Here is a 72,089-nt window from a genome sequence, read left to right as displayed (position 1 = left end):
CTTCCCTTATAGGTTCTCAAACTTCAGGGTCACTATCCATCTATCCTAATTTTTTTTTTAGATTTTATTTATTTTTTGACAGAGAAAACGAGAGAGGGATCACAAGCAGGGGGGAGTGGGAGAGGGAGAAGCAGGCTTCTTGTGGAGCAGGGAGCCTGATGTGGGGCTCGATCCCAGGACGCTGAGATCATGACCTGAGCTGAAGGCAGATGCTTAATGACTGAGCCACCCAGGCGCCCTTTCATCTACCCTAATTATTCCGTGGACAAGTAGGAGATGACTAGGGACAGGTCAATATGCCTCTGAGCCTGTGTAATTATTCAAATTAGCCAAACCACTTGGATCTAGCAAAACCTAGTTATCCCCACCCCATTTGCTGTACATAAGCTGTCCCCTATATTTCCAGGTTGCTGTTACTCCCTCCAAGGGTGCAACCCCTCACGTGGCCCTGCCTGGTGTTCTTCTCTCCTTTACAGCTGTAAGTAACAAAACTCTACTTTTCATTTATCCAGAGTACTGTGTGAGTTCCATGATTAAAATAATCTTTCAATTTTTTTTTTAAAGATTTTATTTATTTATTTGACAGAGAGAGACATAGTGAGAGCAGGAACACAAGCAGGGGGAGTGGGAGAAGGAGAAGCAGGCTTCCCGCGGAGCAGGGAGCCCGATGTGGGACTCGATCCCAGGACCCTGGGATCATGACCTGAGCCGAAGGCAGACGCTTAACGACTGAGCCACCCAGGCGCCCCAAAATAATCTTTCAATCTTATAAAACAATTGTCTCAGTGAACAGGATGCCGTAGCCATGATTGTTGTCTCTTGAGTAGCTTCTTGGAGTTCTGCTCTTGGCTTCCTAATTGGTTCCAGACCACTGTGGCTTATTGGGGACTTATGGTTTAGGATTTTTCTCTGCCTGTCTGATTGCCACATGTCTCCTTACCCATATTTCCTCAATTGTGAAATCTTCAAGACGAACAGTGCTAATTAGATAAATACTAGCCCAGGTGGGAGCCCATTTACAGCACTCAGAGTGATAGGCTATTTAAGCCACACTTTCCAAGGCAGGTGTTTCCAGTCTAGCATGTGTTGGATAGAGGCGTATTCTGGAAGCTGTACTGTTTTTTATTATCGTTTGGAGCCAGAACCATGGTTTTTCCATTTGTTTCTGACAACGAAGGAGGAAGATGTTTGAATTCTGCACAGCAGAGAAATGGCACCCTGGTCTCATTGTCCAAGTTGCTCAGGTTGGGGGAGCTGCCTAACCATACTGTCTTACAGCAGTGAGTTATAAGAAGGCTAGAGGAAGATGTATGTGGCAGATATGGGGGATGGGCTTGTTAACTCCTAATGAGCCATATCTGGAATGTGGGAGAGAATGGAGAGCCACATTTGCTATGTAAAAGAGTAGGTGGTTCTGATAACCACAACTTCACCTATATTTTATATATTATAAAAATATATGTATTTTAAAAGATTTTATTTATTAGAGGACAAGCATAGGTGGGGGAATGGGGAGGGGCAGCGGAAGAGGGACAAGCAGACTCCCCACTGAGTAGGGAGCCCATCTCTGGGCTTGATCCCAGGACTCTGAGATTATGACCTTAGCAGAAGGCAGAGCTTACCACTTAACCGACTAAGCCACCCAGGTGCCCCTATTTAAAAATATCTTAATGATGAAACCACCACACTGTATCATTCTTTTAGGGCCTACTCATATATTCTTTTATAAAAGAACTTTTGTGCTCTTCTTCAGAGCAATCATGTCATAATTCTATTTAAGAGTAAATAAAACAACAGTGAATTCATATATTGAGAAAAAGACAATATAGATCTGTGGCATCTGTGGAATTGCCTTAAAATATTTCATAGAATGAAAAATACAGGAAAAATAAATGGAATCCCTATCTCATAAGTCACTTAAAGCTAACTCACGGACTCTATTTTCCAATATACTTGGGGAATAGGTCCACGTTGAATTTGTCAATTTCATTTTGTGTGTATGTTGACTAATACATTCACAAAATTTGTTTGGGGTTGCTTTGCACCCAGACAATTTCTCTCGGAGCTCTTCATTCATATCCTGTGGGAGTGAAATTTAACCTGCCAAAATATTATTGCAACCCTGTGAATTACATTTGTACTTCTCAATTACTTTGTCTACTGAATTTTTTTTGTGTGTGTGAATTAGGTCACTGTAAAAACAACGAAAAAGTAATTTTAAACTAAACTAAAATATCCCTGTATAATTGTGTAAAAAGAAAAAAAAAAGAAAAAAAAACCTGTAATCACATTCAGACAACTAACTTTTAGCAGTCCCTGAAGTTGGCCAGATGATTGGATCCTTTCTTTGTGATCTACCAACTATTCCATTTTCCCACTAGGATTTAGTCCTGCCATTTTCAGAGTAATTTCCACAACTGTTAAAAGCCCCATGCTTATTTTCATATGTGATCTCTTTTAGACATCTTTAATGTTTTGGGTTTTATTGGTTATTTTTTTGTTGCTTTCTTTTGTTTAGTATATTTTCTGCTGACTTACTTTACTAGGAACATTTAAAAGTACTGCATATTCCTTGAAATTCCTTGTATTTTGCTGGGTATCAGAGCAATTATAATCTTAGCTTAATTGGAAATACTATGCAAAATTTCAGGACCTAATCACCATCATAATGGAAACTGAGGAAATCATACTTATTCAAAATTTGGTGGGTTCTATTCATTCTTAGCAAAATATCACAAGATGCAAATTACATATAATGACCTACCCTAAAATTAAATTATTTTATGATATCATTTACTTTAAATAATATAAACTAATAGTGGGAAGAATAAAGTTGGACATTTAGATGGGATCTATATATCCTAATGCTGTGAATATTTGAATGTCTTCACTTCATCTCCTACTAACTGGAATTTAATTCCTATTGCTATGTTTCCTTCTATATGATGTTGTGGCTTCTTTACGTAAAATAAAATTTTCAAAGCAGATCGAGATCTTACCTAAAAATTTTTTCGTTAATATTTTGAGTGATTTTCCTTCATTAGGAAATGAATGATCCCTGCTTTATTTGGTACACTATTCTCAACATTTAACAAAATATGTCCATATCAGAACCACTTTAAATGTTCATTTAGTGAAATAATAATGAATGAGAGAGCTTTCCTTATTTTTTTTAAGGAGTCAGCTGGTCAGGTTATGATCATAGTCTTAGCCTAATTTCAATACATTTTGAGATGGTTTCAGAGACACATTCAAGTGGAAGATCTATGTATGTCATTTAAAAAATTACTTGAAAGAACTGTCTCTTCTAAGATGTCATCTTTGAAATGTCAGTAAACTCCTCTAAAAATATATATTTAAATTGTTTTTCTCAAAGCACAAGTCAAAAGTGTTTCAAGTCTTTATTAAAAAGTAATCATAATGCGCAAAGCTGTACATTTCACTTCAGAGGTTCCAAACAACATAAATTATACACAGCAAATGTAGCACTGCAACTAGTTTCAGCTCAAACTCAGAACTTCTGTACAGTAGGATAGTTGAATTGAGTATTTCAAATGACAGTAAATCAAAATCCATTAAACTTTCTTGGGGAAAAAATGCGGCAATCTGCTAATTATAACAAAGAACTGCAATAAACTTTTTACTTATAATTACATACCTGTTGCAGTGATAAATATACTGACATAGAACATTTAATAAGAATTATGAAACGCTATGATAAAAGATGAAAATGTAATTAAATTTATAAGCAGAGGGGAGCAAAAATATTGTAATAACATAGAAACTAGTGTTTTCCCCTCATTTATTAATGCTTAACTGAATATGGGTTTACTAATAACATTCTATTCCTTTACTCACTATTTTTTAATATGGGATTACTTGCACACAAATCAATGCATATTGTATCTAGCTGTTTTTTTTCTTGAATTTTTTTCCTATATAAATCTAATGCATATGCTAAAACATAATTCTGAGTCCATACCTCTCAATCCCTGATCCAGGGTTAATGTTTTGAGATTTAGCCCTCTTGAATTTTCCCTTTCTTCACTCTCTAGACCAGTTAGTATCATATGTACTGGAAAACATGGTGGTGAATAACTTACAAGTTAGTTTGTAAGTATTATTAAATTCAATATAAATTTTGACTGCTTTTTCTAAAACACAAGTACAAAAGTACTAGTTTTATAAAGCCTACTTTGAGCCACAAGTGCTTTAGGATGACTTGGTTGATTAGAAGTGACATTTTCAAAGGGGTAGTATGGTCTTGAGAGAAAAGAAAATTAAAATTTACACATCCTTATTGAGTAGATAATATGTTGTTCTGCCTTTAAATCTGGTAAAATTGGTGGAACCTTGAATGACCCAACCACGAGTTCTCTTCCCCACTCTGCTCCCATGGGTAATGTCCCCTGGTGCTCCTTATCACATGGACAGGGTGCAGTTCCTACTATTCCTGAGAGCAGGCTTCAGTTTTCTGCCAGCCTACAGAATTATTCAAACAAGCCAATCACATTCTCTCTTGGAAACAAAGAGGCACTTCCACCTCTTGATACTACGAAGCCTGACTTGCATAGTCCCTGGTTGTGTTCACTCTGTTGCCGAGGGCAACCCAGTGTGATTGCATGATCTGCAATGTCCTCTGCCCCTGAGCTGTGAGCGCCTCTGACTGATAAACTTCTGTTGCCTTCATCTGTCCAGTGTTGGATACTGTGTGTTCAGAAGTCCACATAACCCTCTGATGGGAATCTCTCCCTCACCAGTGAGGTCAAGAGGAGGTGATTAAAACATATACCAGAGAAAGCACTTAAGTTTTCATTATAGAGCAGCTATAAATAAGGGGAAGAGGACAAAAAGGAATTTTAGACTCATGGTGAGCTCCAGAGGAGTATGGAGATTTTTGTTAGAATACTTAATAAGAAAATGTAGAGAAAAGAAAACATGACACATTCTAGAAACTAAAATAAGTTTATATTGGGGCGCCTGGGTGGCTCAGTTGTTAAGCATCTGCCTTCGGCTCAGGTCATGATCCTAGGGTCCTGGGATCGAGCCCCGCATCGGGCTCCCTGCTCCGCAGGAAGTCTGCTTCTCCCTCTCCAACTCCCCCTTCTTGTGTTCCCTCTCTCGCTGTCTCTCTTTCTGTCAAATAAATAAATAAAATCTTTAAAAAAAATAAGTTTATGTTGATTGTAAGATAAAGAAATATAGAAAATTGATCTGAAGCAGTCCAGAAGTATTCTAGGTTCTGAAATAACTTGTAAGCTATATTAAGGAATTGAACATAATTCTAAATGCACCAAAACCACTAAAGGAATGTGATATTGTCAAATTATAACCATGTTCAAGGACATTTGATGAATTGAAGGAAGGAAGAGAATTGAAGGATATTCATATGACCCTCATTGGTGACAATCATTTTGACCATATGGTCTAGAAGGATATTTACATTGAGGCAATCCATTAATGTTATTTACATCTTTTCACTTATTCTTATGTGCTTTTGCACACGTGTGTGTTTGTGTGTGTGTATTAACTTCCATACACCTCTATTAACCTGGTAGATTTCTGTAACTACCACGACAATCAAGATACGGCACAGTCCAGCACCACAAAGATTCCTCATGTTATGCTTATAAAACCACACCTGTATGTCTGCCACCCCCTTGTCACCTTTTCACTTATACAACTTTTTAAAATGGTATATTGCAGAGTTAAAAAATAACCTAAAATTAGTTTTTTCAAAGATATATACTCTAAATTCATAAATTTTATATATACTATTTCCTTTAAGCTTCGCATATTCCTCCAAGTGTCAGCAGACCTGTAACATTCTTTATATATGTGGGAATGCATACCCCCTTCCATTCATATATCAACATGAAAAGAATCTGATTCAGCAGATAGTTCATCATTCCTTGGTTAAGCAAGGAAAAAAAATAGCCTCATAGATAAAACCAAACAGAACAAGAAAGAGTAGAGAAAAAAGAGTGAAAGACCTAAAAAAAGTCAAGTAACATTGTGTGTTGAAAAGATAAAACAACGGCTTTGAAATCCGGGAATCAATACTCCAACTTCAGAGAATACTAATTTTAGCTAGGGAAGCTATCACAGCAATCTAAAGAATGAGGGGGGGGGTGGGACCCAAAAATCAAAACTTCTCTTTGGACATGAAGTACATGTATATGTACTGAATGATCCAGAATCAAATATTAGCCCCCAAACCTTACATTTAATTCAACATATTTTATTACTCTGTTATAATCAGTTGATGATACTCGAACACTTTAAAACTACAGGAAAATAATTTTCAAGTGTTGAACTGATAATTTTGTAGCCTGAAAAAGTTGCAAGGTTTTCATCTTGATTACATAGGCACACCTAATCTTTTCTGTAGTCTCTAGTTTCTTTTTAACTAATAGAGAACAGTTATGTTTTCAAATGTTTATTTTACACAAGTACAAGTAAAGGCAAAAGATGAATGCCTATTTAAAGAACATGCAGGTTGAGATGCAATGTCATTATAAAAACGGGCTTCAATATACAAGCCTTTTTAGGACTACATGCCAGTTTGTTCACTAGAGTAGTTGGAACATTTCCCAACATCATTTATAATGGAAGTAAAGTAGCACACATTTTACCTTAGGAGGCTTTGTTGAATCTTACAATTTCTGTTCCATTTTAATATCATTTATAATAAATTATATAAAATAGAAATTGTTGATATAAATTTGGGGAAATTATCCTTATTGTTAATATTTTACATTTAATTACTCTAAAAGTTACACCAATATTTGCATAATTTGTTGAATTCTTTAAAGGAAAACTTTCAAAAAAAAAAAAACTTTTTTTTTTTTTTAAATGGGATAAGTACCATAGGCACTAGGTTGTGAACCATGACTAACCAAATTTCACGAGCATCACTTCATTGTTCATTATAGGCAACCAAGAAGCCTTCCACATTAGAGATACTTATAAACGTATTCATTAAAGTGGATACAATATCAGACTTATAAATTCTTGTTGAATAAATTATAAAATAATTAACATCACCTCACATAATTACTTTTTTGTGTGCATATGGTGAGAATATTTAAGTTCCCTGTTAGCGACTTGCAAGTATGTAGTGCAGTGTTTATTTCCAGTCCTTGTCATTTATTTGTTTCTGTTTTATAGTATTAGAAATATAGGTTGTTTACATTCTAAGTTCTAAGACTCAATATCCTGGGCCATAATGTCCCTTGATCTGTAATCTCTTCCTCTCTTATCTTTACTGAGTTGTCCTTTTGCCTGCAGCTCATACATTGCAGTCCCCAATGTCTTTGGTGTCTAATGTCTAAAGTATGTGTTCTGTCATATGTGAATATAGGTATCTGACACTTCCCTTTATCATTCCAAGCATAATGTTAATTAAGAGATTAGGCTCTGGAGTTCTGAACTTTTAACCCGGAGTTCAAAGCCTCATTCTAATGTGTTCTTTCTGTGTGAGTTGGACAAGTTATTTAATCTTTCTGTCTTAGTTTCTATCTATAAAATAATGATAATAATGAGTACCCATCTTCTAAGTTTCTTTTGAAGCAAAATTGAGTATTCGTAAAACATTTAGATTGTTTATCGCTTTCTAAACACACGATAAGGTTTTAACCATTTTACTTAAATACACAGTAATTGTCAATTTCCTTTTCACAAATATTTGACACAAGACTGAACTTTTCAAAGGTGAGATCTTTTATTTAGGTATCCACAATGCCAAAAAGAGCAAGGTACAGAAACAAATTTTTGAATGATTTTATATCAGATTTTCTTAAAGTAATCTAAATTGGACCACTTTACAAAGCATCTCCTAAGGGGTATTTTTTTTTTTTATAAATTGAAAACTTCTATGCATGATATGAAATTATGGGGCTTTGGAGGGAAGGATTTCAGGATTTAGCATTTCTTTAATATTTAAATATTTCAATATATATTGATCATTTTATACAGAGAAATTATATTGTCATCTTTTATATACCTAAAAAATAAGTATTCACAAAGTATTTGATAGATTAAGGAGTGTATTTTTTAATGGTTCTCATTTCATAGTACTTCATCGTACATGTTTTTTGTTCCTTGTTTAACCCAGACTTTTAGCTGCTTTGGGTGATAATCACTTTTGACCGGTAGCAAAAGATCATAGTTTACAATGGCTTAATAAATATGGAATAATTTTGGCACTGGAACCCTTCCTCAAATGAACTATGTAGAATATATAAATATGTTTGTCATTTATGCATATATATTATGTTTTGTTCATACTTTAAGACACTTTAGTTTTAAATTTGAGCTGAATTTTACAAAGTTATAAACATTAATACATTAATTCCCTTCTGAAGTATGTATTAGTGTTCTTTCAAGATAAATAGACTGTGGAGGCAAGAATCTAAGTCCTTTCCAAGGTCCTAGGTAGTGAAGGAAAAAATAACCTATGAAAAGAAGGTTATCGGAGTCCTAAGCCCAAACTCTTACAGACTGAATCATCCTGCATGAGATACTGAAAAACTTATGCGAACAAAATTTGGGCTCATGGTTATAATTAGGATATCTTCTTTAAATGAAGTCTCCACTTCTAAAATTGAATATATATTTTTTCTTTCCCCCTACTTCCATGTAGAAAGAAGAAAAATTGCATGACTATATATACCAGAATTTCAGACAGATTTAATAAAGACTAAAGATAAATTTTGGAAAAACTAGAGATAGAAATGTTTGTTCTATACAAGGATCATATTTCTAATTGTTGGAAATATTTCACTATTAGGAAAATTATTTTGTGATAGTCCCCTTGGCTAGAGCTGATAAGTCACCAAGAGAATATATGCCAGGAATTTTATGAATGGCCATCTATACCAGAATGGGTTATATTGTATGAATTCTAAGTTCCCTCTCATGCTAGGACTGTACAAACTTGGTTGCAAGATACATAGATGCTTTAACAAATTAGTGCCAGATATACCAGGTGGTCTTGGAAACCGGTGGAGCAGGGGTTTATGGTACAATGGCCTAAAATTCTTCCATGTTAGAGTAAGCATACTAACTTCATGTTTGTTTAACACCAGCTCTCATCAGGTCTAATGGCTACATATCCACTGTAGAAGTTAAACTTAAATCTCAAATATTTTCTTTTCAAGGATAACTATTCAGTTTGAGGGGATAGAGGAAACTGGCCAGTAGAAAAGATACTATGCTAAACTCTTTAATTATCTTAACTGCAAATGGTACCAACTAGAAAGAAAGAGAAGAAAGATGTTAAGCACCACGCTAGAGCAGTTGCCTAGATTTAGGATCATAAAATAATATTGTCAAGACCGTGATTACCATCAATGATGGTTTCTCTTCACCTGTCTCCTTTCTGATGTTCCACAACACTAACAGAACAGGAGTCAAATTGAAGTTAACTGCTAGGTAAGTCAGATGGTGAGTTAATGCTAATGGACCTCATCATTAGCATAATAAACCTGGATAATCAAAATACTAATAAAGAAGACCTCTTTTGCCTGGGTTTTGTTCACTTTCTGACTACTCAGTCCCTGAGCATTGGTCATGAAATCCCCAACACCACCAGCAAGGAGGAGTTACTTTCCGTGTGACACTGCCAGTGTGTCTGTCTACATTGGAGAGAAAAATGGGAGTGTTCACTCGTATAGGAATGTTGTCTACCACATTCAGTGCATACCGAATTACAAAATGAATGTTAAGTAAAGTGTTGATCATTTCACAGAAGGGGAAAAGAAAATAGTCTCATAATTCCCCTTCTTGTTATTCCAAATCGTTATTGATGATGTTGATGTTATGATGATGATGATGATGATGTTATAATGATGACATTTTTGAAAAGTAAATATATTGCACCCAACTGATACCTGAATGGGGTTATAACAATGTTGCTTAGCTGCAATTCCTTTAAAAATATTATGAACCATATGCTGCTGTCTCACCACAGAGATTTCCAGATTTTTGCTTTACTTATGCATTCTAGAGTTCCCTCACAGATTTCTCACTTAATGAAAAATTCTCGGACACCTTACCCAATGAAACATATAGATAAGCATGAAAATTAGAGTTCTCTCAAATGAAATGTAAATATAATCTGTATATCTTGTCATAGATTTTAGCCTGTGTGTATTTCCAAAGGAAGAGGAAACTCCTAATCTAGTAACTAGAAAGTTTTTATAAACACGAAGGATTTAGAATCCGAAAATTGTGTATAAGTACCTCCTCAGCACTTGCCAAATATACAGATTTGGGCAAGACTCCGCCTTAATGGAAAAAAATAATTCTTACAACACAGTTGTTAAAATTAAGTGGAAAAAATGTATGTGAAAGGCTGAATGCCTGACACCAGGTAGGTCTCCAAATTGATATATGTTTAAAACAAAAACAAAAAATTGACATTTTGATATTAGCTAGTATTTAGTGGCAAAGGTATGGGAAAATCTCATCTGAAAAATCATATTTTATGACCGGAATAGGAACACTTCAGACTAACTACTCCATTATCTCTCCATTTTCCCATACATCTATTTTTCAATCTGTTTGGTCTATTATCTTGCACTATCTTTAACTTGTGATCTATATCACAGAAAATAAATCTTCACGTATTTTCCTTTCTCTTTGGCTTGCAAATCAATTCACAAATTTTTATTTTGATACTCATTTAATTTAGGTGGCCACTTCCTATCACAGGAATTGATGTAACAGTATGTTAACTGGCATCCGTATCCTTAGTCTGATCTCTCCAAATTCCACTTATCTAAAACCCAACCTTTCAACTGTGACCAGGGTGGTATTTCACAATATAAGTCTAATCCTATCATTCTTTTAAAAAACTTTAATAGTTGTCCATTGCCATATAGATACAATCCATCCTCTTTGCATAATATATAAAGACTTTTATGAATTGTACCTGACCCTTTCTTCCTCTATCACCATCTTCCCTCGTGTTGGTAATATTCAACTAAATATGCACAGTTGCCAGAATATGTTACACTTTTTTGCTTCCTCATCCCAGTGTCTATTCATCCCTTTCACTCCTTTTCATCCACCTATCCTCTACTTCTTCTGGTCTCCATTTCTAAAACTGGATTCCCTCTCCTTCTTTTGTGTTCCCAAAGCCTCCTGCTGCTAGAGGATGTACAATGAATGGCTTAATTCCTTTTCCCTGTCCTCTAATAAACAATAGACTCGGAAGGGAAAACATACTTTTGATACACATTTGGAGCTCAGTAAATATTTGCTGAATTTGTAATGAGTTTGGGTTATAGTTCACACTTTCTGACAGAAATTTGTTTTGTTTCCCTGTGCTTTTAGTCCTTAAGAAAAATCTAGTACAGAATCCTATTCTAAGTTTATAAGGTTTCTGTTCACTTCTACACAAATAGGAAAGCATGTATGACTTAATACTTAAATTTTTCAAGATCCGTTTCTTGTAGAAATATCAAATGCTTTACTGTTCATGTGACAACAACTCAATTTAGCACTCTCTGAATCACTGCTGAACGGAGTCAAATTTTAAAGCCAATTGAAGTATAAAAATGTTGACATATCAACTCCTTATGAATTCATATCTGGGAGGAAAATGGACTGCTTGAAAAAATTACAAATGCGTATGAGAGTCTAGTGGGTTCAGTTTTAATGAGTTAATGTCTATAAGCACACTACAAAAAAAAACAGTTTTTGTAACTGCTTCACAGAATTGGGGGTGTGTTATAAAATCTCTAACTGGCAGTGGCAAAGCCATTGGCACTAGATTCTTGACCTCTTTTAAAATACAAATGATTTTGTTTTGTAATCTGATCAAAGTGTCTAAAATTTGTCTTTGACCTTTGTTTTTAAGTTTGTGAATAAAATTTCTGCATACTTCATTTTATGTATATGCAGGTATATGTATATAAACTGTATATGCACTGTATTGTATGTTATAAATATTTTAAAAATTGATTTTAGTAGATCTGATAATTTAACAGTAAAATAAGTATGCTGCAAAAGAAGCTGACAAAGGAATAAAATGTAAATTGTCAAGAACAAATATTAAGCCATTCATCAAATTGAAAGATAATCAAAAAAGTACACAATTTAACATTGGTATCAATTGGGACACAATTTAGCAGTATGGGATAGAAAATATAACCAATAGTAACTTAGAAATATAGTTGCAATATCCCCCCTCCCACAAGAAATTCAAAAGAGGCTGAATGTTTAAATTAGTTCTATGTCAACTGAGTCAGAATCAGATTTCCTTTGCCTTTCCTTTGTAAATAACATGATCACTTCAAGCTGCAGGCAGCACATTCATCTTAAGGATCAGAATAAAGTGATAAGAATAGAGCCCTGGCATCTGGTTCTTTAACTGAAAAAGCGAAATCTTCCAGAGTGTCCTCAGATGTTCTGAAGAATCTCATTGACCATAGTTGTTTCTCAGGCCACAGTTGGCTGCCAAGGAGATAGGAAAGAAAGTATTTGCATATCCAAGCCTATATAGAACAGGCAGGCAAGAGAGAGAGGGGAAGAAATGGATGATGTTTTATCCATTATTGGATGATTCATTGATTGCAAATCATGTGTCCTGTTTAACACCTCACTTCCAGAAAAGGCAAGTTATCTGGTTTGTATAAGCAGGGATGGGGACAAGAACATCATTTAATTATTTGATATTGTCTATTATGTACTTTTTTTTTTATAGGAACAGGTTTCATGTCCTTTTTCTAAAATCGTATACATAAGTCCTTTGTAAGAATTGTAGGTTTCTACTAAAGTCATGTTTGATCATATCCGTGTGAAGGTGGTTTTCTTCCACTCAGCAAACATTCATTCTTTTTCAATAGTATATGTCTCTCACCCTTTAGCACAATTGCACTATTTCAGCCTCTTTTGTATTATCACCTAGATTTTGCATGTTAGAACATATGAAAATATCTTGGTAAATTAAAAAGGGACTGATGGAGACTATTGATCATATGAGGAACATGGAGAGGCAGCATATATATAAGACTTGCTAGGAGACCACTCACTGGGGAAATAGAATGAGTAGCAGGTATATAATCCCCTCCCCCCACCATGGACTATTGCACTCTGGGATGGTTCACAGAAATTTGGAAGGGCTTGATATCAGACTCTAGGAATTGAGGAGTTTTGTTTTGTTTTGTTTTTTGTGAATGGCAAAGCTATTTTTATTTATTTAATTTTTTTATTATGTTAATCACCATACAGTACATCATTAGTTTTTGATGCAGTGTTCCACGATTCATTGTTTGCGTATAACACCCAGTGCTCCATGCAGTACGTGCCCTCCTTAATACCCATCACCAGGCTAACCCATCCCCCCACCTCCCTCCCCTCTAGAAACCTCAGTTTGTTTCTCAGAGTCCATAGTCTCTCCTGGTTCGTCTCCCCCTCTGATTTCCTCCCCTTCGTTTTTCCTTCCTGTTATCTTCTTCTTCTTCTTCTCCTTCTTTTTTTTTTAAACATATAATGTATTATTTGTTTCAGAGGTACAGGTCTGTGATTCAACAGTCGCTGTGAATTGTGTAAGACTGTTTTGTTTTTTGAAGTATGATTACATACAGTGTTTCAGGTATACAACATAATGACTCAACAATTCCAAATATCCATGTTCACTACAAGTGTAGTCACCAGCTGTCACTGAACAACATTATTACAATATTTACTGTATTTTTAATGCTGTACTTTTCATCCCATCACTGACTAATTTTATAACAAAGTTTGAACCTCTTCATCTCTATTTCACCCATTCCTCCTCCCCTCCTCCCACAACCACCAGTTTGGTCTCTGTATTAAGAGGGGGTATTTTTTGTTTTCATTTGTTTTGTTTTTAAGATTCCATGTGTAAGAGAAATCATATGGTATTTGTCTTTTTGTGACTTCTTTCACTTAGCGTAATATTCTTTAGGTCCATTCACCTTGTCGCAAATGGCAAGATTTCATTTTTTTATGGCTGAATAATATATACCACATATTCTTTACCCATTCATCCATCAGTGGATACTTGGGTTGCTTCCAGATCTTGGCTATTGGAAATAATGCTGCAATAAACACAGGGGTGCATATATCTTTTCAAATTAGTGCTTTCATATTTTTTGGGTAAATAGTAGTGGAATTACTGAATCATATGGTGTTTCTATTTTTAATTTTTTGATGAACCTCCATTCTGTTTTTCACAATGACTGTGCCAGTTTATTTTCCCATTCATAATGCACAAGAGTTCCTTTTTCTTCACATCCTCACCAACGGTTGGTATTTCTTTTCTTTTTGGTCATAACCATTCTATCTGGTGTGGTTTTATGAGGTGGTATCTCATTGTGGTTTTGATTTGTGTTTCCTTGATGATTAGTGATGTTGAGCATCTTTTCATGTATATGTTGGCCATCTGGATGTCTTCTTTTAAAAAATGAGCAGAGAAGGTCCTCTGCTCATTTTTTAAATTTTTGTTGTTGTTGTTTGAGTTTTATAATTTCTTTATATTTTTTGGATATTAACCTCTTATTGGATACATCATTTGCAAATATCTTTTACAATTCACTAGGTTGCCTTTTGGTTTTCTGATGGTTTCCTTTGCTGTGCAAAAGCTTTTTATTTTAGTTGAGTCCCAAAAGTTTATTTTTGCTTTTCCTTTGACTTAGGAGTCATATCTAGAAAAATGTCGCTAAAGCCAATGTCCAAGAAATTATTGCCTGAGTTTTCTTCTAGAAGTTTTATAGTCTCAGGTCTTAAATTTAGATCTTTAATCCATTCTGAGTTCATTTTTGTGTATGGAAGAATGTGGTCTAATTTCATTGTTTTGCATGTAGCTGTCAACTTTTCCCAGCACCATTTACTGAAAAGACTGTTTTTCCCCCATTGTATATTCTTGCCTCCTTTGTCCTAGATTAATTGACCACATAAGCATGGGTTTATTTATGACATCTCTATCCTCTCCCATTGATCTATGTGTCCTTTTTTGTGCTAGTATCATACTGTTTTGATTCCTAGAGCTTTTTAGTATATTTTGAAATCTGGAATTGTGAAACCTCCAGCTTTGTTCTGCTTTCACAAGATCGCTTTGGATATCTGGGGTCTTTTGTGGTTCCACACAAAGTTTAGGATTATTTCTTCCAGTTTTGTGAAAACTACTATTGGTATTTTGATAGGGATTGCATTGATCCTGTAGATTGCTTTGGTTTCAACAATATTCATCCATGAGCATGGAATATTTTTCCATTTGTGTCATCTTCAACTTCTTTCATCAGTGTTCTATGGTATTCAGAGTACAGATCTTTCACCTCCCTGGTTAAGTTTATTCTTTTTTTTTTATTTTTTTTAATTTTTTTTTAAAATATTTTATTTATTTATCTGACAGAGAGAGACACAGCAAGAGAGGGAACACAAGCAGGGGGGTGGGAGAGGGAGAAGCAGGGTTCCTGCCGAGCAGGGAGCCTGATGCGGGGCTCGATCCCAGGACCCTGGGACCATGACCTGAGCTGAAGGCAGCCGCTTAACTGACTGAGCCACCCAGGTGCCCCTGGTTAAGTTTATTCTTAAGTAATTTCTTTTTGGTGCAATTGCAAGTGGGATTGTTTTCTTAACTTCTTTTTTTGCTACTTCATTATTAGTGTAGGTAAATGCAACAGATTTCTGTATATAAATTTAAGTCCTTTGACTTCACTGAATTCATTTATCAGTTCTAGTAGACTTTTGGTGGAATTTCTAGAGTTTTCTATATTATAGTATCATGTGATCTGCAAATAAGGTAGTTTTATTTCTTATCAATTTGGATGATTTTCTGTTTTTTCCTTTTTTTTTTTTTTTTTTGTCTGATGCTGCAGTTAGGGCTTCCACTACTATGTTGATTAATAGTGGTGACAGTGGACATCCTTGCCTTATTCCTGAACATAGAGGAAAAGCTCTGTTTTCACTTTTGAGTGTGATATTAACTGTGGGTTTTTCATATATGGCCTTTATTATGTTGAAGAATGTTCACTTTAAACCTACTTTGTTGAGAGTTTTGATCATGAATGGATGTTGTACTTTGTCAAATGCTTTCTCTGCATCTATTGAGATGCTCATATGTTTATCCTTTCCCCTGTTAATGTGATATATCACATTTATTGATTTGAAAATATTGAACCATACTTGCATACCTGAAATAAATCCTACTTGATTGTGGTGAATGATTTTTTTAATGTATTATTGAATTCAGTTTATAAATACTTTGAAGTTTTTTGCATCTGTGTTCAACAGAATTATTGGCCTGTTTTTTTTTTTGTTTTTTGTTTTTTAAATTTCTTTGCTTTTGTGGTGTCTTTGTTTTAGGTATCAGGGTGATGATGGCCTTGCAGAATTAATTTGGAAGTTTTCCTTCCTCTTCTAATTTTTTGGAATAGTTTAAGAAGAATAAATATATGCTCTTATTTAAATGTTTGGTAGAATTCACCTATGAAGCATTCTGGTCTTGGACTTATGTTTGTTAGGAGTTTATTATTAATTCAATTTCATTACTAGCAATCAGTCTGTTCAAATTTTCTATTTGTTCCTGATTCAGTATTGAAGGTTGTATGTTTCTAGGAATTTATCCATTTCTTCTAGGTTGTCCAGTTCATTGGCATATAATGTTTTATAACATTCTGTTATAACTTTATCTTTCTGTGGTGTCAGTTATTTCTTCATTTCTGATTTTATTCATCTGAGTCCTCCCTCTTACTTTTTTTAAAGGTATATTATTTTAGAGAGAGTGAGCAGAGGGAGGGGACAGAGGGGGAGGGAGAGAGAGAATCTCAAGCTGACTCCCCACTGAGTGTGGAGCCCAATGGGACATGGGGCTTAATCTCACAACACTGAGATCATGACCTAAGCTGAAATCAAGAGTTGGATGCTTAATGGACTGACCCACCCCCAAATGCCCCTCCCCTCTTCTTTGCTTGATGAGTCTGGCTATAGGTTGATCAATTTTGTTGATCTTTTCAGACAACCAGTTATCACTTTCATTGATTTTTTTTTTCTATTGTTTTTTTGGTCTCTATTTCATTAGTTTTCTCTAATCTTTATTACTTCCTTCTACTATCTTTGGGCTTTGTTTTTCTTTCTGTAGCTCCTTTAGGTGTAAGGTTAGATTGTTTATTTGAGATTTTCCTTGTTTCTTGAGGTAGGCCTGTATTGCTATAAACTTCCCTCTTAGAACAGTTTTGCTGCATCCCAAAGATTTTGGACCATGGTATTTTCATTTTCATTTGTTTCTCTGTATTTTTTTATTTCCTCTGATTTCTTGGTTGACCCATTCATTGTTTAGTAGCATGTTGTTTAGCTTCATGTATTTGTGTTCTCTCCATATTATTTCTTATAACTAATTTCTAGTTTCATAATGTTCTGGTCAGAAAAGTTGCTTGATATGATTTCAGTCTTCTTTAATTTATTGAGACTTGTATTGTGGCCTAACATGTGATATGTCCTAGAGAATATTGCATGTGCACTTGAAAAGAATGTATTCTGCTCTTTTTGAATGAAATGTTCTGTATATATCAGGTTCATCTGGTCTAAAGTGTCATTCAAAGCCACTGTTTCCTGGTTGATTTTCTGTCTGGATGATCTATCCATTGACATGTATGGTAAGGTCCCCTACTGTTACTGTATTACTGTCAATTTCCCCCTTTATATATGTTAATATTTGCTTTATTTAGGTGCTCCTGTGTTGGGTACATAGATATTTACAATTGCTATATCTTCTTGATGGATTGTTCCCTTTAGGATTATATAGTGTCCTTCTTCGTTTCTTGTTATAGTCTTTATTTTAAGGTCTATTTTGTCTGATAAAAATATTGGTACCCTGCCTTTTCTTTTCACTTCCATCTGTATGGTATATATTTTTCCATGCCTTCATTTTCAGTGCATATGTTTTTTTACACCTGAAGTGAGTCTTTTGTAGACAGCATATAGATGGGTTTCATTTTTTTTTTAATCCACTCAGTCACACTTTGTCTTTTGTTTAACACTTTCTATATACCATGGTTTTATTCTAAATGTTTTTACACGTATTAACTCCTCTAATTCTTATAAGAACACAATGACTACATACTATTGTGTGTATGTTCCAATAAATCTTTACTCATCCAACAGGCAGAGGGCTAGATTTGTCCCTCGGGCCATAATTTGACAGCTGCTAGTTACTATGAGCCATTTTCAGTAGTTGAAGATGAAGTATTTTTTTCATATTTGCTCAAGCTATAAATGCTAGCTAAGTCCCCTCTAAAAAATGTGTTATTGAAAAATTTCTTGAATAATATTCTGCTGTTTATAGAAAGGATATATTGTTAAATGTGGTACTTTATCTTAGAGATCAGACATTTGGATATGCAGAAACAGATATAGGTCATATTTAAGTCTGATGGTATGGTGGATTAATAATTCAATTCTGATTTTCAGTTTTTCAAAGATTGTTGAGGTCTCATGCAGCTACTGACAAAAATACATTCTGATTGAAGTACTATTTATAAAATAGAAAATCAGTTTTAAAACAACTGTTTTGTTTTTGTTTTTACTATATTTCGTATGCTCTGCATTTTATTCCCATGAGTTATTCATTATGTAACTGGAGGCCTGTATCTCTCCCCATCACCCATTTTGCCCAAAACCCCCTTCCTCTGGCAACCATCAGTTTTCTGTATTTATAGTTCTGAATCTGCTTTTTGTTTATTAATTTATTTTAGATTCCATTTATAAGTGGAATCATATGGTATTTGATTTTCTTAGTCTTATTTCACTAAGCATGATAACCATTAGATTCATCCATGTTGTCTCAAATGGCATTAACTCACCTTTTTATGACAGTGTAATATTCCATTGTATATATAACACATCTTCATTTTTCTATGAATGGACACTTATGTTGCTTCCATGTCTTTGCTATCATAAATAATGCTGTAATAAATATGGGGTGCATATATTTTCTTGAGTTAGTGTTTTCATTTTTCTTGGATAACCCAATATAGAATTATTGGATCATATGGTATTTCTATTTTTAGCTTTTTGAAGAACCACATACTGTTTTCCACAGTGGCTTTACCAATTCACATTTCTACCAAGAGTGCACGAGGGTTCCTTTTTCTCCATATCCTTGTCAACACATTGTTTCTCATCCTTTTGATTACAACCATTCTGACAGGTGTGAGATCTATCTCATTGTGGTTTTGATTAGAATTTCCCTAATTTGTGATGTTGAGCATTTTATTCATGTGTCTGTTGACCATCTGTATGTCTTCTTTGGAAAAAATGTCTATTCAGGTCCTCTGCCCATTTCTGCACATTTTTTAATCAAATTTTTTTGTTGGTGGTGGTGTTAAGTTTTATAAGTTTATTTTTGTGTATAGAGTAAGAATATAGTTCAGTTTCATTGTTTTGCATGCAGCGGTCCAGTTTTCCCAGAACCGTTTATTGAAAAGACTCTTTTCCCCATTATTTTTTGTCTCCTTTGTCACAGATTAATTAACCATATAAATGTGGGTTTATTTCTGGGGTCTCTATCCTGTTCCATTGATCTATGTGTCTGTATTTGTACCAGTACCTTACAGTTTTGCTTCCTATCGCTTTTTAGTGTATCTTGAAATCTGAAATTTTGATACCTCCAGCTTTGTTCTTCTTTCTCAGGATTTCTTTGGCTATTTAGGGTCTTTTGTGGTTCCTTACAAATTTTAGTATTATTCAAGTTTTGTAAATAACACTTGGCATTTTGACAGGGATTGCATTGAATCTGTAGATTGTTTTGTATAGTATGGACATTTTAATGATATTAATTCTTCCAATCCATGAGGATGGAATATCTTTCCATTTGTTTCATTTTCAATTTCTTTTATCAGTGTTTAAGTTTATTCCTAGGTATTATTTTTTTTTAAGATTTTTATTTATTTGAGAGAAAGAGGGCATGAGAATGGGGAGAGGCAGAGGGAGAAGCAGACTCCCCACTGAGCAGGGAGCCTGACATGGACTCAATCCCAGGACCCTGAGGTCATGACCTGAGCCGAAGGCAGACATTTAACTGACTGAGCCACCCAGGTGCTCCTATTCCTAGATACTCTTTTTGGTGCAATTGTAAATGGTATGGAATTTCTAATTTCTCTTTCTGCAACTCAATTTCTGAGTATCCATTTTGTATCCTGCCACTTTACTGAATTTGTTTATTACTTCTAATAGTTTTTTGGTGGAATCTTTAGGAGTTTATATATGCTATCATGTTGTCTGCAAACAGTGACAGTTTGACTTCTTTCCCAATATGGATGCCTCATTTCTTTTTCTTGTCTGATTGCTGTGGCTAGGACTTCAGTACTGTGTTGAATAAAAGTGGTGAGAGTGGACATCCTTGTTCTGTTCCTGACCTCAGAAGGAAAGCTCTCAGTTTTTCACCACTGAGTATGATGTTAGTAGTGGGTTTTTCATATATGGCCTTCATTTTGTTGAGGTATGTTCCCTCTAACACCATTTTGTTGAGAGTTTTTACCATGAATGGATGTTGAATCTTCTCAAATACTTTTGTGAATCTATTGAGATAATATTATTTTTATCCTTTGTTTTGTTGATGTGGTATATGACCTTGATTAAATGCCAGTATTGAACCATCCTTGCCTCCCAGGAATAAATCCAACCTGAATGTGGTGAATGATCTTTTTAATGTATTGTTGTATGTGGTTTGCTAATATTTTATGGAGGATTTTTGTATCTATGTTCATCAGGGATATTGGCCTTTAGTTTGTGTGTGTAAGGGGTGTTCTTTGTCTGGTTTTGGTATCAGGATAATGCTTGTTGTAGACGTATTTAGAAGCTTTCCTTTCTCCTAGTTTTTGGAATAGTTTGAGGAGATTAGGTATTAACTCTTCTTTAAGTATGGTAGAATTCATCTCTGAATCTACCTGGTCCTTTATCTGGACTTTGTTTTTGGTAGGTTTTTTGTTGTTGTTGTTGTTGTTTGTTTGTTAAATTCAATTTCATTACTTGTAATTGATCTATTCAGATTTTCTATTTCTTCCTGATTCAGTTTTGGAAGATTGTATATTTCTAGGAATTTATCCATTTCTTCTGGGTTGTACAATTTGTTGGCATATAATTTTTCATAGTATTCTTTTACAATCCTTTGTATTTATGAGGTTTCTATTGTTACTTCTCCTTATTTCTGGCTCTATTTGGGTCCTTTCTCTTTATTTCTTGATGAGTCTGGCTAAGAGTTTGTCGATTTTTGTTTATCTTCTCAAAGAACCAGCTCTTGGTTTCATTGATTTTTGGTGGTGGTGGTGGTGGTTTTTAGTCTCTGTCATTTATTTCTGCTCTGATCTTTATTTCCTTTCTTCTACTCACCTTGGGCTTTGTTCTTTTGGTAGTTCCTTCAGGTATAAGGTTAGATTGTTTATTTGATTTGTTTGATTTGTTTCTTGAGGTAGGACTGTATTGTTATATATTTCCCTCTTAGAACTGCTTTCACTACAGTCCTACCTTACAACTGCTTTCAATACAGTAGGACTATAGTGAACTCAGTTCTAAGAGGGAAATATATAACAATATAGTCCTACTTCAAGAAACAAACAAATCACAAAGATTTTGGATCATTGTGTTTTCATTTTCATTTGTGTCCATGTATTTTTTAATTTCTTCTTTGATTGCCTTATTAACCCATCTGTTGTTTATTGTGTTTAGTGTTCATGTGTTTGTTTTTTCCAGTTTTCTTGTGACTTAGTTCCAGTTTCATACCACTGTATTTGGAAAAGATGCAGGGTCTGATTTCAGTCTTCTTAGATTATTAAAGCTTGTTTTATGGCCTAATATGTGCTGTATTTTGGGGAACAGTCCATGTGCACTTGAAAAGAATGTGTATTCTATTTTTTTGGGATGGAATGTTCTGTATATATCTATTATGTCCATCTGGTCCAATGTATCAAAGACATTTTTACCCTATTTTATGTCTGGATGATGTATCAATTGATATAAGTGCAGTGTTAAAAATCCCCTACTATTACTGCATTAACATCAATTTCTCTATTTATGACTATTAATATTTGCTTTATGTATTTAGGTGCTCCATTGTTTGGTAGATAATTATAATATTGTTATATCTCTTGTTGGATGGATGCCTTTATCATTATGTAATGCTTTTCCTTTTTTTTTAAAGATTTTTTATTTATTTGTTTGACAAAGAAACACAGTGAGAGAGGGAACACAAGCAGGGGGAGTGGGAGAGGGTGAAGCAGGTTTCCCACAGAGCAGGGAGCCCGATGAGGGCCTCAGTCCCAGGACCCTGGGATAGTGACCTGAGCCAAAGGCAGACACTTAACGACTGAGCCACCCAGGCACCCCATAATGCTTTTCTTTATCTCTTGGTACAGTCTTTGCTTTGAAGTCTATTTTGTCTTATTTAAGTATAGCTACCCCAGCTTTTTACCCCCCCCCCTTTTTTGTTTCTTTTTGCATGGTGAGTGTTTTTCCATTCCTTCACTTCCGTTTTATGTGTCTTTAGATCTGAGGTTAGTTTCTTGTAGGCAGCATATAGACTGGTCTTTTTTTATACATTTCATCATCCTGTGTCTTTTGAATGGAGCTAGTTTACATTTAACCCATTTACATTCAAAGTAATTATTGATAGGTATGTACTTATAGTCACTTCTAAAATTTGTTTTCTGGTTGTTTTTGTAGTTTTGTTCCTTTTTCTCTTGCTCTCTTTATTTATGATCAATGAATATCTATAGTGTTTGGCTTTCTTTTTATTGTTCATCTATCATAGGTTTTGCTTTTGGTTACATGAAGTTCATATATAACATCCTAAGTAAATAACAGTCCATATTAATCGGATGAGCATTTAAGTTAAAATATTCTTTAAAAAAAAATCTTTTTCCTTTTCTCTTCCTTTTTTACTCCATTTTCTACATTTTATGTATTTGTTGTCATATTTTACATCTTTTTATTCATAATTTTCTTATGTCTAATTATGATCATTTCTCTTCCACTTAAAGAAGTCCCTTTAACATTTCTTTTAAGGCTAGTTTAGTGGTGATAAACTCCTCTATGTTCTGTTTGGGAAACTCTTTAGGTCTGATACAAATCTGAGTGAAAACCTTGCGGGTAGAGTTTTCTTGGTTTAGGTCTTTTCCTTTTAGTACGTGGAATATATCATGCCACTTCCAGCCTGCAGAGTTTCTGAATTCTGAAAAATTAGCTGAGAGCCTTATAGGTTTTCCCTTGTATGTAACTTTTTGTTTCTCTTGCTGCCTTTAATATCCTCTCTTTATCTTTAACTTTTGACATTTAATTATTATGTGCTATGATGTGGACCTCCTTGGTTTCAACTTCTTTGGAACTCTCTGTGCTTCTTGGACTTGGATGTCTATTTCCCTCACCAGGTTAAGGAAGTTTTCATTTATTCTTAAATTTTCTACACCTTTTTCTCTCTTCTTCTGGGGCCCCTGTAATGTGAAAGTTTCTTTGCTTGTTATTATCCAAGTGATATCTTTATCTACTTTATAAAAAATTCTTTTTTCTTTTTGTTGTTCAGCTTGTGTGTTTTCCATAACCCTGTCTTCCAGATCTGTAATACAGTCTTCTTTACCTCTAATCTACTGTTGATTCTCTCTAGTGTGATTTTATTTCAATTATTATATTTTCAATTCTGATTGATCTATTTTTTAATAAATAAAAATAAATAAAATAAATATTTTTAAATATTAAAATATTTTTAAATAAATAATTAAAAAAAATAAAAACATGCACAAAACCATGGCTTGTTTTTTGTGCCCCAGTACCACAGGGCAGCTGGTGTGGGCTTGTGGACACTAGGCTCACTGAGGTCCCAAGTTTACTGTAAGCCTATAAGCCAGACCCTGCTCAGTCTGTGCTTTTAAGGTAGAGGAGGAAAGAGTTTTCCAATAGCTCCTGAGCACTTTTAAGCCCTGGCACACACCCCCCCCAAGTAAATCTTTTTTAAAAAATAAAATAATTTCTTCAGTGTTTCGTGTGAGGCTGGTTAGTGGTGATGAACTCCTTTCACTTTGGTTTGGGAAACTCTCTTCTGTTCTCAATGATAACCTTGCCAGGTAGAGTGTTCTTGGTTATAGGTTTTTGTTTGTTTGCTTGTTTCTTTTTAGCATTTTAAATATATCATGCCACACTACTCCCATCTAGCCTGCAAAATTTCTGTTGAAAAATCAGCTGATAGCTTTATGGGGTTTCCCTTGTTATGTAACTGTTCTCTGTTCTCCTACTGCTTTTAAAATTCCCTCTTTATCACTCCTTTCTGCCATTTTAATGATTGTCTTGTTGTGGACCTCTTTTATTTATTTATTTATTTTATTTTTTAATATTTTATTTATTTATTTGACAGAGAGAGACATAGAGAGAGAGGGAACACAAGCAGGGGGAGTGGGAGAGGGAGAAGCAGGCTTCCCGCCGAGCATGGAGCCCGATGTGGGGCTTGATCCCAGGACCCCGGGATCATGACCTGAGCTGAAGGCAGACGCTTAATGACTGAGCCACCCAGGTGCCCCTGGACCTCTTTTAGTTAATCTTGTTAAGAGCCTGTGCATTCTGGATCTGAATGTCTGTTTCCTTCCCCAGACTAGGGAAATTTTCAGATATTATTTCTTCAAATAAGTTTTCTGTCACCTTCTCTCTTTCTTCCCTTTCTGGGATCCCTATAATGTAATGTGAATGTTATTACACTTGATAATGTTGTCAAGTTTCTTTAACTTATTCTCATTTTTTATTCTTTTTTCTTTTTGCTGTTCAGCTTGGTTACTTTTGATCCATTCACCTGAATCCTCTAATCTGCTGTGGATTCCCTCTGTGTATTTTTTATTTGTTATTGAGTTCTTCATCTCTGACTGGTTCCCTTTATATTTTCTACCTCTTTGTTGAAGGTCTCACTGAGAACCTCCACTCTTTTCTCAAGTTCAGTGAGTATCTATATGATCATTACTTTGAATTATTTTTCAGGTATATTGATTATCTCCATTTCATTTGCTCTTTTGGTGTTATTTTGCCCTGTTCTTTCATTTGGGATATATTTGTTTATTCATTTTGTCTACCTCTCTGTGTTTGTTTCTAGTATTAGGAAGGTCAGCTATGTCTCGTGGTCTTGAAAGTAGTAGCCTTGTGTAGAAGAAGTTGAGGAGATTGACTAACTGATTTGTAGAGAGAGCACAGGAACAAGGGTGGGGAGGGTCAGACACCCTGCTGAGCAGGGAACCTGACTTGGGGCTTGATTCCAGGATCCTGAGATCATGACCTGAGCCAAAGGCAGATGTTTAACCAACTGAGTCACCCAGGCGCCCAGAGGAGCTTTCAAGCTACATGTTTAGGGGAGCACTTGTCCCTACCTTGGTATGATCATGAATTGGTATGCTATAACATAATTCTTTGACAGCCTAGTTATTTTGGTAGGTGGTAGCACTCAGCCTTCCTTTAGCATGGTGGAGGGCCTGAAATACAAACACTTCTGGACAGCTATAAGATATAGTAAGCCAGTGGAAGATTCACCACATCAGCAATCATTACTGGGGAAGTATCAGCCCCTCCATGATGTGATTGAAGACCTGGGATTCAAGTTTTGCAGTTGACTAGGATCAATTGTTTAAGTATTGGGCGACAACTTGTTTCAGGGGAATATTAGAGGAGGCCAATCTGTTAGAGGATAGACTTCAGGGGATCAGCTAATTCTAGAGGAAACAGTTAAACTGTAAATGTAATTTAAAACATTACTTTAAAAACCTTTAACTGGGGGTGCCTGGGTGGCTCAGTTGTTAAACGTTTGCCTGCAGCTCAGGCCATGATCCCGGGTTTCTGGTATAGAGCCCCACATCGGGCTCCCTGCTTGGTGGGAAGCCTGCTTCTCCCTCTCGCACTCCCCCTGCTTGTGTTCCCTCTCTCGCTGTGTTTCTCTCTGTCAAATAAATAAATAAAATCTTAAAAAAAAAAAACATTTAACTGATCTTAAATATACATCCTAATCACAAATCCTGGTAAGAATTAAAGTCTTTGTTTTAGGATTGCTTGAAATTTTATGCTCCAACAAGGTTTTTTAAATGTATTGAAAAAAATGCATAAAAGTTGTATTTTTGGCTCCTATAAAAACTGGCAGTTTGTATAAGGATGCTTGTATAAAGGAGAAATGAAATAACTCCTATATTATACTGACAAAGCTTAAAAGAGAAAATAACATTTTCTGATATAACATTTAATTTAAAATTAAAGCCTTTTCACTTTAGAAACAAATAGATTTTGAATTTTATTATGAATTTTATATCACTATTGATCGATATTATAACCATCCACAATTACTAAACTATGATTTTGAAAATGTTGTTAAAACAATTGCTATGCTGTAATTTAAATAGTTCTTAATAATGTTTGTGTCATTCTTAATTCTAATCTCCAATTACACCTTGAACTTTTAACAAAAAATATATAAAACCTATTTTTACATATACATTTCAAGCAGCACTATATTTCAGTGACATTCCCTGAAGGAACATAATTTTTAGTACCTTAGCATAAATCAAACCTGCCATAGAAGCAGCACTGGTCATTACCTCAGATATTTAATAACTCCAGGAAGAAAGAAAAGATGTGACTAAAATGTTTAGTTCAAAGGGGAATGGCCATTTTTACAAATACATACTTTCTGGTTGAAATATAGAGTATCTTACTGTAGCATCTTATTATCTCTTAATGTCCTTAATGAAATGCTAGACATAATTAGGAATTGGAGGGAGTTAATATTTGTGGGAATGAAAACATTTGTCTCTATAGAAAATATCCAAACAAGTCCTAAAACAGCAGTTTCTTTGTTTAGCAACCCTCAGTCCAAGTGAGCAGAGATCTCACAGGCTAGACTCCTGTCACCCCAGGACGAGTGAGCCAGGACCTCAAGCCATTAGGCTTAGGGCCCACTGTCATGAAAGGACTGTAGCCACGAATCCACCAGGCTCCCCTCTGCAGCTATGGAAGAAGAAATCGATCCTATTTCTTTCAAAAGTCGTGCCCTCCATTTGCTCTTTGGATTCTATTGTTTACCTTCTTCCTGGAAAATGTATCTTAACAATCATATTTGTCTGTCTTATGCATTCCATCAGTCTCTCCACACTGTCTGTCCCATTGACCTTCAGATATGCTCACGTCTCTTCAGTTTTATGAGAAAAAGAAAACTACACCCTCAAACACATGATTGCAAGTTCTGCTCTAGAGTCCTCTCATTTCTCATTTTAGCTTAATAACCATACTTTTTGAAAGTTGTGTAGAAGTTCACTCTCCATTTCCTCTGCTGCCAGGATGCAGACTTCTTTAAGCAGCTCAAGTGTACCATGCTTCCTCACATCACAGGATTTTCGTCCTACTTCTTCCCTCTGTGATGCTTCCCATTGCACATTTCCCACTGACACTTCACCTAGTTAAATGCCATTTGTTCTTTAGATATCAGCTCAAGCATCACTTCCTCAGAAGCTTTCTAAAAGTTTTGTAATGCATCCTCATCTATTTTTGCTTTTTCTCACTGTTGTTCTCAGTGTGCAATCACCATTTCATTAGTGTGGTATTTTGATCACTCACTGTCTTTTCTAAGAGCGGCAAGCTCCGTCAGAACAAGAGGTTGTCTGTGTTTCTCCATATCTGGAATCTCTGATGTTAAACATAAACAGCACATAGTAGGCCCGCAAATATTACTGGAGAGTTTCATGTCCGATTCAGTGAGTCAGAAAGGATTAATTTGGTTCATTTATGCAGAACTGGCATTCTTCCAGGGATATATCAACAAAATACGAAGATTGCACACTAAGAAGCAGTCTTGAAAATGCAAGAGATGTTAGTAATCTCAAACCAAACATCTTCACTGCACTTTTGGGAATGATAAAACACACCGAAAGAGAAAAACCTCTTAGAATTTCAGTGGAAGAGCATGTATTTTTAATGCATAGGTTTTGTTCATCCTTGAAAGTAGAAATACACTATGTATTAGATTTCTGGAAACTTAATTTGCACACTACTATAATATGCAGGATTTTATGTAAAGTAACCTGGAAGAGGTAATGGAATATAAATCCTAAATAGTATACTATGAGTCACTGAAATTACATATAACTTTTCAATGAAAAGATTCTTTTTATAAAATCTATGGCAGTGTCATAATTGATATTGAAATTTTTATATTTTTTCCTAATATTGCACAGAAATCTGTAATCTGAAACATTCTAAAAATGACTCAGAGTTGTAGTCCTGCATGCAGAGTTTTACATAAAAAGCATGCTTTACAATGAATACATTTTTGTTATGAAAAAGACCTGATCTCCAAATTTAAAGGGAAAACTTTAGTCACTATTGTTTACTCTACATTAAATGGTAAATAAAAATATGTGTGTATATATATATATATATATATATATACATACATATATATAAATATATATGTATAAAACTAAATGGTACATTTTTATGTGCCTCTGTATTTTAAAAAATAGTGATATATCCAAAAGCTAGTTTTAGATTCACAAAAGCCTTGAGACTAGACACTGGATCCATAAATACAACATACTCAGTGCTTTGATGACCAGTGCTTAACAGACTCGGAAATGTCACTGAATTAATAGGTTTTGTATTTCCATTCTGTATTTGAGCAATTTCTCCCAACCTCATTTGCCATCCTGCTTCCTTTTGTTGATAATCGTGATGTCTTTCAGTTAAACGTACCTTCTTCGGGGACTAATCAAAACCCTGCTGCCGTCAGGGTGCCAGAGACTGATAATGGTGTGATGCTTCGTTCTCATTGCTAACCCTGCACAAATAGACTACAGAAGAGGCAAATGAGAGTGATGGTACCGAACCTTAAATGAGCTATATCAAGTGATTGTTTTCCAACAGACTCTTCAGAGCACATCTTGTTATAATATTCCTGATGAGATATTCCAGCTTATGAGACAGCCAACTGTTGTAGCGGTAATGTGGCCTCATTTAACAATATTAAACCCAAATGGCTATCAACGTTCAGAGCTCCTCTTTGTCACAGTAATAACCTTTATTTCACATTTTAATATTTTCTCAATGGCAATGGCCTAAAGAATTAATTTGGAGTTTCTCTGATAACATACAAAGTTGAGTATCTTACTTGTTCCCACTGAGATATAGAGAAGAAGTACGGTATTGTTAGAATAGAGAATGAGTCAAATCTCACATTTGATTCAAAGCTAAAGTATTCACTATCAAATAATTATTTCTAATTGTGGAATATTGTAAATAGATCCATTATGACCTTAATTATGAATTAAAATACATCATTTTTTTAGAAATATAAAAAATTTTTATTTCAGCTAGAGCTACTTAACAAATACTTGGAGCACATTGAGTTATAATATAAAATAAATAGGTAAATAAAAAAAAACAAAAAATAAAAATAATATAAAAATGTAGTAATCAAGTGTCCAAATATACAGCAATCTGCCTTTTTTTTTTGTGAAGGAAAAACCATAAATTCTAAATATATCTGTATTAAATACATTATAATTCAAGAAACATTTTTTTAAAGCATAGCATCTTTGTGCATGATGAGAAGTGCAATGTCAAATTATTGCCACCAGTATTAGATCGTTAAATATTCATTAACCAAATATTACTGTTTGGCATTATTTGATAAATGCATGGAAACATGATTCTAATTTCTCCTCACTGATGACATAGCAATAGTCACAAAATGTTGAAGCATATCCTACCCTAAAGCTGACACTGATGAGGTACAGCAAACAAGCACATAATACCAGGAACATTCATGCTGAGCTACAATATGCATTTCCTCTTGGAATAGGTCTTGTCTCTGTTAGAACACAACAGATTGCCTATACGACATGATAATGATGGTTAAATGCCAGGGCCTCCCATTCTGGACAATATTTGTATGTTTTCACATGTAGGCCTCACTTAATTTTCTTAAGGAAATTATTAAGATCCACATTACAGTTTTCCTCAGTTAACAAAAGCAGATTGCTTGATTCTAACCTCTACCAATTGATTTCAAGAGGTTTGCCCTATTATAATATGCAGCCAAAATAACTGTGACAGTAACTCTTATTTCCCTCTAATCCCTATATGCACACTTATTTCAAATTGTTTTATTAATCGGTAATTTATGAATTTGCTTTAAGTCACAAAGATGATGACATCTGGACAGTATATTGGCCTATTCAACTGAGTCCAGAAGGTAGCCCATTCCTTAGCAGCTTTTTTCTTTTTCTTTCAGATAGAAAACACAGAGCCCAAGTAGGCCCATGGTGTGTATGTAAAAGTAGGTGTATGAAGAAGAAATACATTTATTTTTATAATTTAGTAAACAAAGATTATTGGCATTGAAATATTTCCACAGGTAGTACAATCTCACAACATTCATTTTTTTTTATTTTTATTCTTTGACTTTACTGTTTACTTCACTGAAACCTGGAAGCCGGGAACGGTATGTGAGTGTCTGGTACAAGACACCGAGGAGTGCATGTTGACAGCAGGACCACAGAGAGCCAGGGTGCTGAGGGCCAGCAGGCCTGTCATCACAGCTCTGGACAGCAGTGCTGTCCTGCTGCCCAGGGAACAGATGTGGATGAAGGTCTCCGTGACACAAGCCTTGTAGATGCTAAGGAACATCAGGAGTACTGCTGGCTGAAAACTGTGGCCTAGGTCGTAACGTGTTATCATCCAGACCTGGGCAGATGCAACGATGTAATGGACCAGACTGATGTTGGAATCGTTGCTCATCTGGATATACGTCAGTCAAACTCAAAACCCAGGGCTCCAACACAGAGGGGATTTCAGCGGGACACAATGAGCTCAGGGGTGGTCCAGCTCAGGGCAACAACCATGATCTTGTGCTACCCAATGCCTGCATTCCAGGACATGACGAGGTTTAGGTCTATCAGGTCTGTCACATCCACTCTGGCTTCATGAACTCCCCAATGAAGTCATAGATGCCACCTTCCCGGGTCGGAAAAAAAAGTGTCCAGGAACAGCGTCTTGCATGGTTGCACGAAGATGTGGGTGATTCCAGAAGGTGTTGTACTCAGACGGGCTGCTGCACTTGTAGGTGATGAAGTAGGGCAAGAAGGCCAGGGTGAAGTCGTTCCCAACGTGGAACAGGGTCCTGGCACCAGGCGTCCCCACCCCTCCCCGCCCCCGGCCCACTGGAGGGCTGGTCTCCGGCTTGGTTGGCCTGGTGCCCGAGCCTGGGCCAAGAGCCCACCTGTCTCCCCTGTGACCCACATGGCTTTCCTCACAGGAGTCCTTTAATGTATACTGTTCCAGAAGGCATTCTTATTCCTACTTACATGAGAGCCCAGACACTTTCTAGGAATATTTAATCAAATCATTGCTAATTTTGAAAAAAATCTGTTATAATCACAAGTTGCTTTAAGATAAGTTGAACAATAACAATGTATACAAAAGCAAACATGGACAAATTTAACAAAACATTTTAAAGTTATATAGCATTTTAATTTGAAAGAAGTTATGAAATAGTACAATAATTTTTAAATCTAATTTGGAATCAAAACACTTAAGAATCATTAAAATTTGTAGAATCCCTGATCTACCTCAGTATACTAAATCACAGGTGCAGTCCAGGAATTACATTTTTTTTTAAAGATTTTATTTATTTGAGAGTATGAGAGGAGGAGAGACAGAGGGAGAAGGAGAAGCAGACTCCCTGCCAAGCAGGGACCCCAATGAGGGGTTTGATTCCAGGAACCCGGGATCATGAGCTGAAGGCAGATGCTTGACTGACTGAGCCACCCAGTCACCCCCAGGAATTACATTTTTTTAAAACTGCCCTGATTATTCTGACATAGCTGGTCCCCTTGATTAGCATTTAGAAAACCACTGAAGTTTCAATTTCTAAGTTTATATGTAGGAAAATAATTTTATATTCTTATGTATAAAGTGTCCAGTATTTTTCACTATATTAAAATTTGTTTTTAAAATTATACAAAATTTGTCTGGATTTTAACATGGATTATATAGAATCCCTTTAATCTGTTCTCTTTTTTCTCTCTTCTAGTTATCATTTTTTTAAAATTTTTTTTAAATTTAATTTCAGATTAGTTAACATATAGTATATTATTAGTTTCAGTGGTAAAATTTAGTGATTCATCAGTTGCATATAACACCCAGTGTTCATTACATCAAGTGGCCCTCCTTAATGCCCATCACCCAATTATTCCTTCCCCCTACCACCTCCCCTCTAGCAACCCATCTGTTATCTTTTATTGAATTTGTCCCCTCTATTGCAATATCTATCGCAGTCTTCCTAAGTAAATCTTGAAAAGTAAAATCCATGAATTAAATTGTTTGAAAAAAATCTAATGCTATAATTACAAGTTTCTAGAAAGATGGAGAAGCAAATAAATTTGTGTGAAAGATATATTTAACTTAGATTTTTCATCTGTGTTTGTTAGATACTAAAATAATTTTTTAAATGAAAAACGCTGATATATTCATGCATCTAAAAGTTTATAGTGCATATGAGTTTCATTAACCCATGAGTAAAACAATGAGTGGGTAAAGTATAAAAAATCATGGATTACCGGTCATCAAGGAAAATGATAGAGGTGATGTATGGTTTGTTTTTTAAAAGCATTCTAGAAATGGCGATTAGAAGATTTAGTAATGAGTTTTTTGCCAAATGCACATATTTTGTGTTACTCTTAGTTTGGAAGTGAACAGAGTTATGAATGATAAGAAATCCAAATGACAGATTATCCCATGTGCAATAAGTAAGCATCTTTTTAGCATTTTAATGTTCTCATGGTGGCCTCTGATAAATAATTTCTTTAAAAGAAACCATTAAAAATTCAGTTTTCTTCCATCTTTCATTATATATTGCCTGTTTTATCAGATATTAATATTGTGACCTATACAATCATTTTAAAAAGCAGATTTTTGAATTTTTATTTAACTTCCTATTGTCTAATATCCTAGTTAATTAAACAAATAGACATTAAGCATATGTTATATGCTTTTTGCTGTGATAGTGGAGAAACTATGGAATATAAGGCAATTCTTTTAGAGACTCACAAGTGTTCATAATACATTAAACAGAACCCAAAGTTAAGAATTATTTTTTTTAGTAAAAGTACTGGTTTTCACCAGCCAGCACTTATTTTAATGCCAAGAATTATAAAGAATATACTAAACTCTCTTCTAAGCTAAAACAGTGCTATTAATCCCTAGAATAGTGACAATGCGTTAATATGATTAACTGTATAATTATTAGTTTAGGAACTAGCCACTTTAACCTTGGCAGTGTTTTTTCTCTAGTACTCTTTCCAGTTTCCCCTGGTATGGGCATCACAGAAAACATTGCTTGTCTTCAATAAAGTTACTGTGAAATAAACATTTGAACCAGAAGGCTTTCTATTGACCCAGACACACAAAATTAATCCTCTACAGAATAATGTACTTAGAACTGAGCAGAATGTAATGGTGTCAAAAAAGAGATACAATACAAACTTTTATTTTCCTTCACCTTATGGATTCATACATACGAAAAACAGACCATTTTTTCATGGAATATGTTCAAGTTTTTGTTATATACCATATAAAATATTAAAAACAGTACTGTTTTACAGTGTCCCTGGATAATTATGTGTCTCCTAAAAGACTATTATTTTATTACAGAATTTAAAATGAACACATTTGTTTGATAATTTACAAATACTTGCACAAGATAAAAAATAAAAAGAAATCTTTGGTCAGTGTCCAGCTTTAAAAATATAAGATATTTCTGTTTCCTCTATGTAATTCTTTCAGCACTGAATAAGGTTATAGAAAATACTCCTTCCTGTATTCATTAAGTAAAAGAGATATGCATTATTGCCCCAATAACTCAGAATTGAGACCTAAGTAGCAATTTTTGACTCTGAAGGAATTTGAAAGCCCATATGATTCCCTTTATTCCCATATAAAGCAGTTTATAACACCTCACTGATAGATTTAATTGTTCATGCTCATTAATTTTTTTGATTCAGTGTCCTTTCATTTTTGTATCTGCAGGACTTCCTGTTCTAAAAGAAAGTTGGAAAGTGAAAACATACAACAAAAGTTGTCATTCTCTACAAGTATTAAAGGAAGCTTTTCCTCTCTGAATGCTACAATGTAGCAATATGTCTTTCTTCATGCAGCTACCCAACTGAAGGGTGGTATGGCCAGTTCATTCTTTTCAGCTGTCTTCATGATGGATCCATAGGCTTTGTTGTTTCTCAGCTGGAATTTTTTACCTACTAAAGTTGGACAATTTGGGTAACTCCTATAAAATATCCCTGTTTACTGACGTGGTTAAATGACATGCTTAGCTTTGTAGAAACAAACGATAATCCCTCTTCCACACACTTCAACACACACCTTAACAAATCTGTCAATCACTAAAGCTGAAGGATTCTATATTCTTTTATACTTAACTAGAAAAAGCAGTAACACAAATAAAGGAACATTTTTTTTTTTTCAGACATCGGACATTTTGTCAATTCAAATACTGTCAAGAATTAAGATAAATCACCTGATTTAAAAGTACAAAAACAAAAGTTAAAAATTTAAGAGCCCAAAGAGATGTAACTGGTAAATTTATGTGGACAGTCTGAGGGGTAGTTTTGTATGCCTTGTAAGCAAATGTTTTGTTCGATATTTGTTAAGGGGAAGTTTACTATCGACACCTAAATTCTACAACTTCATCGTCTTTTTAAAAGCTAACAGCACTGTTCTCATTGTGATGCTGAACACTTAGAAAGGCCAGGCCTCATCAGTTCTAACCAGTGCTCTGTGCACTGAACACAAAACATCACCACACTTACAGTGTTCCCTTACATTTCTTCCAAATGATCTGCTTCTTTCCATTTATTCATGAACGAAAAATTGCATTCTTTGTTTTCCTACAATCATTTTATTATCACAAAATAGTTCAGATTTTTTTCCCATTTTCTCTTTGTCTCCTACACTTTAGATGTCTTCTATGGATTTAAAACATTCAAAACTATCATTATATAGTTCTAGGAACTAATGTTTTTGTTTTGATTAAAAAAAAAACAGTACTATGGACAATGCTGTAGCTAAGGTTTACAGTGACTCTTCACTTCCATGTGAGTAAATATTATAAAATGTATTAAATGTTTATTAAATAAGTGGATGTTCTTTTTTCATCTGACTTTAAATTCCAGCATCACTTTATATTAACTAGTAAGCCAGGATTTCTAATGATGAGTTCCTGCAATCTAAGTCCACATGGACAGTAGCAGTGATGGGTATTTGGGGTCGTTTAACACAACAAAATGTACCTGAACTAGAAATGGCAGAGGAGACTGGCTTGGGGGTATTTCAGTTGCTTCCAAACATTCAGAAGTATACGACCCAGATGATGAATCTTCTGAGGATATTTTACCTGCCTTGTGAATGTTTTATTATATATATATTTTTAAAGATTTTATTTATTTATTTTGACAGAGAGAGAGACACAGCGAGAGAGGGAACACAAGCAGGGGGAGTGGGAGAGGGAGAAGCAGGCTTCCCGCGGAGCAGGGAGCCTGATGCGGGCTCGATCCCAGGAGCCTGGGATCATGACCTGAGCCAAAGGCAGACGCTTAACAACTGAGCCACCTAGGCGCCCCTGTTTTATTATATTTCACTTGTAGTTATTTGCTGTTTCAGTCATCACAGGAGATCACCAGGTCCTTGATGATAGTCTTGTATTCTAATTGTGTATTGTCTCTGCTGTCAGTATTTTAGTAAGTGCATATTGATTCCACATTAAGAAGATTATAGATATGCACCCAATGTGAAAATTCCAGAAACTTTGCCAAGAAGCATGTTAGAATAGTTGAAACTTGTTTGTTGATCATATATATCCATCCCCATTTCCTTTCAACTGTTTCCAAAAGAAAACATACCATACAGACTAGCAATCTTAGAGTTTGGCATATTAAAATTTACATTTAGAATATTAAAATTCAGGGGTGCCTGGGTGGCTCAGTCTGTTCAACATCCAACTCCTGATTTCAGCTCAGGTCATGATCTCAGAGTCCTGGGATTAAGCCCCACGTCAAGCTCTGTGGTCAGGGTGAAGTCAGCTTGAGATTCTCTCTGGCCCTCTGCCTCTGCCCCTCCCCACCGTTCATGTGTGCGTGCATGCACTCTGTCTTCCTCTCTCAAGTAAAATCTTTAAAAAAAAAAATTAAAATTCATAGAAAGCCTAAGTCATTTGTATGTAGATATAGATTTATATGGTTTGATAATTCAAATTGGACCTATTTGTTTTGAACTAAATTTACTCTTCTGCTAATAATGCAAATTTCTACATAGGACATTTCACATATATTCCATAAAGTACAGTAACACTGAATAATTGAATTCTTTTTTAAATGGACCATTCTCTCTCTAAAAAAATGTCTATAGTATTGTCAACTTGGAAAAACAATTTAAAGCTGTGCAAATTAAAAGATACTAAAATATGGTGCATGTTTTATTTATATCATCAATATTCTATATAGTGGGACACCATACAATTGTCTTTGATGAGTTATTTTGTTTTCTCACAAAATATTTTGTCAAAAGTAAATATATGGTAATTTAGATTTTTAAGAGTCAGATGTGTTAGAAATTTTCAATGTAGCTCTTTTCTTTCTGACAAGCCAGCAGTTTTAAGATATTTTCAGTTTGAGACGTCAAAACTTGACATGCACCTATATAGAATTTCATTCAACCAAATGCCTCTTCTCTCACATGATGGACTTTTCAAATCAAAGTAAAATAAAATAAATAGACACTGAATATTTAAGTCTTAAAGTTACTGTTTAATTTTTCTGTGGAAATATTATAGCAGATATGGTAACGTTTAGCCATTCTGATTTCTCTTTTAACCTTATGGGTCTAATTTTAATAGTCATACATATTAAAATTTAGAGTCAATCATTGCTTGTCTAAGTCATTTTCATTCCGTATTCCATTGAAATACAAAAGGTGGCATAATAACTTCAAATTGTAATTTATCTGCCATTATGCATTCATATATAAAGAATGTGACTGCTTAAATAAGTCTAATAACTGTCACCATACATAGTGACAATTTTTTATTGTGATGTGAAATTTTAAGATCTAATCATTTAGAAACTTTAAAATATGCAATAGAGTATTATTAACTATAGTCACCAAGCTATATATTACAGCCCCGTGTCTTATTTATTCTAAAACTGAGTTTGTACCTTTTGATCGCCTTCATCCATTTGGCCCCCCAACCCCAGCTCCTGGCAACCACCAATCTGTTCTTTTATGAGTGAAGTTTTTGTTTTATTTCTGTTCCTTTTAGATTCCACATATAAGTGATACCAAATGGTATTTGTCTTTCTTTTATTTCACTCAGCATAATGCACTCAAGGTTTTGATTTGCATTTTCCTGAGGATTAGTAATATGGAAGATCTTTTCATGTGTCTATTGCCCATCCTCTTTAGATGCCAGGTCCTCTAGCCACTTATTAATCTCATATTTTTGTTGGTGGTGTTGCATTGTATAAGTTCTTTATATATTTTGGATATTAACCCCTTATCAGATATATCATTTTCAAATATCTTCTCCCATTCACTGGGTCGCCTTTCTGCTTTGTTGGTTTTCTTTGTTGTGCAAACCATTTTATTTCAGTATAGTCCCAAAAGTTTATTTGGCTTTTGTTTCCCTTGCCTTTGAGACATATCCATAGTATGCGGCTAAGGCCAATGTCCAAGAGATGACTGCCTATGTTTTCTTCTATGCGTTTTATGGTTCCAGGTCTTATTTGGACCTTTAATCCATTTTGAGTTCCTTTTTGTATATGGTGGAAGGAAGTGATCCATTTTCATTCTTTTGCACATAGCTGTCCAGTTTTCCCAGCACAATTTATTGAGGAGACTATCTTTTCCCCCTCGTATATTCTTGCCTCCTTTGTCATAGATTAATTGACCAAATAAGCATGAGTTTAGTTCTCACTATCTTGTTCTATTGATCTATGTGTCCATTTTTGTGCTAGTACCATACTGTTTTGATTTTTATAGCTTTATAGTACATCTTGAAATCTGAGATTATTATTCTTTCTCAAGATTGCTTTGGCTATTCAGGGTCTTTTGTGGTTCCATACAAATGTTAGGATTATTTGTTATACTTCTGTGAAAACTGCTGTTGGTATTTTGATAGGGATTGCATTGAATCTATAGATTGTTTTGAATAGTATGGACATTTTAACAACATTAATTCTTCCAATCCATGCAATTTCTTTCATCGGTGTTTTATAGGTTTCAGAGTACAGATCTTTAACCTACTTGGTTAAGTTTATTCTTAAACATTTTCTTCTTTTTGGTGCAGTTGTAAATGGGATTGTTTTCTTAATTTTCCTGCTCCTTTGGGAATGCAACAGATTTCTGTATGTTAATTTTGTATCCTACAACATTATGGAATTATCAGTTCTAACAATTTCTTGGTAGAGTCTTTAGGGTTTTCTATACATAGTATCCTGTCATCTGCAAATACTGACAGATTTGGTTCTCCCTTAGTAATTTGGATGCCTTTTCTGTTTCCTTTTCTGTTTTTCCTTTTGTCTGATGCTACAGCTAGAGTTTTCCTTTTTGTCTGATGCTACAGCTAGAATAGAGTGAACATTCTTGTTTTGTTCCTGATCTTAAAAAGGTTTCCATCTTTTACCATTGAGTAAGATGTTAGCTGTGGGTTTCTGATATATATATATATATATAGGTTATATATATATATATATAGGTTATATATATATATAGGTTATATATATATATATAGGTTATATATATATATATATATATAGCCTTTATTATGTTGTAGTATGTTTTCTCTTAACCTATTTTGTTGAGAGTTTTGATCATGAATGGATGTTGTACTTTATCAAATGGTTTCTCTGCATGTATTGAGATGATCATATGTTTTTTATCCTTTCTCTGGTTAATGTATATCACATTATTTTGTGACTATTGAATTATACTTGCATACCTAAAATAAATCCTACTTGATAACGGTGAATTATTTTTTCAAGTATTGTCGAGTTCAGTTTGCTAATATTTTGTTGTGGATTTTTTGCATCTATATTTATCATATATACAAGCCTATAGGGGTTTTGTTTTGTTTTGGGTTGTTGTTGTTTTGTTTTAGTGTCTTTGTTTTTAGTATTAGGATAATGTTGGCCTTTTTCTTTTATATTTTGGAATAGTTTGAGAAGAATAGATATATACACTCTTTTTTTTTTTTTTAAAGATTTTATTTATTTGTTTTGACAGAGAGAGACACAGCGAGAGAGGGAACACAGCAGGGGGAGTGGGAGAGGGAGAAGCAGGCTTCCTGCCGAGCAGGGAGCCCAACGTGGGGCTCGATCCCAGGACCCTGGGATCATGACCTGAGCCGAAGGCAGACGCTTAACGACTGAGCCACCCAGATACCCCTATATACACTCTTTTTTATTTTATTTTATTTTTTACTTATTTATTTATTTTTAAATATTTTATTTGACAGAAACACAGCGAGAGAGGGAACACAAGTAGGGGAGAGGGAGAAGCAGGCTTCCCGCTGAGCAGGGAGCCTCATGTGGGGCTCGATCCCAGGACCCCGGGATCATGACCTGGGCCGAAGGCAGACGCTTAACGACTGAGCCACCCGGGCGCCCCTATATACACTCTTTTTTAAATGGTAAAATTCATCTGTGAAACCATCTGGTCCTGGACTTTTGTTTGTTGGGAGTTTTTTTTTTTTTTTTTAATTCAATTTCATTACTAGTAATTGGTCTGTTCAAATTTTCTGCTATTCCTTCCTGATTTGGCATATAATGCATTGTAATATTCCCTTATAGTCCTTTCTCTTTCTGTGGTGTTGGTTGATATTTATCCTTCATTTCTGATTTTATTCATTTGAGTCCACATTTTCTCTTGATGTGTCTGGCTAAAAGTTTATGCACATCATTTATCTTTTCAAAAAACCAACCCTCCGTTTCACTGATATTTTCTATTTCGAAAATCTTCATTTCAATTATTTCTGCTCGAATCCTTTATTATTTCCTTCTACTAGCTTTGGGCTTTATTTGTTCTTCTTTCTTTAGCTCCTTTAGGTGTAAGGTTAGGTTGTTCATGATTTTTCCTGTTTCTTGAGGTAGGGTTGTATAATTGTCAAGTTCCCTCTTAGAACTGCTTTTGCTGCATCCCAAAGATCTCAGACTGTTGTTTTCATTTTCATTTGTCTCCTAGTATTATTTGATTTCCTTTTTTATTTCTTATTGACTAATTCATTGTTTAGTAGCATGTTAGCCTCAATGTATTTGTGTTCTTTCCATATTTTTTCTTGTGATTGATTTCTAGTTTCATAGCATTGTGGTCAGAAAAGATGCTTCATAACTATTTCAGTCTTCTTAATTTATTAAGACTTGTTTTGTGGCCTAATGTGATCTATCCTGAAGAATGTTCCATGTATACTTGAAAAGAATGTGTATTCTGCTTTTTTTGAAATGAATGGTCTGTACATATCTGTTAGGTTCATCTGGTCTAATGCATCATTTTTTTAAAAAATTTTTTATTACCATATAATGTTTTATTTGTTTCAGGGGTACAGGTCTGTCATTCATCAGTCTTACACAATTCACAGCGCTCACCATAGTACATACCCTCCCCCATGTCCATCACCCAGCGACCTCATCCCTCCCACCGCCCTCCACTCGAGCAAACCGCAGTTTGTGTCCTGAGATTAAGAGTCTCTTACAGTTTGTCTCCCTGTCTGGATTTATCTAGTTTCATTTTGCCCTCCCTTCCCCTATGATCCTCTGTCTTGTTTCTCAAATTCCTCATAACAGTGAGATCATATGATACTTGTCTTTCTCTGATTTATTTCACTTAGCATAATACCCTCTAGTTCCATCCACATCATTGCAAATGGCAAGATTTCATTTTTTGATGGCTGAGTAGTATTCCATTTTATATATATATATATATATATATATATATATATATATACACACACACACACACACACACACACACACACACACACCACATCTTCTTTATCCATTCATCTGTCGATGGACATCTTGGCTCTTTCCATAGTTTGGCTATTGTGGACATTGCTGCTATAAACACTGGGGTGCATGTACCCCTTCAGATCACTACATTTGTATCTTTGGGGTAAATACCCAGTAGTGCAATTGCTGGGTGATAGGGTTGATCTATTATCAACTTTTTGAGGAACCTCCATACTGTCTCCCAGAGTGGCTGCACCAGCTTGCATTCCCACCAACAGTGTAGGAGGGTTCCCCTTTCTCTGCATCCCCGCTAACATCTGTCATTTCCTGACTTGTTAATTTTAGCCATTCTGACTGGTGTGAGGTGGTATTTCATTGAGGTTTTGACTTGAATTTTCCTGATGGCTAATTATGATGAACACTCTTTCATGTGTCTGTTGGTCATTTGGATGTCTTCTTTGCAGAAATGTCTGTTCATGTCTTCTGCCCATTTCTTGATTGGCTCATTTGTTCTTTGGGTGTTGAGTTTATTAAGTTCTTTATAGATTTTGGATACTAGCCCTTTATTTGATATGTTATTTGCAAATATCTTCTCCCATTCTATTGGTTGTCTTTTGGTTTTGTTGACTGTTTCTTTTGCTGTGCAAAAGCTTTTTATCTTGATGAAGTCCCAATAGTTCATTTTTGCCCTTGCTTCCCTTGCCTTTGGTGATGTTTCTAGGAAGAAGTTGCTGCAGCTGAGGTTGAAGAGGTTGCTGCCTGTGTTCTCCTTTCGGATTTTGATGGACTCCTGTCTCACATTTAGGTCTTTCATCCATTTTGAGTCTATTTTTGTGTGTGGTGTAAGGAAATGATCCAGTTTCATTCTTTTGCGTATGGCTGTCCAATTTTCCCAACACCATTTGTTGAAGAGACTTTTTTTCCATTGGACATTCTTTCCTGCCTTGTCGAAGATTAGTTGACCAGAGGGTTGAGGGTCGATTTCTGGGTTCTCTATTCTGTTCCATTGATCTATGTGTCTGTTTTTGTGCCAGTACCATACTGTGTTGATGATGACAGCTTTGTAATAGAGCTTGAAGTCTGGAATTGTGATGCCACCAGCTTTGCTTTTCTTTTTCAACATTCCCCTGGCTATTCGGGGTCTTTTCTGGTTCCATACAAATTTTAGGATTATTTGTTCCATTTCTTTGCAAAAACTTGATGGTATTTTGATAGGGATTGCATTAAATGTGTAGATTGCTCTAGGTAGCATTGACATTTTCACAATATTTGTTCTTCCAATCCATGAGCATGGAACGTTTTTCCATTTCTTTGTGTCTTCCTCAATTTCTTTCATGAGTATTCTATAGTTTTCTGAGTACAGATCATTTGCCTCTTTAGTTAGATTTATTCCCAGGTATCTTATGGTTTTGGGTGCAATTGTAAATGGGATCGACTCCTTAATTTCTCTTTCTTCTGTCTTGTTGTTGGTGTATAGGAATGCCACTGATTTCTGTGCATTGATTTTATATCCTGCCACTTAACTAAATTCCTGTATGAGTTCTAGCGGTTTTGGGGTGGAGTCTTTTGGGTTTTCCACATAAAGTATCATATCATCTGCAAAGGCTGAGAGTTTGACGACTTCTTTGCCGATTCAGATGCCTTTGATTTCTTTTTGTTGTCTGATTGCTGTGGCTAGGACTTCTAGTACTATGTTGAATAGCAGTGGTGATAGTGGACATCCCTGTGTGTTCCTGACCTTAGGGGAAAAGCTCTCAATTTTTCCCCATTGAGAATGATATTCGCTGTGGGTTTTTCATAGATGGCTTTTATGATACTGATGTATGTACCCTCTATGCCTATACTCAAGAGTTTTGATCAAGAAAGGATGCTGTACTTTGTCAAATGCTTTTTCTGCATCGATTGAGAGTATCATATGGTTCTTGTTCTTTCTTTTATTAATGTATTGTATCACATTTATTGATTTGCTGATGTTGAACCAAACTTGCAGCCCAGGAATAAATCCCACTTGGTCATGGTGAATAATTCTTTTAATGTACTGTTGGATCCTATTGGCTAGTATTTTGGTGAGCATTTTTGCATCCATGTTCATCAGGGATATTGGTCTGTAGTTCTCCTTTTTGATGGGGTCTTTGTCTGGTTTTGGGATCAAGGTAATGCTGGCCTCATAAAATGAGTTTAGAAGTTTTCCTTCCATTTCTATTTTTGGAACAGTTTCAGAAGTGCAATTCTTCTTTAAATGTTTGATAGAATTCCCCTGGGAAGCCATCTGGCCCTGGGCTCTTGTTTGTTGGGAGATTTTTGATGACTGCTTCAATTTCCTTAGTGGTTATGGGTCTGTTCAGGTTTTCTATTTCTTCCTGGTTCAGTTTTGGTAGTTGATACATCTCTAGGAATGCATCCATTTGTTCCAGATTGTCTAATTTGCTGGCATATAGTTGGCCATAATATGTTCTTATAATTGTTTGTGTTTCTTTGGTGTTGGTTATGATCTCTCCTCTTTCATTCATGATTTTATTTATTTGGATCATTTCTCTTTTTGATAAGTCTGGCCAGGGTTTTATCAATCTTGTTAATTCTTTCAAAGAACCAGCTCCTAGTTTTGTTGATCTGTTCTACTGTCCTTTTGGTTTCTATTTCATTGATTTCTGCTCTGATCTTTATTATTTCTCTTCTCCTGCTGGGTTTAGGCTTTATTTGCTGTTCTTTCTCTAGCTCTTTTAGGTGTAGGGTTAGGGTTGTATATTTGAGACCTTTCTTGTTTCTTGAGAAAAGCTTGTATTGCTATATACTGTCCTCTTAGGACCGCCTTTGCTGCATCCCAAAGATTTTGAACAGTTGTGTTTTCATTTTCATTGGTTTCCATGAATTTTTTAAATTCTTCTTTAATTTCCTGGTTGACCCTTTCATTCTTTAGTAGGATGCTCTTTAGCCTCCATGTATTTGAGTTCTTTCAGACTTTCCTCTTGTGATTGAGTTCTAGTTTCAAAGCATTGTGATCCGAAAATATGCAGGGAATGATCCCAATCTTTTGATACTGGTTGAGACCTGATTTGTGACCCAGGATGTGATCTATTCTGGAGAATGTTCCATGGGCACTGGAGCAGAATGTGTATTCTGTTGCTTCGGGATGGAAAGTTCTGAATATATTTGTGAAGTCCATCTGTTCCAGTGTGTCATTTAAAGCCTTTATTTCCTTGTTGATCTTTTGCTTAGAAGATCTGTCCATTTCAGTGGGGGGGGTGGTTAAAGTCCCCTACTATTATTGTATTTTTGTTAATGTGTTTCTTTGAGTTTGTCATTAATTGGCTTATATAATTGGCTGCTCCCGTGTTATGGGCATAGATATTTACAGTTGTTAGATCTTCATGTTGGATAGACCCTTTAAGTAGGATACAGTGTCCTTCCTCATCTCTTATTATAGTCTTTGGTTAAAATCTAATTTGTCTGATATAAGGATTGCCACCCCAGCTTTCTTTTGATGTCCATTAGCATGGTAAATGGTTTTTCACCCCCTCACTTTCAATCTGGAGGTGTCTTTGGATCTAAAATGAGTCTCTTGCAGGCAACATATCAATGGGTCTTGTTTTTTTTAATCCAATCTGATAGCCTGTGTCTTTTGATTGGGGCATTTAGCCCATTTACATTCAGGGTAACTATTGAAAGATATGAATTTAGTGCCTTTGTATTGCCTGTAAGGTGACTGTTACTGTATATTGTCTGTGTTCCTTTCTGGTCTGTGTTGCTTTTAGGCTCTCTCTTTGCTTGGAGGACCCCTTTCAATATATCTTGTAGGGATGGTTTCGTGTTTGCAAACTCCTTTAGATTTGTTTGTCCTGGAAGCTTTTTATATCTCCTTCTATTTTCAATGACAGCCTAGGTGGATATAGTGTCTTGGCTGCATATTTTTCTCATTTAGTGCTCTGAATATATCCCGCCAGTCCTTTCTGGCTTGCCAGGTCTCTCTGGATAGGTCTGTTGCCAATCTAATGTTTCTACCATTGTAAGTTACATATCTCTTCTCCCAAGCTGCTTTCAGGATTTTCTCTTTGTCTCTGAGACTTGTGAGTTTTACTATTAGATATCGGGGTGTTGACCTATTTTTATTGATTTTTGTGGAGCGTTCTCTGTGCCTCCTGGATTTTGATGCCTGTTTCCTTCCCCAAATTAGGGAAGTTCTCTGCTGTAATTTGCTTCAATATACCTTTTGCCCCTCCTTCTCTTCCTTCTTCTCCTGGGATCCCAATTATTCTAATGTTGTTTTGTCTTATGGTATCACTTATTTCTCGAATCTCCCTTCATGATCCAGTAGTTGTTTCTCTCTTTTTCTCAGCTTTTTTTATTCTCCATCATTTGGTCTTCTATATCACTAATTTTCTCTTCTGCCTCATTTATCCTAGCAGTTAGAGCCTCCATTTTTGATTGCACCTCATTAAGAGCCTTTTTGATTTCCACTTGGTTAGATTTTCTTTTATTTCTACAGAAAGGGATTCTCTAGTATCTTCTATGCTTTTTTCAAGCCCAGCTAGTATCTTCATAATCATCATTCTGAACTCTAGTTCTGACATCTTACTAATGTCTGTATTGATTAGGTCTCTGGCAGTTGGTACTGCCTCTTGTTCTTTTTTTTGAGGTGGATTTTTCCTCCTTGTCATTTTGTCCAGAGGAGAATAGATGAATGAGAGAACAAAATGCTAAAAGGGTAACAATGACCCCAGAAAAATATACACTAAACAAGTCATAAGATACCCAAAACTGGGGGGAAAAGAAAGGGGGGGGGGAAAAAGGATATAATCAGGCTGGTGAATCGAACAGAGCCACACACTAGATTTTGGGTGTATTTTGGTCTGTTATATATATATATGTATACACATACACACACACACACAAATAAGGGCAAATACAATAAAGAGATGGAATATGACTATAAAGATGAAAATTAAAGATTTTAAAAAAGGAATTGATAAGTTGGTTGAAAAAAAGAATGAAAAAAATTTTAAAAAAAGAATAGGACAACATCATACACTAGATTTAGGGTATATTTTAGTCTGTTAGAAGAAACTGTATCCCAAAATTTTAAAGAAAGAAAAACATATATATATATAACATATATATACACACACCAAAAAAATAGGTTAAATACAATGAAGGGATAGAATATGACTGTAAAAATGAAAATTAAAAAAGATTTTAAAAAAAGGAATTGATGTTGGTTGGAAAAGGAAAGAAGAGAAATTCAACTAAAATATAGAAAAAGAAAAAAATAAAGAAAATTTAAAAAATTAACTTTGAAAGACTAAAGAATTCTCAGGGAAAGGCCATTAATTCTATGTGCTGTATTCTCCTAGCACTGGGGTTTTGTTGTTCTCATTGATTGGTAAACTTGGTCTTGGCTGGATGTTCTTTCTGATCTTGGGGAAGGGCCTATTGCAGTGATTCTCAAATGTCTTTGCCTTAGGCGGAATTGTACCGCCCTTGCCAGGGGCCAGGCTAGGTAATCTGCTCAGGTTTGCTCTTGGTAGCTTTTGTTCCCTGAAAGCCTTCCATATAGCTTTGGAGGACGAGGGTGCAAATGGCGGCCTCCCAGTCTCTGGTCCCAGAGGAGCCAAGAGCTTGGGGCCCCACTCCTCAGTGAGCCCTCAGAGAAAAGCAGTCAATCACTCCTGTTTCCCTGGTCTCCGGCTGCACTCTGTGCTCACCCGGCCTGTGACCGAACATTTCTATCTCTGGCACATGACCCTGTTTAGAGTCTCCAAACCCAGCAGATTCCTGCAGCAGGCTCCCATGCTGCTCCTCCCGGGGGAGGAAGAGGAATCTCCTTGGATCTGTAACTTGTTGGGTCCCTGCTCAAAGGCTAGTGGCCCGATGTGTCACAGATCATGTCTTATGGCAACCCCGAGCTGAGAGCCCACTCCTCGGCTCCATCTTTGCAGCTGGCTTCCCTGCTCTGATACCTGGGAGCTCTGCCACACTCAAACACCCCTGGTCTTTCTGTTACCCCCAGGGTCTTGAGACCCCACTGTCCCAGCGAGGGTACCACCCCCTGCTTAGCCACTGTAGTGACATCCCTCAGTGGAGCAGACTTCTAAAAGTTCCAATTTTGTGCTCCACTGCTCTATTACTTGCCAATAGCATGCTGACTGATGCTCCCTCCCCCTCGTGGTCTATCTTCCCAAATATCACCTCAGATTCACTTCTCCACACATCCTACCTTCCAGAAAGTGGTCGCTTTTCTGTTCAGAGAGTTGTTGCTATTCTTTTCTTCAATCTCCTGGAGAGTTTGTATGTGTTCTGAATGGTTTGATAACTCTAGCTGAATTCCTGGAACCATACAAAATTTAGGTCTCCTACTCCTCCACCATCTTGCTCTCTCCCCCCTCCCCCCAATGCATCATTTAAAGCCACTATTTTCTGGTTGATTTTTCTGTCTGGATGACCTACCCATTGATATAAGCGAGGTGTTAAAATCTCCTACTATTATTGTATTACAGGGAATTTCCCCCTTGTTATCTGTTAAATTTGCTTTGTGTATTTAGGTGGTTCTATGTTTGCGTGTATGGATGTTTATAATTTTTATATCCTCTTGTTGGATGATTCCCTTTATCATTATTTAGTGCCCTTCTTTGTCTCTTGATACATACAATCTGTTTCAAAGTCTCTTTTGTTGCATATAAGTATTGCTACCCTGTTTCTTTTTCTTCTATTTGCATGGTATACGTTTTTCCATCTCTTTATTTTCAGTCTGTCTTTAGTTCTGAATGAGTCTTTTATAGGCAGCATATTGATGGGCCTTGTTTTTTTGTTTTATTTTTTCTGTTCAATCACCCCATGTTTTTTTATTGGAGCCTTTAGTCCATTTACATTTACAGTAATTATTAGTAGATATGTATGTAGTGCCATTTTGTTCATTGTTTTCTGGTTGTTTTTGAAGTATTTGTCTTTTCCTTTTTTCTCCTGCTCTCTTCTCTTGTGGTTTGATGGCTTTCCTTAGTGTTATGCTTGGATTCCTTTCTCTGTTTTTTTGTATATTTATTATAGGTTTTTGATTTGTGGTTACTATCTGGTTTATAGATAACATCTTATGTATATAGCAGTGAATATTAATTTCATGGTAGCTAATTGTCGAATACATCCAAAGAACAATAACTTTTACCCCCCCACTTTTGTAGATATGTCATATTTTACATCTTTTTTTGTATATCCCTTGACTAATTTTTGAGGACATTACTGATTTTAATACTTCTTTGTTTTAATCTTCATATTGCATTTATAAGTGATTAATCTACTACCTTTACTGGATGTTTGCTTTTACCTGTGAAAATTTTACCTTTCATAATTTTCTTCTAGTTATGATCTTTTCATTTCACTTAAAGAATTCTCTACCATTTCTTGTAAGGCTGGTTTAGTGGTGAGTAATTCCTTTCACTTTAGTTTGGGAAACTATTTCTCTGATTCTGAATGATAATCTTGTGGGGAAGAGTATTGTTAGTTGCAGGTTTTTTCTTTTCAATACTTTGAATATATCCTACCATTTCCTACCATTCCTTAAAATCTTTTAAGATTTTATTTTATTTGAGAGAGAGAGAGAGAGAGAGAGAGAGCATGAGCCAGGGGGAGGGGAGTGGGGAGAAGCAGATACCCTACTGAGTAGGGAGCCCAATGCAGGGCTTGATCTGAGGACCCTGAGATCATGACCTGAGCTGAAGGCAGATGCTTAACCAACTGAGTTACCCAGGCACCTCATGCCCTTCCCTTTTGATATGCAAACTTTCTGCTGAAAAATAAGCTGATAGCCTTATGGGGTTTCCCCTGTTTATAACTGTTTTCTTTTCCTGCTTTTTATGTTCTTTCTTCATCACTACTTTTTGCCATTTTAATTATGTGTCTTGGTATGGACCTCCTTGGGTCAATAATGCTAGAGGCGCTTTGTACATCCTGGATCTGGATAACTGGTTAATTCCCCAGATTAGAGAAGTTTTCTGCCCCCACCATCTCTCTTCCCCTTCTGGGATCTCTACAATGTCAATGTTACTATGCTTGATGTGGCTGAGTTCTCTCAAATTTGTTCTCATTTTTTATTCTTTTTTCTTTTTGCTGTTCACCTTAGTTCGTTTCCATTACTCTGTCTTCCAGATCCTGCTGATCTATTCTTCCACATATTCTAATATGCTCTTGATTCTCTCTAGGCATTTTTTTCTTTCAGGTATTGAATGCTTCATCTGTTTTTTGTTTGTTTTTGAGAGAGAGAGAGAGAGCAGGGGATGGGGGGCATAATGGGAGAGGGAGAGAGAGAATCTTAAGCAGTCTCCACACCCAGCATGGAGCCCAATGCAGGGTTTGATCTCACAACTTTGAGATCATGATCTGAGCTGAAATCAAGAGTGAGACACTTAACCAACTGAGCTACCTAGGCACCCTTGAGTGGTTCTTTTTTTTTTTTTATATTTTCTCTTTGTTGAAGTTCTCACTGACTTTATCCATTCTTTTCTCAAGTTCAGTGAGCACCTTTATGAAAATTACTTTGAATTTTTTTATCAGGCTTATTGCTTATCTCCATTTCATTTAGCTCTTTTGGTGTTATTTTGTCTTATTCTTTCATTTGGAACATATTTCTCTGTCTCCTCATTTTGTCTAACTTCCTTTGTATTAGGGAGACCAGCTACATTTTGTCCTTGGATATAAGAAGTCCTATGCTGTCCTGTAGCACAGTCCTCCCTGGTCATGAGAACCAGGCACTCCAGAGGTATCTCTTGTGGGGGCTGTGTATGCCCTAATGTTGTAGCTGAGCCATATTTGCTTTCAGCTTAGCCACCTGCAATGGCCTGCTTTACCTGCTGTGGGCATACTGCAGGGGTTGGTCCCTACACTGTTGAGGGGCCTAAGGCTATGGTGGGCTCATTGGTGGGCTTAGCCAGCATTCAGACTGGCTGTCTGTAATTGGCCTCTCTGCCATAACTGCAGGTGCACCAAAGGGCACAGGGTATGTTCTCTGGACAGCCAGCTAAAAGACTGAGCTTCTAGAAGTGCAGATGTGATGGTGTGTGTGGTTATCTCTTTCTCCAGGGCAGGAGTCACTTTGGAGTATTAGCAGTCCTTCTAGTCCCTGTTGGGGCAGTGTAGTGGGGAGCTTTGATGGGGTGAGTCTGCAGGGGAACATGGAGGCGAGACATGAGTTTCTAGTAAGGTAGATGGAGAGTGTTAGTGTTGTCTCCTGCAAGTGTCAAGCTATCCAGGCTAGGGGTGGGGAAGAGAAATGGTGCGCACCAGCATTTTGGTTCCTGAAGAAATGTCCTGAAGATTTCTACTCCTTTAGCACGTTATAGATTATTAAATAAATTTCCTTCACGTGTATCCCAGGCACTTTTCAAACTGCTGCTTCTGTGCTATCTCAGGTAGAGTTATTTATTATGCTGGCTCTTAAAGAGTGGATGCCCCCTGGCTCTCTTGGAGTTAAGCCCACTGATTTTAAAGGCTCCTGATGTTAAGTGCCACTGGTTTTCAAAGCCAGATGTTATGGGGCTTGTCTTCCAAGTGTTCCACCAGCCTGGGGCTTCCTGGTGTGGGGTGATCCTCTTCTCTGTGCTTGTGATGTCCCTCTCATTTGTGGTTAGTCTTGCCAGGAGTTTGATTCCAACTGCATCTCCACCTCTCCTACCCTTTGCAGTGTATTCTCCTCTCTATGATTAACTGTGGAAGGTCTGTTCTGCCAGTCTTCAGGTCATTTTCAGAGTTAGTTGCATATATGTAGCTGTTATCTTAGTGTATCCATGGGACAGGGTGAACTCAGGATCCTCCTACTCTGCCATCTTCTCTGAACCTATAGGATGTCTTTATTTCTTTTTCTTGCCTGATTGCTCTGGTTAGGACTTCCCCTACGATGTTGAATGAAAATGGCAAGAGTGAGCATCCTTGTCGTGTTCTTGATCTTAGAGGAAAATTTCAGCATTTCATGATTTAGTACAATGTTTGCACTGGGCCTGTCATACATGGCTTTTATATCTTGGGGTATAGTATATTCTCTCTACTTTGTTGAGAGTTCTTAACATAAATGGGTATTGATTTTTGCCAAATGATTTTTTTGCACTTATTTCAATAATAAAATTTTTATCTTTAATTTTGTTATGTGTATCACATTGATTTGTGGATTTTGAACCCTTGCATCCCTAGAATAAATCTCACTTGATCATGGTGTATGGTACTTTTCATGTCTTTTTGAATTTGATTTGCTAATATTTTGTTGCAGATTTTGCATCTATGTTCATCGGGGATATTGGTATGTAATTCTCTTTTCTTGTGGCATTTTGTCTATTTTTGGTATCAGAGTAATGCTAACCTCATAAGACTTGGAAGAGTTCCCTCCTCTTCTAGTTTTTGGAAGTTTTTGAAGGATTGTTATTAATTTTGCTTTAAATATTTAGTAGAATTCTCCAGTGTAGCTGTTTGGTCTTAGTCCTTTGTTTGTAGGCAGGGGGTCTTTTTGTTGTTTTTTGTTTTTGTTTTTTACTAATTTAATCTCCTTATTAGTGATTGGTCTGTTCAGATTTTCTATTTCTTCATGATTCAGATTTGGTAGGTTGTGTGTTTAGGAATTTATCTGTCTCTTTCAGGTTGTTCAATTTACTCTTGTATAATTGTTCATAGTAGTCTGTTTCAATCATTGGTATAAGCATTTATTGCTATGAACTTCTGTCATAGAACTGCCATTGCTATATCCCATAAGTTTTGGTATGTTGTATTTCTGTTTTCATTCGTTTTAAGGTTTTTTTTTTTTTTTAATTTCTTTTGATTTCTTCATTGATCTATTGGTTGTTCAGTAGCATGTTGTTAAATCTCCATATATTTTAATTGATTTCTAGTTTCATGCCATTGGGTGTTTGATAAGATTTCAATCTTTTTAAATTTAATTAAGACTTGTTTTGTGGCCTACTATATGACCTATTTTGGAGAATGTTCCATGTCCTCTTGAGACAATGTATTTTGTTGCATTTGGATGGAATGTTCTCTATATATCTGTTAGGTCCATCTGGTGTAATGTTTCCTTAATGAGAAAGGCCAATAATTCCTTAATGAGATTTTATCTGGATGATCTATCAATTGATGAAGTGGGGTATTAAGGTCCCATGCTATTATTGCTATCTGTATCTTCCTTTATGTCTGTTAAATATTTGCTTATATATTTAGGTGTTCCTAAAATTTGCATATTTATAAATCATCTAGTTGGATTGACCCCTCAATCATTATGTAATGACATTCTTTGTCTCCTATTACAATCTTTATTTTAAAGTCTATTTTGTCTAATATAAGTATAGCAACGCCAACTTTATTTAGGTTTCTATTTGCATGTAGTATCTTTTTTCAATTCCTTTATGTTTAGTCTGTGTCTGAAGGGAAGACACTTGAAGAGTTTCCTGTAAGCACCATATAGTTGGGTCTTGTTTTCTCATCCATTTAGCCACTCTGTCTTTTGATTGGAGAATTTAGTCCATTTACACTTAACAAAATGACAGTAAGTTACATATTAATAATTGTTTTCTGGCTGCTTTGTAGTTCCTCTCTCTTCCTTTCTTCCCCTCTGCTCTCTTCCTTGTGATTTGATGACTTCTTTTAGTAGTATGCTTAGTTCTTTGTCTTTATCTTTTGTATATATTCTGTAGATTTTTCTTTGTGGTTATAATGAGGTTTTCATACAACAGCTTATATTGTTCACAATATTCTAAGGTGATAACTTAAGTTTGAAGGCATTCTAAAGCTCTCCATTTTCACTTCCCCTCATTGTGTTTTGTTTTTGATGTCACATCTTACATCTTTTTTTATCTTGTGTATTCCTTAACTAATCATTATAGTTATTTTTACCACTTTTGTCTTTAACTTTCATATTCACTTTGAGTGATTAATTTACAATCATTACATATAAGATTATTTTGAATTTTACTGTATACTTTTAGCAATGAGATCAATACTTTAATATGTTTTCCTGTTAATAATTAGCACCTTCTCTTTCAAGCTTAAATAAGTCCCTTTAACATATCTTGTAAGGCCAGTCCAGTAGTCATGAACTACTTTAGCTTTTGCTTATCTGGAAAACTCTTTATCTCTCTTCCAGTTCTGAAAGACAAATTTACCATGTATCCTTGGTTGGAATTTTTTTTTTTTTTTTTAGCACTCTAAATATATCATTCTCTTTTATCCTGCAAAGTTGCAGAAAAGCCTAAGTCTTATGGGGCTTCCCTTGTACATACAAATTGTTTTGCTCTTGCTGTTTTTCAGATTTTTTTCTTATCTTTAACTTTTGACTTTTTTATTTTGTGCCTTGGTGTGGGTCTCCTTGTGTTCCTTTTATTGGAACTCTGGTTTTCCGGGAAATAGAAGTCTGTTTCTTTCACCAGATAGGGAAGTTTTTAGCCATTAGCAGTTTTCTGCCCCTTTCTGTTTCTCTTCTTCTGGGACACCTATACTTTAGAATGTTGGTTCACTTCATTCTTGTCCCAAGAGTTCCTTAATGAGCTATCTCCACTTTTTTTTTTTTCTTTGTGCTGTTTGTGTGAGTTCTATTGCCCTGCCTTCAAGTTTACTGATCATTTCTTCTGCTTCATCTAGTCTGCTATTGAATCTCTCTAGGGTACTTTTTTCAGTCCAGTTATTACACTCTTCAGTTCTGGAACTTCTATTTGGTAAATTCTTATATTTTCTATGTCTTTGCTGAAGTTCTCGGTATTCATCCATTCTTCCCCTGAGATTGGTGAACATCTTTATGACTGATATTTTGAATACTTTATCAGGTGAATCACTTATCTCCATTTCATAAAGGACTTTTTCTGAGCATTTAACTTTTTCTTTCATTTGGAACACATTCCTCAGTTTCTTCATTTTCCTGGTCACTCTGTATTGGCTCTATGCAGTAGATATAAAACCGCCACATCCTGTCTTGACGGACGGCCCCTTGTAGGAGATGAACCTCACCATTAACCCTGCCCCCATCTTGCTTGTCTCTCAAACCTTTGTGATTGTCTGAGCAGCCTATTTTATTTTTAGTGGCTCCCATTAGTTGAAAGTATGCCAAGACCTGTCAGTGCCCAAATGAGGAGAATCTCAGTGAGCACCTAGATTCAGGCTGATTGGAAGCCAGACCCTCAGGCAATAGCCTTTAAAATATGGTAATATATACAGTTCTGTGGGACTATAAGCATAAGTTCCACTTGCTACAGAGCCAGGACATTAGCAGTGGCCCCTGGGCAGTAGTCACAAAAATTAGGGTATCAGTCAAGTGTACTAGCTCCTTTCTGGGAGATATTGGCGACCTGCAGTGAGGTAGTGGTGGAGCAAAAAGATGGCATCCACCAGCCTCCATCACTGGAGTATATATCAGTAGACCCCTAGATATGTGCCAAAAGAGGATCCTGTCCCTCAGTCTGAAGCTCCAGGATAGCAACCCTGGTTTTGATTTGCCAAGTCAGAGGTGGAATTTATGGTGAGAATGTGTCCCAGCCTCTCCTACCTCCTTTGATGCAGGTTTTTCTCATTTGCTTAATGTGTAGTAGTTGCTCAGCTAGATTATAGGTTTTTAGCAAATGTTCAAAACCTTTCTTTCACAGAAAGACTGGGAGTGTGTGTTTCAATCTACCAGTGCAGTGCCTTTAGGGTGGTAGCTGGCCAAAAATTGTTACAGTCCCATGGGACCCAGGTCTGGAAGCCCTGGGGACACCAGAGCTAGGCAGTCAAGGGGCAGCCCTTGGGTGGCAGCCACAAAAACTGAGACACCATATATAAAAAGTAGGTCACCAGACACACATACATGCAGAGGGAGAGAACAAAGATAGAGCCTACCCTCTGAGATCCTCTAGAAAGGAAAATAGCCCTTAGATGGAGTTTAATTAGAAGCTTGCCCCTAAGGCTGTAGCAGTGAAGATAAGCTAATAGGCATCTTTCATAGAGAGACTGTGCTGCTGGGCCTGTTGCCTCTTGCTGTGCAGGGGCTGGGGGAGGTGTGGGGGGAGTAGTGGTTTAAAAACACTTTTTCTGTTGGTTGCAGTCCTGTGTGCCCTTCAAGCATAAACCCCACTGCCCCCAAGACCCAGGTGATCTAGAGGTGTTCCCTGGGTGAAAGCTGCAAATTTTGGTGTACCAGAGGAGGGAACAAGTTCCCTTCCAGAAAATACCAGCTAGCTGGAGCAAGGCACAGGGAGAGAGTGAAGATGGTACTCAACAACCTGCATCCCTGGAGAGGACCCCAGTAAGCCCCTTAATGTGGGTTAAATTAAATGCCTGCCCTTCAGGCCAGTGCTTTAAGATGAGCTAATCAGCCTCTGTCACAGAAAGTTTGGGTGCCTTTCAATCACCTGCTTCTGGTCTGTGCCCTGGGGAGAGTAAGACCATGTGCTCAAACCTTTTAGGAAAAGTTGTCAGTGTATTACACCTTGGGGATCTTGTGGACATGAATCCAGTTGTTTTTCAACTGTATTTTGGGGGATCATCTCTCAAGTGTAGGTCTTTTTTTTTTTTTTAAGATTTTATTTATTTATTTGACAGACACAGTGAGAGAGGGAACACAAGCAGGGGGTGAGGGAGAGGGAGAAGAAGGCCTCCCACTGAGCAGGGAGCCCGATGTGGGACTCAATCCCAGGACCCTGGAATCATGACCTGAGCCGAAGGCAGATGCTTAACGACTGAGCCACCCAGGTGCCCTCTCAAGTGTAGGTCTTAAAAGTTGAGGTCCCTAATGTAGGATTTTAAAACCTTCACTCCTCAGGGAGAAGCTCCAGGTTTTGAGTTCCCTCCCAATTTGGGATTCCCTCCTGATTTTGAGTTGCCATGCCAGAGTGGCGTTGATGGTGAGAATGTGTCTTATCCTCTCCTACCTGCTTTGATGTGTTTTTTGTTTGTTTGTTTGTTTGTTTGTTTTTGCTCAGTGTGTAGGAGTTGCTCAACTAATTTTTAAGTCTTTTTCCAGAGCAAATTTTTCCAAAAGTAGCTATAGATTCAGTGCGTCCATGGCAGATGAGTTCAGCATTTTCCTATGTTGCCATCTTGAACCAGAACCTCTTCTTGTTCACTGGAAAAAATAATCTCACTAAAAAAGTGTTAGAGGAGTAATTTTCCATACAGTCCTTTGCTATTGTTCATTTCCACATCTTTTTATCAAATTATTTGTCAAAGGTAAACACTTGTGATGAAATTTAGCAGACATTTCTCTGGCTATATCCATGAACTCCTTTGTAGCAAATATTAATTCCATCTACTGCCTCTTGAAATGTTCTCTACTGCCTTTTATAAGCCATTGTGCTCCTGTTCCATTTATAGCATTCTTTATTTCCTTTTTTTTCCCACTCTTATTGGGGGCTGAATAGTATAAGGGTTAAGAACAAATATTCTAGAATAAAACTCTTTGGCTCTATCTACCATGATTTCCATTTACTCATTTCTTCATCTGTTAAAATGCTGATTTTATTTATTTTTTACTTTCAATTTTTTTTAGATTTTACTTATTTGAGAGTGAGAGCACACAGGTATGAGTGGGGGGAGGAGCAGAGAGAGAGGGAGAGAATCTTAAGCAGACTCCCCACTGATCATGGAGCCCTCCTGGGGGCTCAATCTCACGACCTTGAGATCATGATCTGAGCCGAAATCAAGAGTTGGATGTTTAACCAGCTGAGCCACCTAGGCGCCCCTTAAAATGCTGATTCTAATGTTGTGCTTACATAATGAGTCTGTTGTAGGAATAGAAAAATTAGTAGTTGGAACAATATTTGGCATTTAGTTACTACTCAAAATTTTAGCTCCACACTCATAAGATTTATTATCAAATCTATATCCACATCCTGATTTCTGAATTCCAGGTTTTCATTTGAATATGGCATTCCAAGTTTCTTATTGGAATTCCATATTCTTCTATCACAAACTACCACCTTTCCTTAATCTATCCTCTCCTCCTTCCAGTTTATACCTGTTTATGAGGTCACGATGCTAACCAAACCAGAAATGTTATTCTTGCTCCCCACATATTAACTCCCATCTATTCAGTGAGGCTGTATTATTCTTTCCTTTCTCACAACCAAAACCCAATTCTGGTCTTTATTATTTCATGACCCTAAGAAGCCCTACCAGATTAATCTCACAATACAACTGTAATTTGATACTTTAAAGTCTACCTATTTTTTCCCTAAAATTCCTTGTCCTGATTTTTCAGACTTTCTGTGACCTGACCCAGATGAACCTATCCATTTTTATATCCTACAACTCCCTTCATTGTTACTGGCCAAACCTATAATTCTTCCTTGGAAACATCTTGAGTTTCCCAATCTTTGCCACTTTCTTTCATAAATTTTCCCTTGGAATATTTTCCCATGGATTTGCTATTCCCTCCCAACAAAAATGCCATATGCCCTGCAAGTTTATACTTCAGTTTCTGAATACATGAAAATCTAATTACTCTAAAATGATTTATTGTTTAAATCCCCAAACATTTAATTTCTAATCAAATTTATTCTGTCTGAGTTATTTTTGTACCTATTTTCACTCTATTCGAGAAACCATGTATTATTTTCAACAAGACAGAATTGTACTACTTTGGAAAGAGTAGTAAAGGAAGCTGTAGCAAGCAGAGAGAACACCTGATTTTGAACCCCTGATTCAGTGACTTACTAGCAGTTTGGTCTAGGGCAAGTCACTAAATCTTTCTGAATCTGATTCTTCATACAAATGGGAATAAGACATTTTAAGCTTTGCTATAGTAAAAATAAATATGATATTCATTACTTAGCACAAGTAAGGATTAAAGAGATGTTTATAAAATAATAAAACACAGAAACTTAGTTTATGAATTTAGGTTAAGTAGGAGGAAATTTTGTATCATTTACTAGATGCTCTGTCACTGAGACTAAGCATCTAGAAAACGAAAGTGGGGTTAGATACCCATTCAAGGGCACACAATAAACTGAATTAAAAAAAAACAAAACAAAACAAAAACAAGAAATTAGAGGGAAACCAATGGATCTATGTCAGTATTACAAGGTATGAGAAGAAAAATGGAGCCGGATGCTCTATGAGATAAGGACTCTATGCACTCTTTCATTTCTGGTGTCTGATTTAGTCTTACAGTATGGTCATGCCTCAGCCAACAGTAGAAACAATTAAAAAGTGATAAGGAGAGTACACAATCCAGGTAGTTTCTGGTGACCTACAGTGGTACTATTACCAGGTCAGCATACAATTTATTTTTACCTACATTTACCTGAATATATTTAATGATAGCCACCTTCCCTATTCTTCTTTTTATCAGTCCACATTATAATGGTGTGAGCAAAGCACATTTGGCATTTCATCAGGTATTCTCCATCTAGTAATTCAGTTGGCCCACCATCATACCTGTGAGCAACAATTTCTAGATCTGCCAGTTGGGATGGTAGCAGCCTATACGCCAAGGCACAAAGAACATGCCTATTTATTTATCTATTGTAGCACTAAAAAAGAGTATATAAATGAAGCCATTTTTCTAAATACACTTAGAGTTTAGAAATCTCATTAACTAGACTGGCAAGCCCTAGTAATAGAGTTCTTCCCAATGTGATATTCTTTGTGAGGAGGAGGAAGATCAGCTGAAAGAAATGGAAGATGCATTTCCTCATCCAAATAAGTTGTTGGTAAAGCCCCAGCACTAATCCTCTGACTGCTTGACTGAAGTTTCAACTTTATCATTGCACACCATGCCTCATATCCCACTGGTATACTTGCCTCTAGTCGTTCCACTACAAAGTCTGTTTCTCCCATTCTGACACAGGGAAACCTCTAATAGCCTGACTACTGTCTCATATCATTCTCTATCACTCCTTTGTCCTAACTCAGTGTTTCTTGAACTCCTGATGATAGAAATCACCAGTGGTAACTGGCAACAGAACGGACTCTGAAGTGCTACCTACATATTCAGTACCTCCAGAAATAGTTTCCAGAAACAGTATATTTTAACAAGTATACCAATGATTATTTTTAGTATATCCTGAATTTCTGATTATTTTCCTTATTCATTGCTGGCCTTATTATCTGCTTCACAATATTCTTGTGTGTTCCACACTTCAAATTGATCTCGGTGAGTGCAACATACATGGAGATGACCCTGAGTTTCTTTGTTCTTTGCCCACCAATGAACTTTTCTTTTCCTTCACTTATGGGAAAATGCCTTGGAAACAGCCATTGCCAGAAACTGCAGAGCATCTAAAACCACAAATTCATATATCCTATCAAACCGCTATTATCCATCTATCCATGTCCCCTCCTAAAGCCATCTCAATGTAACAACTTTTCACTCTCATGAAAAGACACAAAATCCATTTATTCCAACTGTATATTGTTTGTTTACCTGGAAGGAACCAGCTTTGCTTTATTCTTTACCTAGTGTAGATTCTATAGTTCATCATTACAATCACTCCCTTAAAAATAGCCTTTCATCTCCAGATCTTTTTATCTGGTACGCCAGCTATGGATGAACTCAGATATTGGCTCTATGTTTTATTAATGGAGTGGGTGGTTTATTCCTAGAGAAAATTGCACATCCTGAAATCTGTGTGCTGCTATAGATTCATGAATGCTAACCTCATTTGGACATTTAAGAAAGATCACTCACTCTCTACAATTATTATAGTCTATCTTTCCCTTTTTTCTCAAACCTACCATTGCTTTTCTATTGATTTTATTTATATCATTACAAAAATAAAAGTCGTGAGGCGTAAATCCCCTTATCTTCCTTTAAGTAAAATGTTTAATATATTTGTTTCTGAATCTATCTTCTGGTTTTCTTCTGTGAAAATAGAAAAGCTTCACATTTAATCAAAGGACAATCTCCCCCACAAAGGCTGTGGGTCACAGTTACATGACTTGTATTGTACGTATTTCTCCTACATTTTCTGTATCTCCTTCTCAATAGACTCATTCCCATTAGGAATTAATGATCCTTTAAAAAATTATCCATCTTAAAGGAAAACCGTGATTCTTCAACCCACTGAAGTTATGCTCTTTTCTTCACAGAAAACATTTTGAAAAATATGATCTGCTTGTTCTGCTTCTACTTCCTCACAATACCATTCTTATACCAGTCTCATGTTCTTTTCCTCCTGACCTTCGTATTTACAAACCCAGTGGACACATCTATCCTCATCTTACTTTTTCTAAATGTCATATGATTGACATCTTCCTCCTAGAAAAATTCTCAGTCTCTATTGCAACTTGTCCATGCTCTCCTTTTCCCTTCTGACTCTGAAATTTTTTTTTCTTAATTTCATTTGTTTTGAAATTTCCTAAAAAGCTTCTTAAAGTTGTGGGGATCTTTTCAGTCATCAATCCTTAGGTTCTTTTTTTTTTACCCCCACTGTTCTCTGCTTACGTGATTCCATTCACACTAATCACCTAAATGCCATCTTTGTGACAACCACTTCCAACATTACATGTGTAATAGAAAATACTTCTCTGAGTATTTAAATTATGTATTCAACTACCTACTTTGTTTCTGTCCCTGAATGTTTAGTGGCATCTGAAAGATAACATACCCAAAACTTAACTTTTGTTTTTTCCCTAGAACATATTACTTCACTAACTTTCCCTTTCAAATAAATATAAGGCCAAATATTGTCCTGGATTTTCAAACCAAAAACTGTGAGACTATTCTAAGTAATTTATCTCCATTATCTTCCCTATGCATTGATCAGGTCTATAGAGCCAACCTTTAGATGATATCACAAATTAATCTATGTTTCTCTATCTGCACTTACAGCATTTAAGCCAGGCTATCCTATCATGTCTAGACATCTTGAGATGTCTTTCAATCTGTTTCCTGTCAAGTCCATTCTTTAACTACAAAAATGCTCTTTTGAAAACCTAAAGTGATCCATGCTACTCATTCTTGGTATCCAACAATGGACTTCAACTGAACTCAATACAAAAAGGACCATCTTTTCTTGGCCTAGAAGCCTGTATACAACCTAGCTCTTGCCTATCTCTAGAAACATCATTTTATCTATTTTTTAAAGATTTTATCCATTTCTTTGAGAAAAGGAGAGTGAGAGAGCACGAGCTGGGGGGACAGAGGAAGAGGGAGAAGCAGGCTCCCCACTGAGCAGGGAGCCTGACACAGGACTCAATCCCAGGACCCTGGGATCATGACCTGAGCTGAAGGCAGACGCTTAACTGACTGAGCCACCCAGGTGCCCCTAGAAACATCATTTTAAATGACTCTTTCCTTCAGTCATTATGCTTTAGTGCAAAGACTGAAAATTAGAGGACTATGGATGTTGAGAGACAATTCTTGCATGTGGAGACATGGTCTATTGTTGCAGGAAAATTTTATAAGCATGTTCATATAATGAACAGCCTTGGGATACAGAAATAGCTTCCCTCCAGAGCAAAGGGTTTGCTTGAAGGCTTGAAGATAAAGATATGTTCCCCAAGAGCAAAATGGCAGACCTGCTTTCTGCCCCTTATAAAATAATTGGATTTTTCTAAAATGAGGATTCCTTTCCTGTAATGCAATCCACTGTACATGCTGGTGTTGGTTGGTCCTGTTGCACTGATCAGTGGGAAATTGAGGCTGGGGAAACCGAAACAAATGGTGATAATCTGACTAGTGTTATAATGTGAGCAATAAACTGTCCTTTGTCCCTGACCTAGGAGTGTTACATCTTGTGGCACTGATGAAATCTGAAGGCTAATATGTTAGGGTAAAATCCCAGGCTCTCTTCAGGTCTTGTTTAGTTGTTTAGTTTTGGTAGTAATTACTGTGCTGTTTGTTTTTTTACAATTTAAATTATTTGCCAATATTGCAAAATATGGAGATTACATGAAAAAAATCTAGATCTAAACTCCTCTTTAAAAATTATAAGCTCTAGCTAAATGCGGACCCTCCTTCATTCATGGCAAAATCGGTCAGGTTGTATAGTGACTCTGATCTTTGTAAGAAGCGTGTACTCTCAATTTACCAGAGAACCCCTCACCTCACCTTATTGTTATATTGATATTAAGATCTACTCTCATTTGTTATTTATCACTGAGATTGCACTGTTTTCAGTATTGCAAAGTTGAGGGAGAAAACAAAAGATGGACCCAGAAGACTAGTGTATCATAAAATTACGACAGAGCATATTTCTTTGTGTTAGTGTAAAATATTCCTGTGTGTTTAATATGTAATCAGAGTGTCCCTTTGGGAAGAACACAATTAAGATTACATTAATATCCAAACAAAGTGTATCTGGGTAAAGAGAATGCAACTAAAGACACCCTTCTACTTGACTTATTTACCTGACTGGCCCCAGTAGGCATTTGAGTCACAACCTCTGGTCTAGCCAAAATGCCCTGCTTTCAATTCATAAAACAAGCCCAGAACTGTCCTACTTAGTGCCCTTTCATGCTGTTTTATCTGCCAGGAGTGCATTTCCTGTGGCTCTTCACACAGCCTGCTTTTTTTCATTCTCCAAATCTCACTCTAAATATCATCATCTCAAAGAGGTCTTCTCCAAACATCCTTTCTAATTAGATCTGTCCCTGTCATTTTCTACCGTGGCACATTTTCATGATCTTAACAGGACTTTTCTACATTTGTAGTTTTATATTGATTTGTTGATAGAATGTCTGTTTTACCACTAGACTCTAAGCTCTTCAAGGAAAGAGACCCTTCTAGGTTTATATATCTAGGTCAAAGCAAAGCATCTGACCTTACCTGATTCAATATTTGATGAATAAATGAGCAAATTGTCCTAAAATGTATTCTGATAGGGTTAGTTTGACATACTGACTCTCTACGGGTTGCACTTGGCATTGAAAAATTTTATTGCTGAGGTGCAATTTGTTGGAATGTTGACCTCTTAAAAGTTTTTCTCTTTTGTAAAGCTTGTTCTAACAAAAAAAGAACTTCCTGGAGTAAAAAACATAAATCTCTAGCCACTTCCATCAGGTCAACTGCCTGTCATTTGATTTTTATGAAATAAACACTTTACCTTTTAGTTTAGTACATTTTATCTTTACAAATACATGTTTTTAAATTCTTCAACTCCCTGTTCTCCAAACAGTGATGTGCTGGAGGAGCCCCGATTTGTAGCTTTTTCCAAATCTCTTTATCATTTAAAGTATTGTGGCTGATTTCAGGCTGTTGACATGAAGTTATTAAAAACAGATTTGGAAAGAGAGGCACATAGTCTACTCTCATGAGACAGTTCAAGTTGGCTGGATTATACCACTTCTTAAAATGTCCCTCAGTAACATGCTTATACATATCAAATTTAAAAATTAGGCTGATTATGTATTTAATAAATAAGTTGATGTTTCATGCCTCAATTTGTAAAGCCGCCTTGCTCCATTTCCTTTCAAAGCTTATTTAATACCTAAAGTCGTACCTGTTTGTTAGGAACTGATTTGTGTAACCCGAAAATTCATATGTTGAAGCCTGAACTCCCACTGTGACTATACTTAGAGTTATAAGGAGGAGATTAAGGTTAAATGAGGTCATAAGGGTAGGGTCCTAATTCTAGAGGACTGGTGTCATTACAAGAACAAGAAGAGACACCAGAGACCTCTCTCCAGCGCATATGAGGATATAGTGAAAAGGTGGCTATCTGCCAGTCTGGAGCAGAGGTCTCACCAGAAATCAAGGCTACTGGCATCTTGATGTTAGATTCAAGCCTCTAGAACTGTAAGAAAACAAATTTCTGTTGTTTAAACCATGCAGTCTATGTTGTTATAGCCCTAGCAGACTAGTGTGCTGTTAAATTTTAGATGCATATATCCTTAGATTTCTTCCTCTTTTCTTAAAGATAGACAAATAATGCTATAAAGAAATGAAAAAACAGATGTATCAAACTACATATTACATATACTTAGACCTTTTAATGAATTATGCAATATATACAATATACATTTTCTCACTGTATTTACTTTAGTTTCACATGTTAGGAGTGTGATTAAGCTATTTTAAGAAAAAGCAAGAATTTGATTATTAGTATGCATATATAGTCATACAGTAGTCATATATGAATTTTATAAAAATGCATATATTTAATATAAAAATTAACTTTTATAAACATTATTGAATTTTAAATTATTACAAATGCACCTTTTGTCCCATTTAATGTGGCTTCCGGAGTGAGTTTCTCCAAAGCAATATTCTTAGTTAAAATAATAAAACCTTTACTTTCTTTGATTTCTTATACTCTGTAGTTAATCTAGGTGATTTTTATAGTTAATCTAAGTGATTTTTATAGTTATCTAACTTTTCTTTAAATGAGACCTTATTTTCACCTTCATTTTATGGGAAAGAAAAATTAAATGACCACCATACCTATCTTAAAATACAATTGGGATGTGAACATACAGAATTTGACTTTAGAGTCTTTGTTTTAAAGATATTGAAAATATTTTTATTTTGATACTAACTTATTTTTAATTTTATTTACTGAGATACAATTGACATATAACATATTAGTTTCAGGTGTAAAACATAAGGACTCAATATTTATAGATATTGTGCAAGGATACCACAATAAATTATGGTTAATATCCATCACTATTCATATTTACAATTTTTCTTATGATGAGATCTTTTAAGATTTACTCTCATAGGAACTTTAAAATTTGCTATACTGTTCAACCTAACTATAGTCACCATGCTGGACATTACATCCCTATGACTTCTTTGTTATAGCTGGAAGTTTGTACTTTTTTACCTCCTTCACCTGTTTTGCCCAGCCCCACCTCCACCTCAAGCAATCACCAATCTGTTCTTTGTATTAGGACTTTAAAGATTATACATGTAAGTGACATAATATGATATTTACCTTTTTCTGACTTCTTTCACTTAGCATAATTCCCTTGAAGTCCATCCATATTATTGCAGATAGCAAGATTCCTTCTTTTTATGGCTGAATAATATTCAATTTTGTATATATACCACATTTTATCCGTTTATCCATCATGGACACTTTGGTTGTTTCCTTATCTTGGCTATTGTAAATAATGATACTTTGAAAAGTATCATATTTTTTTGAATTAGTGTTTTTGTTTTCTTTAGATAAATACCCGGAAACAGAATTGCTGGATCATATAGTACTTCTATTTTTAATTTTTTGAGGAAACTTCATATTGTTTTCCATAATGGCTGCACCTATTACATTCCCACCAACAGCGTCCAAAGATTCTTTTTTCCACATCCTTGCCAACATTTGTTTTTTCTTGTCTTATTGATAATAGTCATTCTAAGAGGTGTGAAGTGACATCTCATAGTGCTTTTGATTTGCATTTCCCTGTTGATTAGTGATGTTGAGCATGTATCATATACCTATTTGCCATCTATGGCCTCTTTGGAAAAATGTGTTCAGGTCCTTTGCCCATTTTTTAATTTGACTTTTGGTTTTTCTGCTATTGAGTTATAGGAGTTCTTTATATATTTGGATAGTAAGCCCTTATCAGATATATGTTTTGCAAGCGTTTTCTCCCATTTGGTAGGTTGCCTTTTTATCTTGGTGATGGTTTCCTTTGCTAGGTAGAAACTTTTCAATATCATGTAGTCCACTTGATTTTTGCTTCTGTTGCTTCGGACTTTGGTGTCAAATCCAAAAAAAAAAAAAAAAAAATCATTGCTTCAATCAATGTCAATGAGCTTGTTTTCTTCTAGGAGTTTTATGATTTCAGGTTATTATGTTCAAGTTTTTAATAAATTTTGAGTTAATTTTTGTTAATTGTATAAAATACTGGTCCAGTTCCATTCTTTTGTATATGGCTGTCCAATTTCCTCACACCATTTATTAAAGAGACTGTCCTTTCCCCATTGTATGTTTTTGGCTAATTTGTCAGAAGTTAATTGATCATACATATGTGAGCATATTTCTGAGCCTTCTTGTCTGTTCCAATGATCTGCAGGTCTGTTATTATGATAATACTCACAGCTTTGTTCTAGTCAAGATTTCTTTGGCTATCTGGAGTCTTTTATGGTTCCATACAGATTTTAGGATTGTTCTATATCTCTGAAAAATGTCATTTAAATTTTGATAGGGATGGCATTGAATCTATAGATTGTTTTAAGTACTATTGACATTTTAACAGTATTCTTCAAATCCATGAAAATAGAATATATTTGTGTCTCCTTCAATTCCTTTCATTTATGCTTTATACTTTTCAGTGTATAGGTGGTTGACCTCCTTGGATAAATTTATTTCTAGATATTTTCTTTTGTATGCTATTGTAAATGGGATTGTTTTCTTAATTTTTCTTTCTGGAATTTTAGTACAGGTATATAGAAATGCAACAGGTTTTTGTGTAATTGTGTGTTTTCAGACTTTACTAAATTTATTTTAAGAGTTTTTTTGGTGGGATAATCTTTAGGGCTTTTCAGATATGATATCATGTCATCTGCTGTTCTGCTTCTTTTCCAATTTGGATGCCTTTAATTTCTTTTTATTGCAGTTGGTATGGCAATGACTTCCAATACTATGTTGAACAAAATTGGCAAGAGTAGGTATCTTTGTTGTCCCTGATCTTGAGGAAAATCTTTCAACTTTTTAACATTTAGTATTATGTTAGCTGTGGGATTATCATGCATAGCAGTTCTTATGTTGAGGGTCATTTCCACTACACCCAGTTATGGAGAGTTTTATCACAACTGGATGTTCAATTTTGTCAAATGTTTTTTTCTAGATCTAGGGAGATGATCATATAATTTTCATCCTTCAATTTGTTAATATAGTATATCACATTGAATGATTTGCAGATGTTGAACCGTCCTTGCATCCTTTAATAAGTACCCCTTGAAATGCTGTATGATCCTTTTAATGTATTGTTGAGCTCAATTTGCTAGTATTTTGTTGAGGATTTTTGCATCTATGTTCATCAAAGATATTGGTCTATAATTTTCTCATGTGTCCTTGTCTGTTTTTAGTATCAGGACATTGGCTTCCTAAAATGAAGTGTTTTTCTCTTCTATCTTTTGGAAAAGTTTGAGAAATGTCTAATATTAATTCTTTTTTAAATATTTGGTAGAATTTACCAGTGAAGCCATCTGGTCTCGAAATTTTGTTTGTTGTAGGTTTTCGATTACTAATTTAATCTCCTTCCTAGTAATTGGTCTGTTCTTATTATCTTTTTTTCATGATTGCGTCTTGTTAAGTTGTATGTTTCTAGAAATTTGTCCATTTTTTTCTAGGTCCCCCAAAGTATAATTGTTCATAGTAGTATCTTATGCTTAGTTTTCTTAGTATTTTTATTTGATTCTATTTGAGTCCCTCTATTTTTTTTTTAGTCTAAAGTTTTGTCATTTTTTCTTTTCAAAAAAGCAGCTCTTCATTTCATTGATTTTTTTCCTATTGTCCTTTTCATCTTTATTTCATTTATTTCTGCTCTGATCTTTGTTATTTCCTCCCTCTAACTTTGGGCTTTGTTTATTCTTCTTCTAGTTCCTTGAGGTACAAAGTTAGGATTTTTTTTCTTATATTTTCTTGTTTCTCATGTAAAGCTTTAATGCTATAAACTTCCCTCTTAGAATTGCCTTGCTTCATTCTGTAAGTTTGGTATCAAATGTATTTCATTTGTCTCAGGGTACTTTTTTAATTTCTATTTCAGTTTCTTCTTTGATCCATGGGTTGTTCAGTAGACTATTGTTTAATCTCCACATTGTGAATTTTCCAGTTTGTTTTATTAATTTCTAGTACATTATAGTCAGAAAAGATTCTTGATATGATTTCAGTCTTCTTAAATTTATTAAGCTTGTTCTGTGGCCTAACATATGATCTACCTGGAGTGTGTTCCATGTGCACTTGAGAAGAAAGTGTATTCTGTTGCTTTGGGAAGGAATGTTTATATATCCATCTGGACTAATGTGTCATTTAAGGTTGTTTCCTTGCTGATTCTCTGAATAATCTACCCATTGATGAAAGAGGAGGATTAAAGTCCCCTACTATTATTTTATTGCTATCTATTTTTCCTTTAGGTCTCTTAAGTATTGCTTTATATATTTAGGTGCTCATATGTTGGGTACATAACTATTTAGATAAGTTACATTCTTTTTGATTGACTCCTTTATCATTATGTGAAGACCTTTTTCATCTCTTATTACAGACTTTATTTATTTTATTTTTTATTTTTTATTTTGTTATGTTAATCACCATACATTACATCATTAGTTTTTGATGTAGTGTTCCATGATTCATTGTTTGGGTATAACACCCAGTGCTCCATGCAGTACGTGCCCTCTTTAATACCCATTACCAGGCTAGCCCAACCCCCACCCCCCTCCCCTCTAGAACTCTCACTTTGTTTCTCAGAGTCCATAGTCTCTAATGGTTCATCTCCCCCTCTGATTTCCCTCCCTTCATTTTTCCCTTCTTTCTTCTTCTTCTTCTCCTCCTTCTCCTCCTTCTCCTCCTCCTCCTCCTCCTCCTCCTCCTTCCTCCTCCTTCCTCCTCCTCCTCCTTCCTCCTCCTTCCTCCTCCTTCCTCCTTCCTCCTCCTTCCTCCTCCTTCTTTCTTCTTCCTCCTCCTTCTTTCTTCTTCTTTCTTCTTCTCATATAATGTATTATTTGTTTCAGAGGTACAGGTCTGTGATTCAACAGTCTTACACAATTCACAGTGCTCACCATAGCCCATACCCTCCCCAAGGTCTATCACCCAGCCACCACATCCCTCCCACCCCCCACCACTCCAGCAACCCTCAGTTTGTTTCCTGAGATTAAGAATTCCTCCTATCAGTGAGGTCATATGATACATGTCTCTGATTGACTTATTTCACTCAGCATAATACCCTCCAGTTCCATCCATGTCACTGCAAATGGCAAGATCTCGTTCCTTTTGATGGTTGCATAATATTCCATTATATATATATATACACACACACACACACACACACACACCCACACACACACACCACATCTTTTTATCCATTCATCTGTTGATGGACATCTTGGTTCTTTCCATAGTTTGGCTATTGTGAACATTGCTGCTATAAACATCGGGGTGCATGTATCCCTTCGGATCACTACATTTGTATCTTTGGGGTAAATACCCAGTAGTGCAATTGCTGGGTCATAGGGTAGCTCTATTTTCAACTTTTTGAGGAACCTCCACACTGTTTTCCAGAGTGGCTGCACCAGCTTGCATTCCCACCAACAGTGTAAGAGGGTTCCCCTTTCTCTGCATCCTTGCCAACATTTATTGTTTCCTGAGTGGTTAATTTTAACCATTCTCGCCAGTGTGAGGTGGTACCTCATTATGGTTTTGATTTGTATTTCCCTGATGCCGAATGATGTTGAACATTTTTTCATGTCTGCTGGCCATTTGTATGTCTTCTTTGCAGAAATGTCTGTTCATGTCTTCTGCCCATTTCATGATTGGATCATTTGTTCTTTGGTTGTTGAGTTTGATAAGTTCTTTATAGATTTTGGATACTAGCCCTTTATTTGATATGTCATTTGCAAATATCTTCTCCCATTCTGTCGGTTGTCTTTTGGTTTTGTTGACTGTTTCTTTCACTGTGCAAAAGCTTTTAATCTTGATGAAGTCCCAATAGTTCATTTTTGCCCTTGCTTCCCTTGCCTTTGGTGATGTTTCTAGGAAGAAGTTGCTGCAGCTGAGGTCCAAGAGGTTGCTGCCTGTGTTCTCCTTTCGGATTTTGATGGACTCCTGTCTCACATTGAGGTCTTTCATCCATTTTGAGTCTATTTTTGTGTGTGGTGTAAGGAAATGGTCCAGTTTCATTCTTCTGCATGTGGCTGTCCAATTTTCCCAACACCATTTGTTGAAGAGACTGTCTTTTTTTCCATTGGACATTCTTTCCTGCTCTGTCGATGATGAGTTGACCATAGAGTTGAGGGTCCATTTCTGGGCTCTCTATTCTGTTCCATTGATCTATGTGTCTGTTTTTGTGCCAGTACCATACTGTCTTGATGATGACAGCTTTGTAATGGAGCTTGAAGTCTGGAATTGTGATGCCACCAGCTTTGCTTTTCTTTTTCAACACTCCTCTGGCTATTCAGGGTCTTTTCTGGTTCCATACAAATTTTAGGATTATTTGTTCCATTTCTTTGAAAAAAGTGGATGGTATTTTGATAGGGATTGCATTAAATGTGTAGATTGCTCTAGGTAGCATTGACATCTTCACAGTATTTGTTCTTCCAATCCATGAGCATGGAACGTTTTTCCATTTCTTTGTGTCTTCCTCAATTTCTTTCATGAGTATTCTATAGTTTTCTGAGTACAGATCCTTTGCCTCTTTGCTTAGATTTATTCCTAGGTATCTTATGGTCTTGGGTGCAGTTGTAAGTGGGATCAACTCCTTAATTTCTCTTTCTTCTGTCTTGTTGTTGGTGTATAGGAATGCCACTGATTTCTGTGCATTGATTTTATATCCTGCCACTTTACTGAATTCCTGTATGAGTTCTAGCGGTTTTGGGGTGGAGTCTTTTCAGTTTTCCCCATAAAGAATCGTATCATCTGCTAGGCTGTCATTGAAAATAGAGGGAGAGATAAAAAGCTTCCAGGACAAACAAAAACTAAAAGAATTTGCAAACACCAAAACAGCCCTACAAGAAATATTGAAAGGGGTCCTCTAAGCAAAGAGAGAGCCTAAAAGTAACATAGACTGGAAAGGAACACAGACAATATACAGTAACAGTCACCTTACAGGCAATACAATGGCACTAAATTCATATCTTTCAAAAGTTACCCTGAATGTAAATGGGCTAAATGCCCCAATCAAAAGACACAGGCTATCAGATTGGATAAAAAAAACAAGACCCATTGATATGCTGTCTGCAAGAGACTCATTTTAGACCCAAAGACACCCCCAAATTGAATGTGAGGGGATGGAAAACCATTTACCATGCTAATGGACACCAAAAGAAAGCTGGAGTGGCAATCCTTATATCAGACAAATTAGATTTTAAACCAAAGACTATAATAAGAGATGAGGAAGGACACTGTATCCTACATAAAGGGTCTATCCAACATGAAGATCTAACAATTGTAAATATCTATCCCCCTAACATGGGAGCAGTCAATTATATAAGCCAATTAATAACAAAAGCAAAGAAACACATTGACAACAATACAATAATAGTAGGGGACTTTAACACACCCCTCACTGAAATGGACAGATCATCTAAGCAAAAGATCAACAAGGAAATACAGACTTTAAATGACACACTGGACCAAATGGACTTCACAGATATATTCAGAACTTTCCATCCCAAAGCAACAGAATACACATTATTCTCTAGTGCCCATGGAACATTCTCCAGAATAGATCACATCCTGGGTCACAAATCAGATCTCAACCAGTATCAGAAGATTGGGATCATTCCCTGTATATTTTCAGACCACAATGCTTTGAAACTCAATCACAAGAGGAAAGTCAGAAAGAACTCAAATACATGGAGACTAAAGAGCATCCTACTAAAGAATGAATTGTCAACCAGGAAATTAAAGAAGTATTAAAAAAATTCATGGAAACAAATGAAAATGAAAACACAACTGTTCAGAAACTTTGGGATGCAGCAAAGGTGGTCCTAAGAGGAAAGTATATAGCAATACAAGCCTTTCTCAAGAAACAAGAAAAGTCTCAAATACACAACCCTAACCCTACACCTAAAAGAGCTGGAGAAAGAACAGCAAATAAAGCCTAAACCCAGCAGGAGAAGAGAAATAATAAAGATCAGAGCAGAAATCAATGAAATAGAAACCAAAAGAACAGTAGAACAGATCAATGAGACTAGGAGCTTGTTCTTTGAAAGAATGAATAAGATTGATAAACACCTGGCCAGACTTATCAAAAAGAAAAGAGAAATGACCCAAATAAATAAAATCATGAATGAAAGAGGGGAGGTTCACAACCAACACCAAAGAAATACAATCAATTATAAGAACATATTATGAGCAATTATATGCCAGCAAATTAGATAATCTGGAAGAAATGGATGCATTCCTAGAGATGTATAAACTACCAAAACTGAACCAAGAAGAAATAGAAAACCTGAACAGACCTATAACCATTAAGGAAATTGAAGCAGTAATCAAAAATCTCCCAACAAGAGCCCAGGGC

At 35.8% G+C, this 72,089-nt stretch overlaps 1 pseudogene; it reads right to left on the bottom strand.

Moving 5' to 3' along the window:
* Positions 1-30,444: 30,444 nt before the first annotated feature.
* On the bottom strand, positions 30,445-53,837 carry LOC116631410 (annotated as a pseudogene).
* Positions 53,838-72,089: the final 18,252 nt, after the last annotated feature.

Source organism: Phoca vitulina, unplaced genomic scaffold (genome assembly GCF_004348235.1).
Source record: "Phoca vitulina isolate PV1807 unplaced genomic scaffold, GSC_HSeal_1.0 scaffold5, whole genome shotgun sequence".
Taxonomy (NCBI): Eukaryota; Metazoa; Chordata; class Mammalia; order Carnivora; family Phocidae; genus Phoca; species Phoca vitulina.
The sequence above is the reverse complement of the archived record's forward strand: the minus strand, read 5'-3'. Positions and strand labels throughout refer to the sequence as shown.